Source organism: Octopus sinensis, linkage group LG1 (genome assembly GCF_006345805.1).
Source record: "Octopus sinensis linkage group LG1, ASM634580v1, whole genome shotgun sequence".
Classification (NCBI taxonomy): domain Eukaryota; kingdom Metazoa; phylum Mollusca; class Cephalopoda; order Octopoda; family Octopodidae; genus Octopus; species Octopus sinensis.
Window position 1 is genome coordinate 72,094,287 of NC_042997.1, and position 57,500 is coordinate 72,151,786.

At 35.8% G+C, this 57,500-nt stretch overlaps 2 protein-coding genes across 2 annotated transcripts; one reads left to right on the forward strand and one right to left on the reverse strand.

The window, feature by feature from the left end:
- Positions 1–4,047: 4,047 nt before the first annotated feature.
- Positions 4,048–4,566, reverse strand: LOC115212705. The gene has a single exon (XM_029781394.1). The coding sequence runs from the start codon at positions 4,564–4,566 to the stop codon at positions 4,048–4,050; it is 519 nt and encodes a 172-aa protein (XP_029637254.1).
- Positions 4,567–18,026: 13,460 nt separating this feature from the next.
- LOC115212789 lies at positions 18,027–18,455 on the forward strand. The gene has a single exon (XM_029781524.1). It carries the CDS (start codon positions 18,027–18,029, stop codon positions 18,453–18,455), a length of 429 nt encoding a protein of 142 aa, XP_029637384.1.
- The last annotated feature ends 39,045 nt before the right edge of the window (positions 18,456–57,500 follow it).

The window sequence follows — 57,500 nt, forward strand, 5'->3', positions numbered from 1 at the left end:
TATACATACATACATACATACATACATAAGTTATATGTGTTTGTGTGTGTATCCTTGTGTGCATGTGTGTGTATATGTATATATATATATATTATATATATATATATATATATATATATATATATATATATATATACATATATATATATATATATATATATATATATATTATATATATATATATATACACTCACATAAATGTACGTACATACATATATGATGATTATTACTCGATTTCGAGTAATGCCATCCCTTGGCTGTTCAGTGAAACATAAGCGGCAGTCTTTTCAGTATTGTTACGAACTTATTCTTTTGCATAGATGCAGTAACAATGGGTAGGTACTGTTATGTAAGACTCTCAGAAAAACTCTGAAGAGACTTTTATCAAGGTAAATTACATCCATCTTTGAACTAGAAGTTTCGCGTCGTATAGCTTATAGTAAGTCCTGTGCTTATTTGCAGGTAATACCTTCCTTCATGGTTACCTGCCAGTTTCCGTCTTTCCTCTGGATCGAGTGTAACCACGACGCACATGAGAGTTTAATATTCATTAGATAACATTAATAATACATAGCTCAAATCTAATACGTGGCACAGCACTAAAATGACGAGTAATGAAAGAACGATTTTAAGATACAAATCGGTAACTTAATGCAATTATCACCAATGCCACTAGCAGTAGGTGTTGCAGTATTGTTTCGGTGAAACTTCGTAAGACCTTTCAGTCTGCATCCTGGTACAAGTTTTTTTCTACACTAGTAGAGATGCTGTATAATGTATAATTAACAATCTCCTTGTGTGTGTGTGTCTCAGTGTGTGCATGTGTGTATGTTTTGTGTGTGTGTGTGTGTGTGTGTGTGTGTGTGTGTTGTGTGTGTGGCTTTTCTAATGACTTCTGAGGCCTGCTTTACCAGTGGTTCTCAACCATTCTTTACTTATGCCCCCTACACACATACTTTGTTTCCTATTTTACTCTACTGGACCCCCATAGCCATTTGATGCTTAAAAATTTCTATTATATTTTTATAATTAAGCATTATTGTGTAAAAACAATTGTTAAAACATTTTGCATATTGTAGAAGTATAACCAATTTATTGCTCATAAATTTTAAGGAGAAAATTTTATATGGACCCCCAAGGACCATAAGGACCCCAGTTGAGAACCACTGACTGACAGACACCACACACACGTTACATGTTAAATCAGGCTTTGCGTTAACATATTCAGGCATCTTAACGTTAATACCCTTACGAATATCTCTCCTGTGTTTTTCATGTTCGATAGGATTTCGTTCGAACTTTCTCCTTCCATCATGCATTGCTTTCTTCCACAATGAACAATCTAAAGTGAGCTTTTCCCATCCATTCTCAAGATATTTATTTTCTGAAGTACATTTTTCGTGCGGTCTTGATAACGTAATTTCGATTTATGCGCTGGTCTTTTACTCTGGACCAACTCAAAATATACAAATCGCTTGGGGATCTGATCATCTTCCATCCTAACCTCATAACGCTCCATGGTGCTCGGTGCTGAGGTAAGAAGTACATTATATTGGTAGTCTAACTCCGTTCGGGGACTTCAACGCCACTTACATATATGTCTAACATCGGACACTCAGGACCCGGCGGAGACACTGATGAGGAAATCACTATAGACTTTTCATGTCTCGAAGAAGTAACCCTGGTCTCACGTGAATAGGAACGAAAGCAAAGCACAAATATTCTAGACCTTCGACTTTGTCTCAGTTGAAATTCGGCGCCGAAACCATAAACATCTATGGTCTTTTCGAAACGCATTACTAACTTTCTAGATTCGGAGGAAGAATTCATCTCTAAGAGTATTTTCATGTTTTCATATTTATCTACAATATCTCTCCAGACGTATGAATGACTGGGTCAGAATACTTTGACTAGATCAAAATACACACACACAAACTCAGAAGCACACACATGCATTCATATTTATATGCATACACAAGCATAACACATACATACATACATACATACATACATACATACATACATATATACATGCGCGCACACTCACACACACACATTCACACACATACACACACTCACACACACACATATACATACTAACACTTACGCACAGAAAACTGTTACACTTACATTAATTTTTTCAATTGTGTTGTTTACTATGAAGTGTAAAATTGTTTCGTCGCTCTTAATGTCTAAGAAACTGACACAATTTCGCCGTTTCCGAGAGTGAATACAACAGCTTTATATATGTTTTATATGGCAAAAATGCCTATTACATGATATAATTGTTTTAGTCTCAACATACGTTCTCAGATTAAATCACTTGTCAAACAAGTACAAACTTCGTAATATATATATGTGCGTATATGATATATACAGGGGTTGAACAAAGTAATGGAAACAACTAGCATCATAATTTCCAAATACATATAAAACCGTCAAATGCTTGTTTATTTTTATGTTTTTTGATTTATTAATAGTGTTGCTTAATATGTTTCGCTAAAATTGATATTTCTTTTCAGATATTATGAGAAAAAAGTAATTAAATTTCATTAAAATGACAGGTGCATCGGACTTTCAAAGAGGTCAAATTGTTGGGGTTTGTATGGCAGGCGCTAACGTAACGAAAACAGCCGAAATGTTTGGTGTATCAAGAAGTACTGTCTCTAAAGTAATGACAGCCTTTGAGAAAGAGGGGAAAACCTCCTTGCTGCGACAAAACTCCGGAAGAAAACCAAAACTTTCAGATAGGGACTGTCGGACCCTTACGCGAATTGTTAGAAAGGATCACAAAAGTACAGCTCCCAAAATTACTGCAGAAATTAATGATCACCTCGAAAACCCAGTTTCCACAAAAACAGTTCGCCGGGAGCTGCGCAAAGTCAGATTTCACGGGCAGGCTGCAATCAGGAAACCACTACTTTCAAAAACAAACGTCGCAAAGCGTTTAGAGTGGATTAAAAACCTACAGAATTGGTCCCTAGAGCAGTGGGAAAATGTTATTTTCTCGGACGAGTCATCCTTTACTTTATTTTTGACCACAGGCCGAGTATACGTGTGGAGACAGCCAAAAGAAGCATTTGACCCTACTGCCTTCTTCCAACTGTAAAACATGGAGGAAGATCTGTGATGATCTGAGGGGAGGCTATATCTTGGAAATTCGCCGCCCCAATGGTTTCCTTTCAAAGCAGAATCAATAGTCAAGACTATTTAAGCATTTTATCTGATCAAATTCATTCTATGCTTGCGGAACTGTTTCCGAAGGGAAACGCAATCTTTCAGGATGATAATTCACACAGCTAAAGTTGTTACTGAATAGCACGAGGAACATTCCGGTGAAGTTGAACATCTTATCTGACCAAAACAGTCTCCAGATCTTAATATTATTGAACATTTATAGTACATTTTAGAAAAACAAGTAAGGCCTCGATATCCTCCACCATCATCACTACAAGAACTGGAGACTGTTTTAGATGAAGAATGGACAAAATTCCTTTGGAAACCATTCAAACTTTGTACGAGTCCATACCTTGTAGAGTTCAAACTGTAATTACTGTTAAAGGCAGTCCTACACCATATTTAAATAAATTTGTTTGAAAATTTAAGGTGTTTCCATCATTTTGTCCAACCCCTGTATATATATATATATATATATATATATATATTATATATATTATATACAAACAGAGGCACCCGGCGTTGCCTGGCAATGAAATTTTTCCTTACATATTGGGAAAAAAAAGCAAAATATCTTGTATAGAAATTTGTTATTCTAAATTCAATTTATTCTTCAATTGGGATACAATTTATTCCTTAATTGGGAAATCAATTCTGAATTCATAATGCAAAATAATGATAGTAATAAATGAAAATACAAGATTTACCACTTTTATGAAAGGAGATAAATTCTACCACATATGTTGAAGGAAATTATGTAAGACCTTCTTCATACATTCTTTGTTTTCTGGTTTGGAGCATAGACAAATACGTCTTGCAAATTACCTACCCTACATAAAGCTGACCATGAGAAAAGCAAACCAGTAAATTTCAAAGACTGGCCTTAAGCTTTTTTAATAGACATTGCAAGGCAAAGTCGCATTGGGAATTGTGTTCGTTTGAACTCAAATAGTATGTTGGTTTGATTGGAATTCTTGGAATGAAGACCTCTTCCCCAGAGGAACATCCAGGGATGATGATAGCTTCTGTTAGATTAGGTGACAATGTCTTCACAATCAACCTCATCTCATTACCTAATTTAGGAGGATCTAAATTTCTTAGAAGCATTATTGGGACTCCTACCTTCAGAAAAAGTTTATGTGGATAATTTCCTGGTGAATCAAGAGAATTAAGGAACTCTGTTAAGTAATGGATAGCTTGATTTTCATCAAGGACTGAATCAACTGATTTGTACTTCTTAATGAATGTTGGAATCTTATTCATTAATTGATGGTTAATCCTTGCTACTGTATCATTTTTTGCCCTTTCGCACAACCATTTATGTGAATTATAATTGTTACTTAAGTCTAGCAATACCCTGTTCTTCAATTCAGCTGGGGAATTCACCATGATAGTAATATGAGGCAAACTGATATCACCATTCCCATCAAATGGCACTTTCCCATTTTGTAATTGGAGGAGCTAGGTTGAAAACTGTCCCCATGTAATGAAGCTGGCACGTTAGTATTGAAGGAGAATTTCATGACTTTATTCCATAAGTGTGAAGACTTAATGCATGGTTTTATTCCATCAATTCTCGTTCGTCCCAGAAGGACTGGTAATGCCTGTCTGAAGTTTCCCGATGAAACTAATGCAATTCCTTCCATATTGATGCCACTAATGTCCTGTAAGGTCTTACCAAGAGCTTCCATTGCACCTCTATGTGACATGGTGCATTCATCCCAAACGATAAGGTGACACAATACTTCTGCTGAGCCTGAATCTTTGCTTATGTTACAAATTGGACCTTCACTTGTGACCAGGTTTCGAGGTAATTTAAAAGCAGAATTAGCTGTTCGTCCTCCTGGAAGAATGGTGGCAGCAAAGCTAGACAATGGTACAGCAACTGCAATTCTTTTTTGTTACCTTACCTTAGAGAGAAACAATGTTACAAATGTTTTATCTGTGCCACCAGGAGCATCAAGAAAGAAAATTCCTCTGATTTTTCTGATGATTGTGGAACGCCGCACGCACGCACGCACAGATACATATACATACAGTATTAAACATCAGGTGGAATGGACGCGTGCGTGTGCATGTATGTGTGAGAGAGAGAGACAGTGAAAGCAAGTAAAGGGGTATGTTGTCATGTATACGTACATACATAAATAAATAGGCATACATCATTCTTGTATGTATGTGTGTGTGTGTGTGTGAGAGAGAGAGAGAGAGAGCCACTTAGACATCTCTCTCTCGCTCTCTCTCTCTCTCACACACACACATACATTCCAAAAAGATGTATGCATATGTATTTATGTTTGTACGTATACATGATAACAAACCCCTTCACTCACTCACACACACACATACATAAATGTATATAAACGTACATACAAAAACACACGTGTGCGTATGTGACTGACTACAAATACATAGAGCTGAACACGGCATGAAAAAGAAAATAAATAAAAAATGTTTACGGAAATTAACGAAGCGTTTGAGTTCAAGCAAAATAATGCCCATATACTTTGGACGTCCCATTTTGAATTGCAAAATTTTAACGTGATTTTGTGTAATAAAGAAATCAAACCTGGTGTGTGTGTGTGTATGTGTGTGTGTGTGTGTGTGTGTGTGTGTGTGTGTGTGTGTGTGTTGTGTGTGTGTGTGTGGTGTGTGTGTGTGTGTGTGTGTGTGAGAGAGAGGGGGAGAGAGAGAAAATTGCAAACAATGAATGAGTTAGACATGGAATGAAAAAATCGTATAAATAAAAGCACGTTAAAAGCGTACCGAATATTTAAATTTATGAACTTAATAAATATTCCTTTCACTAATTTATTGTAGTTGTTTACAAATAGCGAATTAAAACATTAAAATTAGACAGGAACAGACTTCGCCCTTTTTACGTCAATAGCGGAAGTTGACATTGAGAAACCTTTTTAAAGAGGTGAATCTAATAATATATAAAATCAAGTAATATCCTTTATTTTTAATTAAAAAATCAAATGAAGATCCTATAATTTGTCCGAGGTGGAATTATTCATGTATCACAAGTATGGGTGCAATTGGTGAAGCTGTTTTCGCGTAAAAAGTGAATAGACACACATCTCAATTTTTTATATATATATATATATATGTGTGTGTGTGTGTGTGTGTGTGTGTGTGTGTGTGTGTGTGTGTGTGTGTGTGTGTGTGTGTGTGTGTGAGTGTGTGTGTGTGTGTGTGTGTGTGTGTGTATCAAAAGGAAAACAGGACGCAAAGGATTTTGCGGTACATATGTTTTCGGCTTTATTGAACAACTTATTCTTATATCAATGCAAAATTGATACAACAGATAGATCAAAAGCCTTCTTCAGTCGCGTACAATTACCACACGAAAGACATGTATCACATTATAACAGGTTTGAGAAAGAGTTTGAGAAAAAACCAAGTTTCATTGGGAAAGTAAATCCTCATAGGCGTACATGATATTGCAAGACTCCAAAACAAATCGTCCATACCGTTTCTTCACTCGATAAAGAATGAATGCGGGGTAGATTACTTCATATAAGGGAAGGGATTGGATATTGAGAGAAAGAGGGAATGAGGGGAAGGGGGTGAAACTTTAATGAAGTTGGGATCACATGAACTATATATATATATGAATTTTCTGCTGCTTTAAATAAAGTATATATATAATAGATATATATATATAATATTTATATATTTACATATATATATATATATATATATATATATATATATATATATATATATATATAATATTATTAGAGACAAAACCACTATTTTGCAAAACAAACAAGGAAAGACTTAATCAATACATAAAATTTTAATAAAAAGTCAAAAACCCGCCACTACAATTGTTATAGAGTTTAGTAAAGGGAGATTTTATCATTATATGTTTTTATGAGTTTTGGTTTATCATGGTAGTTTTGTTAAGGAATTCGTAGTAATTTGTGTCTATTTGCGATGTGTCTGTTGTTGTATTGCATTATTCATTCATAATTTTTAAGTAGTGTTCGTTTTACCAAGTGAATATAATTTTTAATTCCATTTATTCCATTTCTCCGTTCATAATTTTAAGTGATGTCCGTTTCTAGAGCGGGAATGTGGGTTGTATGGTGTGTGTGAGGGAGTATGAAAAGTATTGTGTTGAAGTATTTAGCTATTTTATTTATTTATCGTTGCCTAGACGTTTTTATTGTATGTATAGGGATATATATATATATAGGTGTGTGATTTAGTGTATGTATTTAGATATGGTTATATATTAGTTATATGTGTATGGGTGTATATATAGTTTATTTTTTATATTTTTTATATTTTATATTTTATATTTTATATTTTATATTTAATTGTTGATAGGTTTATTTTAGTTTATATATTGTTTATATATTGATTATATATGGATTATATATAGGTTATAAATAGATTTATATTTTATATTTTTCATTAATACTTTAATTATTTTAAATTATTATTTTTATATTTTTAAAATATTGATATTTTAGATTGGAAGTCCACCTGAAGATTGTCGATCAAGACAAGAAACAATTGTAGTGGCGGTTTTTTTTACTTTTTATAAAATTTTATGTATTGATTAAGTCTTTCCTGTGTGTTGTTTTGCAAAATAGTGTTTTGTCTCTAATAATATTATATAATATTTTACTATAAAATTGGATTTAATCCTAAATCTGATTTTTTCCCTGTAAATTTGGATTTATTCCCTAATATTTATTATATATATATTATATATATATATATATATATATATATATATTTATTTATAATATATATATATATTATATATATATATATAATATATATATATATATATATATATACATGCATATATGCATATATATATATAACACATATGCATATATGCTATATATATATAATATATATATATATATTATATATATTATAATATATATATATACATATATATTGATAAAACGGTAAGATAACAAAAGAAAGAGAGAACCTCAATATTATGTAAATAGAGGAAATTTATCTATACAATATGTTACATTACTCGGTAGTCAAGATAAACTCTGAGTTTCAGATACCGAAGTGGAAATCCACAACACATCTCTTCGGTTATCTGGCTATTTGAAAAACGTTATGAAAAAATATTTTTTTTCATAACGTTTTTCAAATAGCCAGATAACCGAAGAGATGGTGTTGTGGATTTCCACTTCGGCATCTGAAACTCAGAGTTTTATCTTGACTACCGAGTAATGTAACATATTGTATAGATATATACATATATATATATATATATATATATATATATATATATATATATATATATATATATATATATATATATATATCTATATATATATATATATATATATATATATATATACATGCATGTATGTATATGCACGTGGAGATTTAGAGAGGGAAAGAAGCAAATAGGCATTTTTTTTTCATGGGAGCGAAAAGTAGGAACTTGAAATAAAAATAAAGTGCAAGATTATTTATTAAAACCTGATTTCAGACAACGTTACTTCATCCGAAGATCAACAACGTTTAACTCCGAACAAGGTGACGTAAAACACTCTCTACCTCCGCCTGCCACAGAGTCGTTGTTCTGCTGGGTCAAAGGAGGGAGAATCGAGAGGGTCTGTATGACTGCTCACGACTGCATAGACACTTAAAACAATTAACAAAAGCGTGGTACAAACAAGTAAGTTATAGTCGATTGCGACTAACGACTAAGCATGTAAAACACACACACATATATACATATACATGCATATGTATGTATAATATATATATATATATATATTATATATATATATATATATATATATAATATATAATATATATGTATGTATGTATATATATAAACATACATATATATATACACACACTCACATATATCTATAAACTCCATAAACAGATCTGATAAGAATATGTATACACATATATTAGATATGTATATTTATACATCCATGTGTGTGTGTGTTTGTGTATGTGTATGTGCGTCTGTGTGTGTGTATGAGAGAGAGAAAGAGAAATAGTGTTTGTGTGTTAACATATAAGGCTCGCACCGTTATTAAGAGAGTATTTAAGGAGGATTTATATTTCGAAAAGTTTGACAGACTCGTAACCCACATACACATACAGAGAGAGACACACAGAAGGATATACATACATACATACATACATACATACATACATACATACATACATATATACATAATACATACATACATACATACACACACACACACACACACACCCATATAATATATATATATATATATATATATATATATATATATATATATATATATATATATATATACACACACACACACGCATACATATGTAGAATAATGAGAATGGGGAGACAGGTTTAAGAAATAATAGTCATTTTACGATGTTTGGTGAAACAAGTATTTATAGTCTGTGTATTTATGTCAACATTTCACAGGAATGTTATTCGTATTGTGTGTTTGTTTATGAACGTGTGACTTATACGTGCCTTTGTATATCTATGTGTCTGTTATATATGTCTGCTCTTTGCTTCTGTCTGCCTGTCTTTGTATATTTGTATGTACGTGTATTTGTGTGTTTGCGCATGTGTATCTGAGTGTTGGCGCATGTGTGTCTGTGTCTGTGTGTATAAGTCTGTGTTTGAGTGTTTTCGGAAACAGACAATTAATAATAGAAACAAGATGGCCTCTAAAATCGGCACAAGAATAGAGTTTATATGTCGATAGTATAGCCGATAGTACCGAAACCATTTGAATTGTACTTAATTTTCTTGACCCAGATTAAATGTCACATTTCTCACGGGATTTGAAACTGTAACTTAAAGGGTCCTTACCAAAACCTGTTAAGCATTTGTCCTTCGCTCTGAAAATTCCGTCATAATACCTCTCTTATAACAAGGCTCTTTGTTTCCCTCTCTTACAGTCTCAATGTTATTGCCACTTAAGCAAGGCACACAATTAGTCTACAAGACATTAATCGCTTGTTAGGCTCTTCCGTCTAGTAACCTAGTCTCTTTTTACCGGTAATCCTAGAGAATCATAACACTTTATTTACTACTGTATCCTCTGGTACATGCTTATATGATATTTCTGTAGCAGTGATCTTGATTTCTTTGCATGTCTTCTAATGTTCTTAGGTAGAAAAGCTATCAAAGTTTCTGGTATGTTCTTATGCAATGTGGATCATCCATTTAGTATGTGGTTGATGGACATATCAAACCTATCACTCGAGCAGCATTCCAGCTTGAAAGTCTGCTTCAAAATATACTTTGGGAAATATTTCATTCAGCGACACTGATCCTGAATGGCAATCCCCAGGATTTTATATTCTCATTGAATGCAGTTCAAAGAACCAGTTGGAACTCTGTTGTTTGTCACAATCCAATCAATATAGTTGTTTTGGGAATAGTTATTATAGAGAGTTATCATGTTGTAATCATTTCTGCTTCAATCTTTTCTTTAATTACATAACGAAGCGTACCTCAAGTGAAGCGTTGTTTGTGACTTTTGAGAAATCCATGGGTGGAATATCTATTTCTGCTAAATAGTTTTATGCTTCTTTAAGTACAACTTTTTTTTACAAAGTTAAGCAGCTTTTTGAAAGTAAATATGCATGAATATCAAGATCCTTCGTTACCACTCTGACCATTCTAGTATTTTTTATGGTCCACATCCTTGCACTTTTTAGGTTTTGGTATTTTTCAAAGTTTATTTTTTCTCGTACATTCTGTTGTCCCGCGGAGATGCCTTAAAAATTATTCGGCTATATCTTTCATTTCGTTCACGATAACAATTTGTGGTACTTTTGCTTCAATGTTTTGTCTTACCTGACCCATTTTCAATACTGAAATGCTACAACTTAAATTCCTTTTCTTATACTCCGTTAGGTTGATATTCGTAACATCTCTCCAAATTATACTTTTTTCTCAGTTCCGTGCAATGTTCTCTAGTGAGTGCGCATGCTAGTTCTGTTTTTATAGAACGGCCGTATTCTACAGATGAGAAGGTCCATCTGCACGGCCTGTTCAGAATGCCGTGGTGGATAATATGCATTCATGTTCGCCTTTGCCAGTGACATTTTTGCCACGGAGTTAATATCAAATTCAAGCCTGGATTAAGGTGGGTGTCATGCATCTGGAATACTGTTAGGATCTCAGACCCCAATCAGTCAGACAATATAGAACTTTCATTCTACTGAAGGCTGTCATTGCGCATGCGTACGTATTTCATTTAGTACTCGGTTGTTGTTGTCTTTGGAGTTGAGTTTGAATCACGCCATCGCTCACTATGGCAATGAAGGACAGGACATTTTTCTCTGTCTAATTGCTATAGCGAAAGAGTTTTCATGATCCCTCCAACCCATCCTTCATCAACTTCTTGAAATGCAACTTGCAGTAGAATGCCAAAATGGCGGAAAACACGCTAATTCGAAACATGTAAGTCTTCCAATTTTTTAATATATCAACCAGCATAACTCTAAAGTTGTGAAAATTTGAAAACTGCAGGAATATACTTTGAAACAGCAGAATTCTTGCAACATTTACAAGACAACAAAATATAAAGTAAATGTTTAAATCAAAAGCTGGAGATGTTGTTTCAGAGAATTTTACCTCCCTGTCAGATGACTGTTGTTTATATAAAATATATTAGACCTTGTTCCTACTCTATTTTCTACATGTAAAAAATTTCCTTTCAAGTATTCCAAAGTGAGTAGAACCAAACCATAAAGTTTCGTGCTGCGCATTTGTAAGGTCAAAATATACTTCAAAATGACCTTCAAATTAAATACTAGGATTGTTTGGCTTTATTCTAAAAGGTAAACATTATGACAAATACTTATGCGTCATTAATGGTACAATATGATGGAACTTGCATATGAATCTTAGCGGGATGTCATGGGATTGTTTGCCAAAGAAATATATATATAATCTGTTGAAATGTTTGTAACAGAAGAGAATGAGACCACAAATAAGTTTTATCCGTTAAAACAATTACACACACACACACACACATGCACACACCCATACAAAAATTTGTCTGACAAACACAAAATATATTTGAAGAGAGACAAAGCGAGACACAGAGTCTATGTGAACGAAGAAGTTTGGTATAAGAAATATAAGCGTAGAAAGGACATGCGAATATGAAGCAAAAGTTACAAAGGTTCTAAGTTCGATCCCATAGTGCAGCACACACATATACATATGTATGTATATGTGCCTGTGGGTTATTATATATATATATATATATATTATATATATATATATATATTATATATATATATATATATATATATATATATATATATGTATATATATATACACATACATTATCGGGTTAGAAAACGGTGAGAGATCTAATGGATACAAATTAATTTATTAATTAACATATTCACTCTACAATTGTTTCATTTCACAATCAAAATTACAGCTACAAAACATATATAAATATATATAATTTGTCATTTTAAAATACGTTGGATGGAAAATCACCAGATCCTTTGTTCGCATTAATTCTTTTCCATCAAAGGTATTTTAAAATGCAAAATTATATATTCATATATGTTTTGTAGTTTTAATTTTGGTTGTGAAATGAAACAATTGTAGGTGAATATGTTAAATAATTATTAGATTAATTTATATAAGGTGGCGAGGTGGCAGAAACTTTAGCATGCCGGGCGAAATGCTAGGCGATATTTCGTCTGTCTTTACGTTTTGAGTTTTATATTCCGTCGAGGTCAACTTTGCCTTTTATCCTCTCGGGGTCGATGAATTAAGTACCAGTTGCGTACTTGGGTCAATCTAATTGACTGCCACCCCCATTCCAGAAATTTCGGGCCTTATGCCTAGAGTAGAAACGAATGAATTAATTTGTATCCATTAGATCTCTGTTTTCTAACTCGATAATAATATTTCATATTTTACGATATTTTATATAATATATTCATTGAAGAAATATATCTTCAGAATATAATATATCAAACCAGTGTATCTTGGATAAAAAATATCCCTATAAGCTTTCTTCCAAGGAATCTAGTGCTCTTATCTGAGTTTTTCCTTGGGGCTGGCCAGAAATTTGCCGAAATTGCAAAGATAATTTGGAACTCGACTGAGGAAAGAAAACTTCGAATGACACGTCCGTGTTTTTTCTTCTCCCTTTTTTGTGTCATCTAGCTGTCTGGATGTTTTGCGTTCTTGTCCCATTTTTTGTATTCCTTTACATATATATATATTATATATATATATATATGAATGAATGAATATATATCTAATCTGGCAACTGGCACTCCGTCGTTTACGACGACGAGGGTTCCAGTCTACTCGTGACATTCACAGACACGTGTACCCTTAACTTAGTTCTCAGGGAGCTTCAGCGAAACAGAGTGTGACAAGGCTGTGCCATCTTAGTCGACTGGAGCAACGTGAAATAAATTATCTTGCAGAAGGGCACAACGAATATCCTAACCACGAAGTCACGCGCCTGAAGAACGAACGCTGGTAAAACAACAAAGATTTCTTCCTCAATTATGAAACACAATTCATATTAAGCCATAAATCCCAAAACCCATTCATAAAAGGACCCATAACGAAGACTTCCACTGTCCCCCATAAACACCACCCCCAAACCACACCTCAAACACACATACTCTCCAAACCCCCTCCACACAGGACAAAACCTCCCCCAACCATACAAAAAGCCCTTTTCCCCCTCGAAAAAATTCAAGCAAGACCCACCTCAAAACCTGGATCGTTAATCATTCTAACCCTCCTTCCCCACCGACAAGAATCATCAATAATACGCTAGGAATTATTACCTTCTCAATGCTCCCCACTCTCACACTAATAACAAACAAGGTATCCTACCCACACCTATACATAGAATCCCCACACAACGAACCCCATACAGTCCACCCAATCAACACCAACATTCCTGCCACATTTCCTACAGATCTTCAAACCCTCACATCCCACACCAACATAATCACTATAACTACATACCCCCCTACAACCTCCTATACAGTCTACCCTACAAACACCCACAAACCCACCACATTTCTCACAAAACCTTAAACCATCACATCCCATACCAACATAAGCACTACAACTACCTACCCCCTTCCAACCTCCCCACCCAACAACACCCCTAGACCTACAACCAGAACATTAATAATCAATACACCCCTTACTTCAACAGTCATTTTTTAGACAGAGTGGAAAAAGACAGGCACCACCGCTAACTCAGACCCAAAATAAGAAAACAAAAATAATAAACCTCTCTAATATAACCCTTACACCAACCCAAATTAACATCCTAGCCAGAGGCTTGAAATTCACACCTACCCCAAGAACACCCAAGAACACCCAAGGATGACATTTCTGAATTTTGCAGAAAACTTCGGTTAACAGAAGCTTTTACAGACCTCAACAATGAGGATGATTCAATTGTCCAAAACAAAAGTAACTACCTACCATCAAAAGGAAGAAATAAAGCACTGTACGATTTTTGCAACCACATCCAGAGTCTCCCCTTTACCCCATACAAAACCAAGGTTAAGTCCAACTTTAATAGGGATGAATGGAAAAACCTACGAGACCTACAACAGGACAAAAGCCTTACTATCAAAGATGCCGACAAAGGTAGTACTGTGGTCCTTGTGGACACGGATTTTTATAAACACCTAGTGCTTTCCTTGCTAAACAACAACACTTTCTATGAGGTAATCACCAACTATAAACAACAAAAAACACTAAAAAACCTCACCACCCTCATACTCCAACACGGTCAAGGGCTCACGGAAAGAATGCAAGCCCAGCCTCTTTTATGGCCTTCCTAAAGTCCATAACCGAAGCCTGCAAACTCTCCTCTGACATCCACATCAACATCAAAGCACCGGAGGACCTAAAACTAAGGCCCATCGTAGCTGGCACCTCCTGCGAAACACACCGCTTGAGCAATTTCCTGGACATCCTTTTGAAACCTTTCCTTAGTCACATCTACTTAATGGAAAACTGGAAAAGATACTTAGATGATTGTGTCATCATATGGAAAAAATCTTATGAAAAGCTTCTGGAATTCAAAACCACACTGAACAACATACATCCCAACATTCAATTCACTATGGAATTCAGCAAACATCATCTCCCTTTCCTTGATCTCCTAATTATAAAAACACCTAACAACCAAATCACAACAGACGTCTTCCACAAACCTACAGACTCACAACAATACCTCCTCTTCAGTTCATGCCACCCAAAACACACCAAGATAAATATCCCTTTCAACTTAGCTAAAGGGATATGCACCATTGTCTCGGATCCCAAAACTCGAGAAATACGCCTTCAAGACCTCAAAAAACACTATTACAACGCCAATATCCCTCCACACTCATAGTCTATGGAATAAAACGTGCCAAAAATAATACACTGAAAACCACCCAACACAGTAACACACCCAACCCCAAAATACTTCCATACATTTCCGCCCACAACCCCAAAAATATCGAAGCATACACCACAATCATACAAAACCTCCCCTTACTGTCCACAGACCCAAAAATGAATAATATTATCAATACTCATAAAATCCTTAAATGCAAAAGGCAACATAAATCTTTGAAAAAACTCTTAACAAATGCCAAACTTCACACACCACATCCATCCCCATCAGCTAAAAAATGTGCACGCCCTAACTGTGGTACCTGCCCCTTCCTACTTGGAGGCTCTGAATTTACTTTCAAACAAGGAACAAAGTTTAAAATCAAGACCAACTTCTCCTGTTCTTCCGAGAACCTCATCTACGTTCTCACATGCGCCCGTTGCCAACACAATTATGTTGGACAAACGAGCCTTCCTTTACGTAGAAGAGTATCGGTCCATAAAGAACAGATAAATCTCCCACAATACCGTCAAATTCCACAAAGTAGCCACATAGACTCTTGCGCTAGAGATAAAAATCCTAAATTTCACATATTCCCTTTCTACCAATGTGAAGACGGAATCTCTACACAAGAAAGAATCAACAAGGAGAATTTTTTAATCGAAAAATTTCAAACGCATCTTAATATGCAAACTCCACGATGACCATACTCCTCTTTCTAGCATCCTATCTGACAAAAAATTGATATAAGCATCCTGTTTGACAAAAAATCCATCATTCCAATTAAAGAGCATAAAATCCACAGAGTTGTCTCCCCTTACTCACAGGAACTGGATAACTCCTACCCCGTTTCCTGTTTTGACACACATTTACCCAACGCTTTAAACTAATCACTACATTTAAACACATGGATCCTAATCCTCCAAAAAAGCTTTTCCAAGGACTATTATTGAACTCTAAAAGCATAAAGACTCTACAATGTATTGGTATACTTATTTATTAATTTTTGTATATACGTATTATTATTTTTTTGAAAAAATCATTGTAAATTTCTTTTTTCCCCTTCCTCAATTTTAAAACAATTTCTTTTCCCCTTCCAAATCTTGAAAATTTGCCTTGCGATGAAAAACCGGTTTGATTTATAATTTTTTCTTTTTTAATTTTCCATAAACCAATTTTTATAAAAATTTACTTTCAATTCTGCCTTATTATAATTTATACTATAAATCCTCATTGTGACTATATATATATATATATTATATTATATTATATAATTATATATATATATCATATATTATATATATATATAATATATAATATATATATATAATATATATTATATATATATATATATATATTATATATATAATATATAATATATATATATATATATAGTCACAATGAGGATTTATAGTATAAGAGGTTTATATATGCTGCCTTTGAATGTCATATCATATCGCTTCGGCAACATCTTTTAACTACCATGTCTCGAAGTGATCCCTTGACCAAGTTCGCCCACATGAGGCTGATAACATCATAAGACTTGGCAAACTGCTTCTTGAGCAGCATTAATTTTCTGATAAACTTAAATATATGCCCAAAGAAGTCGCTTGCCTCCGGATACTTATTGATCAGACCCCGTATATGAGCATGTCTAGATATGCAACTATATGCATGAAAATACATACCTAAAACGAACATAGAAATCTGCACGTATACATACATACATGCAGTCAGATAGACAGACAGACAGACATACATACAAGGTTGGTATAGAAGGTTTTGCTGACCTACTGCCTCTCCCCTATTTCTGTCACCATGAGCCATCCTTGTTCTTAATCACCGTTAATTCTGACCTATAGAGTGCCAGTTCTCTCCTGCATCTTTTAAAACTTCTTTCATCTGCAGCCTGCTTCAATACCTTCAATCTATAATTCTCGAAGTCATTTTTAGGTGTTGTCTGATCGTTTTGCAGAGGACGGAATACACGACATATCTTTCATGTTACTCTTCATCGTTTTCCATTTCTTTTGCATTTCCTTCATCTCCTCCGAAATTCTTCTATCCTGCTGGCTTGCAGTTTTTGCTTACTATATCCAGCTTTTAAGTTTCTGGACCAGCAAACTGTAGTTCACATCTAGCTTTTCAAATTGACTTCTTGATAGCTTCCTGGAACTGTTTCACCTCAAAGGCCTTGATGCATTGATTCTTCATTGGACCATTTTCTCTCTGATTTCATTGATCACGATATTTGCCCGTAGCAAGCAATGACCACTGCCTGTGTTGAATGGCGCTACTAATGAGACGGCCTGCAATATGCACTGGTTATTGACCAGGATGTAGTGTAGCCAATTTCATTTTTGTGTTGAGCATTTGGGGCTATTCAGGTTGCTTCATGTATAGACTGTTCCCCATGTAAAGAGGTCTTGTTTTTACACCAAGCTTTTTAAATCATCAGTGAAAATCGCTCCCACACGACCACAAATGCTGGAAGTAGTGTCACCTATTCTTATCAGTGAAATCGAAAATGCTCTCAACCTGATGAAAACAGACAAAGAATCCGGGAAATATGGTATCACACCAGTGATGTTAAGATGTAGAGGTGAAGAGCTGTGGAAAATCCTCGTTATAAGCTCCAATCGCTACCTGAAAGAGGGTAAAATACCCACACTGTGGAAAGAGTCAAATACCATCCTACTTCATATGAAAGGTGATAAAAAAATCTGTCGAACCATATGCGTCTATAAGCTGTTTACAAAAGTCATAGCCACCATTCTATCGAAGCATCTCGACGACCAACAGTCGAAAGAGCAAGCAGGTTTCCGTAAGAACGATGGATCATGTATTCACAGTAACACAGCTCATAGAATGAGTGATCGAATACAAGCTTCCTCTGTGTATCTCTTCTGTTGATTACGAAAATGCAGGGTGTCTAGGCACAATACATCTAACTGCTCAAAGGTGCAAACTCTGAATGCAAATCAGATATAGCTTTGTTATCTCCACCAGTAAGGGTGTCAAGCAAGGAGATGCCATCTGTCCAGAGCTACTTCATCTTCTCAATGTCTTCAAAACGACTTCCTCTGAGGTCCTTCTTCAGCTTTGGAAACAACCAAAAGTCACAGGAAAAGCGATCCGAAGTGTAGGGAGGGCGAAGCTCAGATTTGATGCTATCAGGCTACCAGGATGGAATTGTGAACTCATGCAGGTGTTCTGGCCTTTTGCGATGACATACCTTCTTGAACTCCCTCAAAACTTCCACAAAGTACTCTTTCTTGACCGTCTGGCCAAAGGGTATTCAGTGGATGTAGGTGATGCCCTTATTGTCATAAGCTTCTCAGTGGACTTGCTTTGTCAGAACTCTTGTACCAGCGAAAAACATATACAGGGATTATACAAGTTAATCTAGTTTCTGAAATTTAATTGTTCAGTTTAACACATTTCTTGCATAGCGAGCTTCCAGCTTGCCTCCCCGACCGCATTCTGCAAACTAGTCAGTTATGACAGGCAGTGTTCATTAGGGTGTGCTGAAATTGCTTTTGGAGCAGTTTCCTTTAATTTGGAATAACAAAACTTAGCAGGACAACTTAATAGATATGTATTGTAATGATATAATAAAATCACAAAAATCTAGGACAGTTATAACTATCTTTCCCCAAAAAGATCTCAGAACCTTGGAATGCACCTCCTGTGGGTGTGTGTGTGTGGTGGGGGCGTATCGCTACGTGATGTTTCTACATCTTCATTAAACTTTCTTTAATAGCTGATATTTGACAAATGAGTGAGTTTGACGTTGCTCTTCTAGTTTGCGCTTCCTGCCGTGAAGTTGGTTTATCTGGAACATTTGACAGTTTTGTTTGAAGACATCTACATCAATCCAATATTGCTCTCGGGTCCTTTGAGAAGATATTGAAGCGCTGTGTTACTCTGTATCCCAAGCTATTGCAATATCTGGTTCTGTATTTTGATGGCAAGTGTGGGATCTTTGGCACTATGCAAAATACATACATACATACATACAAACAAACATGCATGCATGCATATGTAAGTTTGTATTTATGCATGTATGTATGTGTATATTTGTGCACATATGTGAATGTATGAATATGTGTATGCATATATTTATATATATATATATATATATATATATATATATATATATATATATAGGCATGTATGTAATATGTATATCGATATCTATATTTATCTCTCTATATATATGCATGTATATATTTATCTCTCTCTATATAATATGCATGTATATATATATATATATGTAATATATATATATATATATATGTAATTATATATATATATATATATATATATATATATATATATATTATATATAATATATATATATATATATAAATATATATATATATATATATATATATATATATATACAAGATATATATGAGAGAAAGAGAGAGGTTTCGGTATCCAGAAGACCCAAAATGGTAGGTAAGGCTATGAATTGCTAAGGAAAGACCGTAGCTAGGCTCCCGGTTCAATAATATTTATTTCTTTATTTCCCACAGGGAGCTAAAAGTTGAGGGGACAAACAAGTACAGACAAAGGAATTAAGTCGATTACATCGACCCCAGTGTGCAAGTGGTACTTATTTAATCGACCCAGAAAGGATGAAAGGTAAAATCGACCTCGGCGGAATTTGAACGTAACGGCAGCAAAATACCTATTTCTTTACTACCCACAAGGGGCTAAGCACAGAGAGGACAAACAAGGATAGACAAACGGATTAAGTCGATTACATCGACCCCAATGCGTAACTGGTACTTAATTTATCGACCCCAAAGGATGAAAGGCAAAATCGACCTCGGCGGAATTTGAACTCAGAACGCAGGGCGGACAAAATACCTATTTCTTTACTACCCACAAGAGGCTAAACACAGAGGCGACAAACAAGGACAGACAGACGGATTAAGTCGATTATATCGATCGTAGTGCGTAACTGGTACTTAATTTATCGACCCCGAAAGGATGAAATGCAAAGTCGACCTCGGCGGAATTTGAACTCAGAACGTAGCGGCAGACGAAATACCGCTAAGCATTTCGCCCGGCGTGCTAACGATTCTGCCAGCTCGCCGCCTTTCAATAATATTATGAGTAAGGAGGCTAATTTAGGTCGTATGTGAGCATGTATAAGTTAAATAATATGAGACAACAAAGCCAAGGCAGTGTGAAATTTCTTGGACATTATAAAGAGAAAGGTAGTTTTTCTCTTTATAAATGTCCTAGAAATCTCACACTGCCTTGGTTTTGTTGTTTCATTTTAGTTAACACATACACACACACACATGTGTATGTATGTATGTATATATTATATATATATATATATATATATATATATATAATATATATATATATATATATTATATATATATATATATTATATATATATGTATATATCATATGTAGAAAAATACAAACTGGGACAAGAACGTAAAACATTTAGAAGACGATACAAAAAACATTCGAAGCCTTCAATCTTCAGTCAAGAACCGGATCATCCTAGCAATTTCGGCTGATTAATCTTGAGATCGCTCCGATCCCGCCAGCCCCAAGGAAAAACTAAGCTACGAGCATTAGATTTCTTGGAAGAAGGATCGAATGTATACGAAACAGGGACAGAAAAACGGACGATGCCACACGAATATAAAATACAAAAAACAATAATGGTAAAAACAGGACAAAAACAGCGGGTGTCTTACGACTAATAAACAGGACAAGTTTAGCTGGCGTATTTGGAAAAAATGCCTTTATCGGTAGACGAAGACAACAATGTTCTCACGGCAGTGGTCGGAGGCCAAAAGGCTGATTTTGAGCCAACAGAGTGTAGCAGTCCTATAAAGGACGATGTTACTGTTGTTTTAACCCCAGGGAAACATATTTTTCAGCTGGCTATCGACACAGCTTGTGTCCAGGAACCTAGGTTTGTGAGTATCACGTAAGGCTAGAAATAGGAGCGACGTCATCCCTTGCAAATGCTATACGGACACATATCCGTTAACGGTTATTTTCAATACTTTTCTCGCTGTTTGGTGCGTTCGTTTCTTTTTTGCATCTGTTATTTTATTATTGATTTTCTATATCACTGAAGATATATCCTTTAATTTTCCGCTTTTTTTTTTACACGAAATGAGAAAATACTATGCGGAACCGTTATTTTAACGAATTATATCTATTTATCATTCGAAGACACATATCTGCATCGTCGGATGACCCTAAACCTGTTGTTAAGTATCCTACTCGTGAGGGATCGATGCTAGATGTGACGAAACAATTGCAGTGATTAATTATATTCTCGTATCTTCCATTTTTCGTCTTTCATTTACCACATATATATATATATATATATATATATGCAATTGGATGCGTGCACATGTGTGTGTGTGTGCGCGCGCGCGAATGGTGTGTGTGTGTATGAGCGTGTGTGTGTAATAAATAATTTGGACAAAAAGGTATAATTTAGTTATTGTGTGTTTAAATGTTGAGTAGAACATCGGCACAGTTTAGGTTACCTGTTGTCAACCGCAGTTGTGGTACACCTCTGTTGGATCTACTTCAGGTACTCTGCAGTGACAGTTAAGGTAATAATATTAATTAATAGTAGGAGATGGATTTCGTTTTAGACTTTTATTAGGGACAACATATGTTTTGACAAATCAGTCTGGGTCTATCCAAGTACATTAATAAATAAAAAAAGTCTCCTTAGAGATTATTAGTCTCAGCTGGCTTTTAGTTGTAAGCCCATCAAGTTAAGGAATGAATAGAAGCAAATAATATTGTCCAAACGCAAAAAATTCAAGTAGGAATTCAAATCTTGCCTTCCAGTTTAGATAAAATGACCTAATCAGCTTTCGTTGTCATAACTGCTTAGAGAAAAAAGGAAGTAGAAGGAGAAAGGAAGATTAATACTTAGACAAGTAGTTTCATGTTCGTGCCTATACATACAGACAGAGGGACAGACACAGATATATATATATATATATATATATATATATATATATATATAATACAAAATGGGACAAGAACGCAAAACACCCGGACAGTTAGGTGATACAAAGATAGGACAACAAAACAACCAGATAGATGATACAAAGAAAACAAGGACGGGTCATTCGAAGTTTTCTTTTCTCAGTCAAGTACCAGATTATCTTCGTAATTTCGGCTGATTATACTTGAGATTACTCCAATCTGGCCAGCCCCAAGGAAAAACTAAGCTAAGAGCATTAGATTTCTTGGAAGAAAGCAGCGACTGTATACAAAAACAAGGGCGGAAAAAACGGACAATATTAAAGAAATACAATAAAAATAATAACAGGACATAACAACAGGTGTCTTTCGACTAAGGATGAATTAAATTAAGCTAGCGTGTGTGGAAATGAAGCCTTACGGCAGGGATACGAGTTTTCACAAACACAGGGAGGAATATCGATGTTGGACGGACTGCGGCCGACCAAGAAAGAAAGAACAGGCTTGGCCGAACGCCGGTCGCATGGGAAGAGGAGAGAGAGAAGTAGAAGCGGAGGGACAGAAGAATTAAGGAGGGACAAGAAAACATGACAAGGACACAGTGAAGTGAAAAGTGGAGGGAAAGTGAGCAAGAAGAGAAGGAAAACAAATGTGAGAGAGGGGGGAACGAAAGAACGAAGAATAGAATGAACGAATAAGCGTGAAAGGGCTGATAGACGGAAATAGAGTCGCAACAAACTTGCTTGCTGTTAAATTATCATTTGTAAGTTTGCGGTATGCATTACGTCTCTTACCTTCGTTTATACATGTGAAATCTGTGATGAGCCTAAATGACGCTGATGACCTGGAGTCGCCTCTGGTATACATCATACATATCTACATACATACATATATACATACATACATACATATATATACATATATATATATATACACATGCACATACATACATGTATACATACATATATATACATACATATACACACACATACATAAAGATGCGTGTAGATATGCACATGTATCTACACACACATATACATATATGTATATATATATTTATATATGTATCCATTCACATACACATACACATGCGTATATACATATATACACACATGCATGCATATATAGATACATACACACACACACACACACATATATACATATACTCTTTTTACTCTTTTACTTGTTTCAGTCATTTGACTGCGGCCATGCTGGAGCACCACCTTTTAGTACTTATTCTATCGGTCTCTTTTTGCCGAACCGCTAAGTGACGGGGACGTAAACACACCAGCATCGGTTGTCAAGCAATGCTAGGGGGACAAACACAGACACACAAACACACACACATATGCATATATATACATATATTCGACAGGCTTCTTTCAGTTTCCGTCTACCAAATCCACTCACAAGGCATTGGTCGGCCCGGGGCTATAGCAGAAGACACTTGCCCAAGATGCCACGCAGTGGGACTGAACCCGCAACCGTGTGGTTGGTTAGCAAGCTACTTACCACACAGCCACTCCTGCGCCTGGTATATATATATATATATATATAATATATATATATATATATATATATATATATATATATATATATATATATATATGTATATATGTGTGTGTGTGTGTGTGTATGTGTGTGTGTGTGTGTATGTATGTATCTATATATGCATGCATGTGTGTATATATGTATATACGCATGTGTATGTGTATGTGAATGGATACATATATAAATATATATATACATATATGTATATGTGTGTGTAGATACATGTGCGTATCTACACGCATCTTTATGTATGTGTGTGTATATGTATGTATACATGTATGTATGTGCATGTGTATATATATATATGTATATATATGTATGTATGTATGTATATATGTATGTATGTATATATGTATTATGTATACCAGAGGCGACTCCAGGTCATCAGCGTCATTTAGGCTCATCACAGATTTCACATATACATATACACACATCTAGATTGTAAAGTTACGTTTCTAAATGTTATTCGGATCTTCTTTTAGTATATAAGGTTTTAACACACGAAATCCGAGTTGTAGGTGTTAGGTTTGCATTAGTTAGGTGTGGTTTAGATCGTTGTATGTGAATGTGCTTAGCTGTATGCAGAAACTTGGGTAATTACTCCTTTGTTAACTATATTGAGAGTGGCTCTTCGGAACATAGCTGGCATTTACGAGATAATGTATTATAGGGACTCGTATGTCTGATTATCAATATACCTGAAGAGACCTTGACTGATGGGTTGAAACAAATGTTGTACCTAATAAAAGTCTAATATGAAATCCATCTCCTACTAATAATACTATATGTGTGTGCGTTTTTATGTGTATATGTATATATATATATATGTATATATATATATTATATATATATATATATATATATATATATATATATATATATATATATATATATATATATGTATATATATGTATATATATATATATAATATATATATATATATATATATATATATATATGACTGGGATGGCTTGTGTATTTTACCCTACTCCACTCACAATAACATTCTAGTTTTGCGACTGGGGAAAATATTCTATATGTATATGTAGTTATATCTGCTCATTAGAGCGTATTAGTTCTCTAATTCACAAAGTTTAGCTACCAAGGCTTTAATTTCATATCGCTTATCATACACAGTAGATTTGTAACTGAATTATTATGCTATAATAGAAGAATGAGAAAATGCTTTGATGATGATTTTGTGTCTATAAGGCGGTGGGGCTTTATTCATCGAAAGAAAAGAATATATTAAACATCAGGATGAATTCAAACAGGTTGACATCCTGGGCAGATTGAGTCATTAATGTGTAAACTTGACGAGCCAAAACTCCACCACCGCTAGAACTGCTACGCACTTTGTGAAGCAATTTAATTTCCAATAATTCAACCAATTTGAATATGAGTAGGATTTGATTGAGATTCGGCTGCTGTTTCGAACATCGGACCATAGCTTAGTGGCTAGATTTTTCTTTTAGGCGCTTATATGCTATAATAAATGGGAATTAAACTTCAACATGCATTACTTACTGCATGGTACAGTTTTAAGAGCAGGTAATATAAGAAGGCATATTTTGAAAGACACTGCGCAAATTAACTTCAATAAAAATATCTTCCTCTCTGCAAGGCGCAGGCTGTGCGATTAGGAAGTAGGCTTTGCAACCACCTGGTTTATAATTCAGTCTCACTGTGCATCAACTTCAGCAAATGAGTTGTGCTATAGCCCCTGTCCTTCTGAGTGAATTCTAATAGACGGAAACTGTGTGGAAACTTTCTGTGTATGTGTGTGCGTGTGTGTGTGTCTTTGTGCCTGTTTGTGTCCCCACCCTACTTGACAACCGGTATTGATTTGTTTAAGATTCTGCAAAAGGGAGCGATAGAATAAGTACCAGATTTTTAAAAAAAAAGTCCCGGGACCATTTGTTTAACTAAAAAAACGGTGCTCCTGAATGGTTGAAACATGGAAAAGGTAAAAATACTACAAAATTGTTCGTCCTTTATGACGTTCATAGACCTAATTATTAGTTAGTGATCCCATTAATCAAGTATGTCATTAGAGGCTCCACTGAAGAGCAGTTTTATCATAGAAAAAGGCAACTTGCTTCATGGAGAGAGCTTCTGAGGATTGGAAAGAGGGCGGACAAAAGTAACGCCAAGTCATCTGCAAACCCAAATCCATCAGTCTATCCAGTCCCCACGATTTTCCAAAACTGGAGTTATCCATATCATCACCCATGATGAAGACAATCATCACCAGGAAAAGTAACGGCGACAAAATGCAACCCTATCTCACTCCGGTAGCAATTTCGAACATATCGGTGATTCCTCTGCTCGTCTTCATGCAATACGGTGAACCTTTGTACAAAGACTTAAAGATGTTGATATATGTGCTCGGGACCAAATAGATTCTTAAGATATTCCAGGTCGCATCATGGTGAACACTGTTAAATGCTTTTTTAAAGTCGATAGCTGCACTTTATGTTCTCTTCCTTGCTCGATTATATTGCCCAACACGAAAACCTATTCCACACAGGACATGCTACTCCGAAAACCTGCCTGCTCTCCTTTCAATGCAGTATCAATCTGCTTCTTTAATCTATTCAGCAAGACACTGCAAAGAACTTTGCCAAACACGGATAGCAGTAATACTACGCCAGTTGTTACAGTCCGTAAGATTGCATGGAAAGGTGGTCCCACTACCCTATTCTTGGGTAGCGGGACCACATTTCTATGCATCCTTCCATCTGGCAGATCTCACTGCTTCCAAACAAAGTTAAACAAATGTCAGACATTGTACAACTGTTCCCCGCCATGCTTAAACAGTTCGGCAGGTATCTCATCCATGACAACTGCTTTGTTGATCTTCAACCTGCTTATTGCTTTATCCACTTCTGCTGTTGTATCAGCCATGTTGATGTTCATTTCATTTATGATTGGTTCGTTGCCCATATCAAAGATAATTGCTGTAATTGGCTGATTGAAAACTTCAAGGAAATGCTCATTCCAGCGCGTTGCTTTTTGCTCTTCCGTTGTAAGAACTTAACCATCCATAGCCTTTATCAGTACATTGAAATTATTCCTTACACTTGTTAACTCGCACACGATCTTATATAATGTTCTTTAGTCGTTTCTCTTTATAAGTTCTTGAGCTTCTAAACCATTCTTTTCTAGCCACTGCTGCTTTTCTCATCTGTACATTTTCTTCAGTTCCCGACGAATTCTCCGGTTGTCTTCATCGTAGAGCTTCCACTGGTTAGGTTAGACTTGTTTAATAATTCTTTGATTTGGCCTGCCTCCTTTCATCGATACAAGACTATGTCTCTGCTGTAATCCACCTTTCTTTGTTGGAATCTTTTCTCTTGTCTTAGGTGACACTTGCACTTTTTATTGCAGTCTGTTGAAACAGCTTCTACTGCTCCTTATTTTCGTTAATATGACGCAGTGCTTCAGGTTTGTTACTTCAAGTTTCTTCGATCTGATAGCTTTGATGTTTTCCCAAGTTTTTGAGTTTCACTATCTCAAAAAGTTTGTTTTCCTTGACCACTTTTGTTCTTTTCTACTTTCGCCGGACTCCTTCGACAAGATTGTAGTTCGATACAGCGTCTGCCACCTCCCCCTGTAACTTCGAATACCCAGCAACGATGGTCGCCATCGTCTGTTATTGCAGATGTAGTCAGACTCATTTTTGGTCGCACCATCCGGGAAGGTCCACATTATCTTGTGAATATTCTTGTGTTGAAAGGTGTTCCCCACAGCTTTGGTGTCCTGTGGTACCAATCAGCGGTACTATTCTTTCTCCATTGTTGCTGGTCTCATTAGCACAACCATGAAGTCCTACCACAACTGGAATACCCCAGTTGTTAGAATCCAATTGTACCTTGAAATTGCCAATGACAAACTTGAGGTCGAAATTCGGTTTTCCGTTAAGCAACTCCTGGAAGCGGTCATAGAAGTTATTTTGTTTATTGCATCATGCAGCTTCTGCTTCAATTGGCGCATAAACCTGAACTACAATAACTTTCTCGAGTCTGATTTAGAACCGTACTATTATAATCCGCCCATTTGGCTTCCAGCCAACCAATGCTGCCGTCGGCTATGTGTTCAAACTAATGCCAACTCCATATGTATGCTGGTCCTCTATGCCAGAATATATATATTCAACGCGCGCACACACACACACACACGCACACACGCACGCACGCACTCACGCACACACACACACACACACACACACACATATGTACTCTTTTATTTTTTTCTTTTGCTTGTTTCAGACATTTGATTGCCGCCCTTAAGGAATTTTTAGTCGAACAAATCGACCCCAGGACTTAATTCTTAATCCTGGTACTTATTCCATCGGTCTCTTTTGCCGAGCCGCAAGCGGTAATAGAGGGGATAGACACAGAAACAAGGACACACATATAGATATATACATACGTACATACATACATGCATATATATATATATATTATATATATATATATATATATATATATATATATATATATTATATATATAAAGGCAACTACTGGGTAGCTACACATGCTAGAAATAGACGCTAAAAGGCTCTAGAACTACCTTATTTGTCACTTAGACACGGTCTGAAAGCGAGGGAAATGAAGAAAAAAGATCTTTTTTGTTCATTTCCCTCGTATTCAGCCTGTGCCTATGTGATAAATTAGGCAGTTTTAGAGTCATTTAGCATCTATTTCTAGCACGTGGAGCTACCCAGTAGTTGCCCTTATTAAAATTATCTTAATGTAAATTTGTGTGATGTCTCTCTGTCCATTACGTGTTTATGTTCGTTAACTCCTTCTAGACCTTTGGTGCAAGGACAACGAAACTCAAACCAGCAACTCCCCTATTCCCTAGGAATGTCCTAAGGGATCTATATTTTTAAGGGCCGCCTAATTAGAGCCCCACTGACCCCCTTATTTTTATTACATTTAACTCGCTTCTGTGCTTATTCATTAAACTATGGTCAGTATCAGTGCTTAGCACATTTGCGGAAATAAGTTTTATTACACAACGGTAGAGGGCCGCGGAGCGGCCCAATAGTAGGGTCGAATGCCTCAATGGTGTTCTGCACTGGAGCTATATAGTTTTTACCCGTGATTATAATGATATATATATATATATATATATATATATATATATATTCAGGTGTTTATCCGTTTACAGATGTAATTATATAATCACATTCATTATGCACATACTAATTTTGAGTTTCAGTATAGAATATATCTAGGAGTTGGAGACAATTAATCTGTTAAAGAGACTACCGACATGGCATTTTTATTTATGATTCAATTTAGATAAGAACCTGAAGCATACTAAAACAGCTTTCTATCATTAGATTAGATTCCTCAGTTGGCGTTGGTGTACATCTAAGACCAAACTTATTTTGTTAGCGTTCAAGTCAAAATCTTTTGCAAAACGATCTTCTTACATCATACAATAAGTATTCTTCTATGAGCGGGCAACAATGTGGAGGATGTCCTTGACAGTTTGTGCGTTTTAATATGTATGAGTGGTTATGTGTTTGTGTATGTTCCTGAAGACTGCTTGTATATTAAGTAATAAAATTGTTTTTCATATATCTCTAGCAGCCATGTTTATCATAATATCAATACAATCTCAGTAACCGTAAGAAATGATGTTTTTTTATTCCTTAATCCAGGGGTTCTTAAAGAGTTTGCATTGAGCTTTAAACTAATTAAACAAAAGATGGGTTTTTGCGTGTTCAAACTGCTCGTGTCACCCCTGCTGTTGAACTCCAAAGCGATATCTAACGTATGACACCTTACATCTGTCTATCTCACATGCTGATATACACATACTCATTCGTTGTATTTATCCTCTCTGTCTGCCTGGGCATGCATGTTTCATTCCTTAATTTTCACTGCATTTAGCGATAACTTTTTCACTCCTGCTCTCCAATGACTTACTATTACTATTTCAATTCTCCTTTCTTTAGCATCCTCTATATTCCACTTCATTTACACATTCTGTCGCACTGTGGCATTTCTTTCATTTTTTTTTCTATCCACTCAGATATGTCACCATGAAGCACGAAGTCTGAGAAATTGGTATAGTACAGACATGGCTATTCAATGATTTTAATCTATCATATCTTTCAGAGATATCGGCAAGAAGACATTTTTATCAAATGTCAATGAAGAATGACAGCATTTTTGTCTCACTTCACGATAAACATACATGCATACATACATACGCACACACATACACACATGCATATATATATATATCCTTGCATATACATATGTCTATAAATAAATATATATATATATATACATACATACATACATACATACATACATAAATACATACATACATACATACATACATACATACATACATAAATACATACATACATACATACATACATACATACACAGACACACGCACGCACATATACACACACACCTACGTATGCTTGCGCATATGTTTTTGTCAATGTCTGTATGCCTGATGTAAATGCATGAAGGTATATATGACTGCACGCGCTTACGTACGTGTGTGTGTGTGTGTGTGTTTATTTACAAGGCTTCTGAGTTCAAGTGATTTTGAATACAAAGTTGATTCACACGCACGCATTTAATAAACTCATTTTTATAGATGTTGTGCAAATGAATTGGATGGGTAAACAACCGGGCTACTTCTTTCGAAGTAGTTGAGGAAAATTCCACAAGTTTATATGGAGCGGTAGGATTCCAATTGGTCAACGGCGATATAGTTTCAGTTCTCGATTGCAACATTTAACTTCACTTATTTCTCTGAACTTTAAAAGCTCAGTGTAGGTTTGTAAGTTCAGCAAGGAATAGGCTCAGCCGGGTTGTTTTACCTTGACATATTGCATCAACAGTACTGACCTAAAGCCCCTTGAAGCCGGTATTTTAGTATCATATTATAGTATATATATTATATTATGTTTATATTAGTATCTATATTAGGCAGTAATTTGTTGGAGGTATTTTCTTTTAAATGAATAAAAAGAGTTTTGAAAAAACTGTATATTTCCTCTTGAGTTAATTACACTTATATAAATAAGTTATTTCCATATAATGCCTCATGAATTAAATTTTTTTTTAGATGACTGAAATAATAAAATCAATGAATGAAAAACAATATAATTTTAAAAAGGAACGGCTGTGGAATTCTATCCTAGGGTGTGGCTTGCAAGAAAACTAATTTTTTAATCGATTACTTCTCATTTAGCATTGTTTTAAACATTCGCCTATCCATAGCATTTTCGTAATTTTGTCCTAAACGCCTATGTTAGTTTTCAGACTTTTAGTTAACCCTTGTTTCATACATTCTGGGAATATGTAATATATAAGATGCATGGAAGCCTTGGAAATATGTTCTTTTTTTAACTTGTGATACAAAGGACGGGCAAAAAAAAGTTAATCTAGGGATCAAAAGAGCAGCACTGTTGTTCACAGTGGAGGCCAGAAATCAGTCTAATTTTGGCCTTGCTTTCAAAAGTTGAAATATATTGGGGACTATGACAGTTGCACAGGTTTCATTTCCATATAGTACACCGAGACAAATCGACTTGGCAAAGATCCCTTCTTGGTAGTTAATCCAATCGACGTGGTACGAAGAGAGCATACACAACTAGTCAGAATCTTGTCAACACTCTCTAGTCCATGCATACTTATACGGGTTTATACATGCAATAAATACGAACATGCATAATATACAATATGTATACGTACATATATGAATTTGTATGTGTGTGTGTGTGTGTGTGTGTGTTTATTTACAAGGCTTCTGAGTTCAAGTGATTTTGAATACAAAGTTGATTCACACGCACGCATTTAATAAACTCATTTTTATAGATGTTGTGCAAATGAATTGGATGGGTAAACAACCGGGCTACTTCTTTCGAAGTAGTTGAGGAAAATTCCACAAGTTTATATGGAGCGGTAGGATTCCAATTGGTCAACGGCGATATAGTTTCAGTTCTCGATTGCAACATTTAACTTCACTTATTTCTCTGAACTTTAAAAGCTCAGTGTAGGTTTGTAAGTTCAGCAAGGAATAGGCTCAGCCGGGTTGTTTTACCCTTGACATATTGCATCAACAGTACTGACCTAAAGCCCCTTGAAGCCGGTATTTTAGTATCATATTATAGTATATATATTATATTATGTTTATATTAGTATCTATATTAGGCAGTAATTTGTTGGAGGTATTTTCTTTTAAATGAATAAAAAGAGTTTTGAAAAAACTGTATATTTCCTCTTGAGTTAATTACACTTATATAAATAAGTTATTTCCATATAATGCCTCATGAATTAAATTTTTTTTTAGATGACTGAAATAAATAAAATCAATGAATGAAAAACAATATAATTTTAAAAAGGAACGGCTGTGGAATTCTATCCTAGGGTGTGGCTTGCAAGAAAACTAATTTTTTAATCGATTACTTCTCATTTAGCATTGTTTTAAACATTCGCCTATCCATAGCATTTTCGTAATTTTGTCCTAAACGCCTATGTTAGTTTTCAGACTTTTAGTTAACCCTTGTTTCATACATTCTGGGAATATGTAATATATAAGATGCATGGAAGCCTTGGAAATATGTTCTTTTTTTAACTTGTGATACAAAGGACGGGCAAAAAAAAGTTAATCTAGGGATCAAAAGAGCAGCACTGTTGTTCACAGTGGAGGCCAGAAATCAGTCTAATTTTGGCCTTGCTTTCAAAAGTTGAAATATATTGGGGACTATGACAGTTGCACAGGTTTCATTTCCATATAGTACACCGAGACAAATCGACTTGGCAAAGATCCCTTCTTGGTAGTTAATCCAATCGACGTGGTACGAAGAGAGCATACACAACTAGTCAGAATCTTGTCAACACTCTCTAGTCCATGCATACTTATACGGGTTTATACATGCAATAAATACGAACATGCATAATATACAATATGTATACGTACATATATGAATTTGTATGTGTGTGTGTGTGTGTGTGTGTGTAATGAAATATTGTGTGCGTGTGTATATGTATAGAGGTTGGACAAAATAATGGAAACACCTAGCATCATAGCATCATAATTATGAAATATCTACAAAACAGTCAAAAGTTTGTTTATTTTCATGTTTTTTATTTATTATTAGTGTTGCTAAATATGTTTTGCTAAAATTGCTGTTTCTTTTCAGATATCATCAGCAAAAGGTAATTAAAATTCATTAAAATGAATTGTTGGTGCTCGTATGCAGGCGCTAGCGTAGCGAAAATAGCTGAAATGTTTAGCGTATCAAGAAAGTAATGTAGCCTTTGAGAAAGAGGGAAAAACTTCCTTGTCGAAACAAAACTCCGGAAGAAAACCAAAACTTTCAGATAGGGACCATCGGAATCTTATGCGAATTGCTAGAAAGGATCATAAAAGAACAGCTCCCCAAAATACTGCGAGCTTAATAACCACCTCGAGAACCCAGTTTCCACGAAGCGTTTAGAGTAGAGTAAAAACCTACAGAATTGGTGGAAGAATGTTATTTTCTCGAACGAGTCATCCTTTACCTTATTTCCGACTACCGACGGAATATACGTGGGGAAACAGCCAAAAGAAGCATTTGACCCAGACTGCCTTCTTCCAAGGGTTAAGCATGGGGGAGAATCCGTGATGATCTGGGGGGGTTATATCTTGGAAATCCGCCGGCCCAAAGGTTTCCCGTCAATACAGAATTAATAGTCAAGACTATTTAAGCATTTTATCTTATCGAATTCATCCCAAGCTTGCTGAACTGTTTCCGGAGGGAAACGCAATCTTTCATGATGATAACGCACCCATTCACACAGCTAAAGTTGTTACTGAATAGCACGAGGAACATTCCGGTGAAGTTGAACATCTTATCTGACCAAAACAGTCTCCAGATCTCAATATTATTGAACATTTATGGTACATTTTAGAAAAACAAGTAAGGCCTCGATATCCTCCACCATCATCACTACAAGAACTGGAGACTGTTTTAGATGAAGAATGGACAAAATTCCTTTGGAAACAATTCAAACTTTGTACGAGCCCATACCTCATAAAATTCAAGCTGTAATTACTGCCAAAGGCGGTCCTACTGCATATTAATATAAATTTGTTTGAAATTTTAAGGTGTTTCCATCATTTTGTCCAACCCCTGTATTTATATATGTACAGTAATCACTCACCATATCGCGGTTCACCTATCACGCCCTCAGTACATCGGGGTTTTTTATGGCTAATATATGTAAATTTATATCGCAGACTCCTCAGTATATCGCGGGTTTCTGCAGTCGATAGGTATTTATATTGTTTTAGATTCTAATTATTTCTGTGGTACAATAAGCATTTTCACGCCTAAAAATTAATGAATTAATAAATGAAAATACAGTACATTGTATAACACATAAGTTAAAATACATTAAAATAAAATACGTAGTGTACCGTAGATGAGTAAACGAAGAATTGCACATACTGTATGGAATACGAAACTCGGGTGGCAAGTGTGTGGTGTTGTTTTACATTATAATGAAATAAATATATACAAATTATAAAAATACTATAAAAACTTATACAGTAGTGTTTCTACTTCGCAGATTTTCACCTCGACTATTGCGGGTGTTACGTTCCACCCCACCACGGCGATAGTCGAGGGATTACTGTACATATGTTTCTATACAGAATGCTTCAAGCGAACTACAATACTCTCCTATCTCTACGCCTGGGCCAGGCCGAGTTCGCAACTGCTAGGGAGTTAATCAAGCTATCGCAAAAACGCTAAAACTGCGTTGACCAAGAGAAGAAACGCCTCAAACTTAAATTCATGTGGCTTCGTAGCAAATACCGACACAACCCGACCTATTATCCCGACACAGATGAACAGGACACGTCCACCGAACAGGAAAACACTACTATAGAGGACGCCATGAAGAACTAGAACTTTTCCCTAAATTATTCTTGAGCCAGCAGCAGAGCAAGAAAATCTTACTCGACTTGGAAGCTAGCTTTTGTTGAATAGCCTACCAACTCAAATGGCTATCGGTAATATAAAGAACAACAACAACACACTCAGCAAATTTCCCACGTACCAACTGGACCCTCCATGTTTGCTTCCATTCGGTTTCCTTGTATGTCTCTACTGTCATTTTTTTGTTCCCAACTTTGACCCTCCATAAATGCTAAATTTTATTTTAGAATTTATGGGAACAACGGATCAGAGCCGTTTGGCGTCTATGTCATTAGTGCCCTTACTAAAATTATATTTATATAATTATATATTTGTATTAATTTTTACCTGTACGGTTTATTACATGCTGGCTACTTGATAAAAGTTATATAGATTATAATATATATATATATATATATTATATATATATATATATATATATATATAAATAAATATAAGAGAGTGGTCATTATATTGCTCACTTAGCACCAGTTAATCCAAAAGGTTTCAACCACGAAAATACATGTTCCCATGAAAGCCAGTACGACTGTTAGCTCACACGGACAGGGCAGGTAAAAATAACAAAAATACAGATTATTTTGGGACAATGTTTCGCTATTATGAATTAAATGTAATATTACTTAATATTACATTTAATTCATTAATAGCGAAACAATTGTCCCAAAATAATCTGTATTTTTGTTATTTTTTACCTGCCCTGTCCGTGTGAGCTAACAGTCGTACTGGCTTTCATGGGAAACATGTATTTTCGTGGTTGAAACCTTTTGGATTAACTGGTGCTAGAGTGAGCAAATAATGACCACTCTCTTAATTTATTTTGTAAAAATATTTATATGTTATAAATATTATAATAATCCAGGTTTCTCGTAGCACTAGGCCACTTGGTTTGAATAAATATACTATAAATTAGTATCTAATTCTCTCACCCTTATTAATTAAATATATATATATTATATATATATATATATATATATATATATTATATATATATATATATATATATATATATATATATATATATATATACTCTTTACTCTTTACTCTTTTACTTGTTTCAGTCATTTGACTGCGGCCATGCTGGAGCACCGCCTTTAGTCAAGCAAATCGACCACGGGACTTATTCTTTGTAAGCCCAGTACTTATTCTATCGGTCTCCTTTGCCGAACCGCTATATGTCATTATTCAGTTTATTTCAAGGTTTCTTGCCAACAGAGAAAGAATCGGTTTCTAACCTAAATCCAAGGCTCCTACATTGGAATTTCAACTTCAACAACAGGGTATTTTTGTATGTATGTATGTATGTATGTATGTATGTATGTATGTATGTATGTATGTATGTATGTATGTATGCATGTATGTATGTATGTATGTATGCATGTATGTATGTATGTATGTATGTATGTATGTATGTATGTATGTATGTATGTATGTATGTATGTATGCATGTATGTATGTATGTGTGTATGTATGTATGTGCATATTTGAATGTTTAATGTATGTATTCTCATGCATAGTTACATATCTAGACATGCTCATATATATTTAAATGATAAACTTCTTGCACATTTTACAGATTTTTACAGTTCCAGTGATGGATTGGATCTGTAGTCTTCGAATTAGCTTTCTCCTTTCTGGTTTTGAGAAGCCTAATTTCTCAATATCTGTTACATATTCCAGAGCCCCAGTAATTACAGGTATAAACATGAACTTGTAATCTGGATAGAGTAACTGCAGATTTCTCAATAGTTCAGCGTCGGTGTTCTCTTTTTCACTGATCTTCAGCTTTATGTAAACATCCGCTGGGCAGCTAATTTCCACAACTGTGCACAATTTCTCTTCTCTATCCCAAATTATTATGTTATGTCTGTTGTGCTTACATTTTATTGAGGTCTTCATTGGTACATTCCACCAGTATTTCTTTGTATTATGAGTGGCTATGGCTTCTACCATATTGTGGGTTCTTATTTCTTTGTTCTCGGGATTATCCTTCCGACGGATTTCATTATAGTGTGTCCTAGCTACAACGTCATATCTCATCGATAGATAATGCCGTGATGATATTTTCGGACAACTGCTTATGTGCACTCCATAAAGTCTGCATTGCTGGTCACACTTTACGGCTTTACTTGCACCTCTATCCCTTTGTGCATCAGGTATTTGGTTGATATTTCCTGTTCCTGGATTGCAAACGCATACCCTTCAAATTGGGAAGTAGTAATCCGACTATTGGTCCATGATAAACTGCTTTGATGATCGATGTTACTATCATCACGGAGCTTTCTACTAACATTGTCATGCATAGTGATCTTCTTATATAGGCTCATCCTTTCATCTGATGATACGTTGAGGTGAAGTCGTGTATTCTAGGTTATCAGATAAATTGTGTTGGTCAAGGAGTTGCCTTCCAAGTCCTATGATTTTATCAGCCTCTTGTATGCAAACTTGGTCAAGGGATGCACTTCGACACTTTATGTATGTATGTATATGCATAAAGATACACCTATATAGATAGAAGTGTGCGTGTGCGTATGGGTGAACATGAGAGTGTGTGTGTGTGCGTATGCAAAACATCCATCATAAACTATAAATTCATTGAACAAATTTAACTCTTATTGGAGCTAAAATTTAATTGTAGTACAACGCCGAAACAGCGAGAATATAAATATTCACACCAAAAAATGTATGCAAATTAACAAAAGAAACTAAAGACACATCCCACCATCAGCTGCCGGATATCATTATGGTTTTGACAACTGAAGAGAGCCATTCAATCCGGCGGTGTCAACAGTAATATTAGTGTTGCATAGGACTGATAGCCAAGAAGCAGGAGCCAAACATCAGCTTAATATGTTCATGAAGTCAATGCCTGTTAATACACGCAAAGCACAAATATACACACCAAACGTCCAATATAGATCATCACATAAATGTGGCTATCCAACATAGAAATTAAATGTAATAAAGTACAGAAAGTAAAGAAACTAATCAAAACGGATATTGCTAATTTGTGAACTTTAAAGCATAAAAATTATTAAACATAATAGCAAAGTGTAGCAAACTGAACTTATTGAGTCGAAAAAAAAAGGAGTTTGTGACATATAAATCAACACCTACACGTCACTCATATTTTCATAAAACATATTAATTAGCTTCAAAATCTAGGAAGTTGTCTCCGCCTTATTTTACTACGTGACCGTCGTCCTATCCAAAAACAATAACACACCCTAAAATTCTTCAGTCACAAACAAATCACACAACCATCATTACTCATACATGCCACATTCAGTGTATACACTCTGTAGATGTACTCGGAACACTCAGCATATGCATTTTAGCATATCACCATGACAGACAAAATTATGTATCATACACCAAATTATTCCTTTCTCACTCATAACCCTCTTTCACAAATACACCTTCTCTCTTTCTCTCCCTCACTCTTTCTCTCTCTTTCTCACTCCCTATCTCTTTTGTCTTTCTCTCTTTCTCATTCTCCGTTGTTAACTATCATGGCCTGATAATCAATGTAGTTTAAGTTTTTAAGGATTGAAACAAACGATTTATATAGGTTTAAATTTATTTTTTTATACAACCCCGTCTCTCTTGCCCACATCCGCGCTTCCCTCCATTTCACACAGAAATTTGCTACGTGCAAAAGGAATCGAAAGGAAAACCTAACCACTACATTCAATGCAAAGTTTTCTTTTATATGAGATAAATGTATTAAATACAACCTCGTCATCCCTGAACTTGGTAGTCCGAAGTTTACTCCTGCGATAAAGCAACGGATCACTGTGGAGTAGGGTTGCCAATTTAGCATATTTTATGCTAATCTAGCATTTTTTTTCAACATTTAGCAGAAAATTTTTGAATCTAGCATTTAGCAGGGAAAATAGCAGGTTTAAAATTTTATTTAGCATTTTCCTCTGATCATGACATTTCCACAATAGTTACCTTTTTTCTTCTTTTTCCTCCTTTCCTACTTTCGTTAAAGTATCTTACAGCCAAATTTTTGTACTATCGGCTATTGTTGAATTTTTCTTTCACTTTCATGAAACTTCAAATGAAAGTTTATCAAAAGGAAGTTTATTAAGTTATGAACTTTTCCAGCCACCCCGCTTGGATACAGAGTGGTGCTGGTGAAGTGGGGGGAGAAGATAACTCAAGCCAGGACCTGAACTCACTACACAATAATGTAAATATGTTGCAAAGAATGAAAGCATAAAAATTCGTCTTAACAATGCTTTATTCTGTAGTAATGAGGTTTTATTATGACAGGTTGACTGATTAACTTTCAGTTTGACTGTTTTTTCATGCTTGTTTTGGATTATATATCTTGATATCTTGTATAGAAGCACGGGGTGGTGGGGTTTCCCCCTTTATATAAATTTTTTTCAAGTGTTGTACTTATATTTGTAGTTATACCAATATATATTAAATGTAAGATTGGAAACAAAATATGATGTTCCAGGTGTATATCAGAACACAGTTTTAGGATTTGCGCAGATTTTATTTTTCCATTTATAAATTGGCCACCCTGCATCCTGAATCAATATTCTTCACCTCAAGAATTTGCAAGCAGCAAACATAAGAATTGTTAACGGCGAATGGAAGAATTGTTAGCGGCAAACTAATAAGTTGTGTTTTCAATTTTATATTTCTTATTAATCATTCAATTTATTTTCTTGATTTCCACTAAGGAGCAAAGTAAAAACAAAGACGTACCAGCAAAAATTCCGAAAGGAATGGCTTAATATGCCAACGTTTACTAAGCGATTAGGTGAAGTACCTAGTGACCAATCTAAAATACATTGCAGATAATGTAGATGTAATATGTTTTATTAAGCCACTGTGAAGCAAAGAAACATAAGGCATCAACTCCACAGCAAATGATTTCTCTTACCAATTTTATTAAGACCAAAAATGATAAGACATCTATGCTTGAAGCAAATTTAGCAATGTTTATTTGTTGCTACTCATCATTTAAAAGCTGTGATTACTTAATAGAGTTATGTAACAATTATATGTCTGACAGTGATATTATATCCAAAGTGAAGTTGCATCGTTCAAAATGTGCAAATATCGTGAGAAATGTTCTAGCTCCATATTTTGATGGAGATTTGATTTCTGATATAGGAGATAGAAAATTTAGCCTGTTATTTGATGAATCCAATTATATATCGATAAACAAGTTGTTAGGAATTGTTATCATATATTACAGTGACACTCACAAAAAGTGGCACATATATATCTCAGTATGGTATCTTTAGAAACATGTAGATGCTTTAAAAATCGAATTAGCGAAAAAGAAATTAGATATAAAAAATTTACTGGCTATAAGAACGGAAAATGCTAGAGTAATGATAGGAGTCAACAATGGTGTTTTCCAGAAACTAAAAGAATAAGTTCCTTCATTACTTTTATATAGATGTGTTTGTCATTCTTTACAGTTGCCAGTATCCCACACTTGTGCTGAATGCCTGCCCATGAATTTTGAATTTTTAGTATCCGAAACCTATAAATAATTCTATCATTCTTCAACAAGTAATGAGGGCGTTAACCGGATCCATTATTGACAACAAATTGTGGTACGCCCTGAAGAGAGCCATCCAGTTTGAGTCTATTGGGTTTAGTAAAGAGTTAGGATTTAAGAAGAATAGAATAGAAAGGGACCTAGTTAAGGCTCTAGAAGAGGCAATGAGGACTGGCAGTGCGCCCCAAGTTTTAGCTGCGATATTGGCACTCAACCAACACCTCGAGGCTAAACAGGAGAGAAGCATTGTTAGAGCTAAGCTTCATGCAATGGGACGAGAAGGAATCAACGCTATACCTTTGCAAGGGTTAATAGGATTCCTTGCAAGTGTGATGCTTTGGTCCATTTAGACCAATCTAAAGCTTTTGACTGGGTTGACCATCGGTATCTGGTGTCGGTCCTCGCGGCGGTCAGATTTGGTCCAGTCTTCCGTGGATGGATCATTGCTTTATATAGCAATATTGATTCGATCGTTCGGGTGAACGGTTTTTTCTCGAAACCGTTCTGTATCAAGCGTTCTGTACGTCATAGATGTCCCCCTCCCCCACTTCCGTATGTGTTGGCTCTGGAACCTTTGATGTGGATGTTAGAGAGTATGAGGGGCGGAGGTCGCCAATGTGTTTATCGCATCGGAGATCACCGCCTTCACCGTGCGTTGCCCCGATTCGTGGATAAACAAGTTGGAACGATTGCTCTTCTACTTTTTATGGAAGGGCAAAGGATCTCTTGTAAGGCTCTCTATCTGCTGCCAACCACCACTAAAGGGTGGGCTAGGGATGCCGTGGCTAATGATGCGCAGGCATGCGCTGAGGCTGAGGCACCTTTGGCTCTACCTGCATGGTGAGCGGGTGTGGTCTCCGTTCGTCAAACTGATATTTCCTTGGTCCACTAGTTTCGGTGAACTGGAACCTTGGATTAAGCGTTGACCAAAATTGGGAGCGTGGCAGGCTGAGTATCGTCAGGCACACGGGCTTCTCTCCCAGACGGGTAATGCCGGCGTCGAGGGTGCCACCTCGTCATTCTATAGAGGGTTGGTAGAGGCCAAGTGTGACGACGCCCTAGGGAAAACTTTGGGTTTCGATGATGGTGAACTTGCCGGCCTACTCCGAGGAACGTTTGGGCCAGGGCCTATGGATAACTTCCAAAAGTCCCTGGACTGGCAATGTTGCTGAGGAGTCTTACCAGTTTGAGATCAATTCACCAGGTACGGTACGGCTCTTCTTGCTCACCCACTTGCCTAAGATGCAAGCAGAGCAGTGAAACTGTTCTGCAAGCGATTGTGCAGTGTCCGAAAATTTCGGAATTGTAGGTTTATGTTGAACAACTGTTGTCACTTCTGGGAAGAGTACAACTGTCTTCCGAGTCAATAATAAAGATTGTTCCACCGCCCTCTCTGAACAAGGAAGGGAAGATCTGCTTTCTCTCTGTAGTGACTGTGGCAAAAGAGGTTCTGTGGAGAACATGAATGAAAGGAGTAGTGAACAGGCATCTTCGCCTCCAGCCTTGCTTTGGTAAACTTTTTCATTTTCCACATTAAAAGGAAAATGCTTGCCACTCAGTGTATTTGAGGAAAGATGGAAGAAAGTGGCAACCATGTTGAGAGTGGATGTGTGCCTGCTTAAGTGAGAACAAAAATGGATCAAAATAATTTCAGTGGTGGAACGTGGTTTGGGGGGTTACGTCCGTTCCCCACTCCATTATTATCATTCGTTACATTTATATTATTAACTTTTAACTTCATTCATCATCCGTTTGTGAATTCACCCCCGAACCCTTGTCTGTCCCCTGTTTGTATAACCTTAATGGTGTAATAAAAACCAATGGTAATTTGGACGCCAAGAGTTAGTGTCGCTATTTACGGTCAGTGTTGCTTGTTTGCTCGTTATATTACGGTTGTTGAATTGTTGAATATTGTTATTGTGTGTGTTGTCAATACACTATTGTTTTACTGCTTTGCGGCGTTCCTCTTATCGTTTTCCCCCTTGTTTGAGGGGTGGGGAAACGCTTGTTGGTGTAGATGGATTTCAGTTATGAAAGGTTGAGTCTTTCTGATTCGTCAGAAAGTGAAATGGTGGAGTCTATGATTAATATGGAGACGGAAATAGAGAGAAAATACGAAAAAAGGGGGAAAACAAGATTTGCGGCTGCGACAGGCGCTGCGGGGGATATAACGACGAAGGTGCAGGACGTAAAAAATATAAAAACATGAAAAAAGAGGGGTATGTAGTTGAACTGAACCCTCCAAGTGAAGTGTTACAAGATGTGCTGGCAAAAATAGTGACGTACAAGTCATATTTGATAAAGAAAAATACATCGACGTGGCAAAGAGGGATCAAATTGAAAAGTGCTTGGAATTCATCTGGCCGGAAATCAAGTACTTGGCCAGGTGCAACAAGTATGCGACAGTCGAGGTACGATTTCACACAGAGGAAAGGGCCATCTGAAGACAGACGAGATAATAGTACTGCCAACTTAACTTGGAAGGTGTGGTTCCAAGGTAAGAGTGGAGGAAATACCACCGGAGGTGGACGTTGCGTGGCTGGTGGCAGTCGTAACATTAGGCATGGAAGAAAGAATATCAATCCTCCAAGCAACAAGAATACCAACTTAGAACTGGCTGGGACAGATACTGGAAATAATTGTCCGTAAGATCTAGATAGCATCGCAGACACCATTTTGGTGGGTGAAAAACAGTTGAGGATTGTGGTGGAGGGCAGGAAGTCTCGTTATTTCAAGTGTGGCCAGAAGGGCCACATAAGAGCAGATGCCTTCCACTTCCCGTAAAAGCACCAGTGATCCCACCTCTGGGATCCATGTGTTCCAAAATGTTGGTGCAGGCAGAGGGAATGGCATCACAGTGTAGCGCTACGTTGACCAGTTCCTAAGACATCATATCGGACCCTTCTTCGCGCGTCACCATAGCCACATGTTCCAGCAGAACAATACAGTCTGGATCACCATGGACTATCTGCGTCAGTACAACATCAGAACGATGCCGTAACCGGCTCTCAGCCCGAATTTAAACCCAATTGAAAATTTTGTAGGATGAAATCCAAAGATGACTGAACCAGGAGGTCCCAAGGTCGACAACTCGTGTGGAACTGGAAGCAGCTTTCCTCAGAGTGTGGGCACAGTTACCAATGGTTTTTCTGAACCGTCTCACGCACTCTATGTACTGACAGTGTATGGCCGTTTTGGATACCCAGGGAAGTCATACCCGCCTTACAATATCGATGTGCTGGATCCACCCACTATCAGAACACATTACAGCGACCCATAAACTGTGGTCAAAATGCATCCAAGAAATTGACTTTATCAGATTTATCAAAATTTATCTCTGATATAATGAGATTAAAACATATTTCACAGTCACACACGTCTCTCGTTTCTTTTGTGGTTCAGTGTATTTAACCCAGGATAGTCATCTTTCCTTTGGCATGTATGTATGTATGTATGTATGTATGTATGTATGTATGTATGTATGTATGTATGTATGTGCGACGGTGGGAAGAAATACCTGGGTTGGTGTCTGAGGGTGCCGTAAGTCCACTTAGACGGAGGTACCCTTTGTCAGGCATCCCTCCGGGAGAAGGCTAACTCGTATGTAAAACCCGCTGCTCTGTTGAACCGGATACCTTGCACTTTGCTTGTCTGTGGGCTTCTTTGTATCGTTAATGAGAGTCTATGTGTTGTGAAAACGCACTCGACTTAAGACCCTTGAACGGGCATTGCTGATACTTGTCAGCGATGGTCATACTTGTCTAACGGGTAGACAGCCATATTATATGTATGTATGTATGTATATATGTATGTATGTATGTATGTATGTATGTATGTATGTATGTATGTATGTATGTATGTATGTATGTATGTATAATGCATCATTTTTTACCATAACAATTCAATTGTTGGAACAACTCAATTACCAAGCCCTTGAATTAGTGTGTAAGGGGCTAGGTATTCCAAAACCATGTCCGAATCTCAATGTAATAATCTGGTATAGTGTTAGTGTAATAATCTCGCAGAATAAACGTAACACACTTTTTTGGACTGTGTCTTTGAATTACAGATTCATTCTATTGAGGAGACTTTTCTACATTTTCCGTCTACACAATTTCACTCACAAGGCATAAGTCGACGCTATGGGACTGAAACCGGGCCTGGTATTTGCAGAGCGAACTTCTGAACCATTCAGCCATATTAAGGTTACACTCACACACACACTGACTCACATATATCTGACATTTGTATGTGTGTATTTCTATATCTGTAATATGAATGTGTGTGCTGTTAATGTTTATGTGTGTATATATATATTTGTGCTGAAAGATAATATATCTTTCAGCAAAAATTGATGCTACACTTCCCACAGTCAAAACCCAGATTTAAACGAGTGTAATGATCTGTCATTTTGAAATTGCATAACCTTAAAACAATAAACCCGTCACTGCGATGGGATTTTCGTTCCTTTTGAAAAAAAAAGACTTAAGTAAGAAATAAAATATATCAATAGATAAAAGAACAATATAATATTACTGCATACTTTATTGTCTGTTGTCTCACATCTCGGATTTAAGAGATTTGTACGACACTAACACTCTTTCTGCGTCAGCCATCCACATAAACAGTCAGACTTACAAAAAATCTGCGCACGCGCGCACACAGACACACACATAACACACAATCTATATACACTTGAATGTGTGTTTTTGTGTGTGTGTGTGTGTGTGCGTAGGCGCAGGCGTGGTTGTGTGGTAAGAAGCTTGCTTCCCAACTACATGCTTTCGAGTTCAGTCCCACTCCGTGGTAATGCCTTCTACTATAGCCTCAGGCGGACCAAAGCCTTGTGAGTGAATATGGTAGACGGCAACTGAAAAAGCCTATCGCATATATATATATATATATTATATATATATATATATATATATATATATATATGTGTGGTGTGTGTGTGTGTGTGTGTGTGTGGTGTGTGTGTGTGTATATATATATATGTATGTATGTATGTATGTATGTATGTATGTATGTATGTGTGTGAACGTGTGTGTGTGTGTGTGTGTGGCTGTTTGTATCTCGTTCCATGGTTCATTGTGTAGGCTAGTTTAGTTTCTCTGTGCCTACTTGGGAGAAAGTCATAACAAAAGGAACATATGCACTGAGAGGAAGACAGTTACTTGCATATATTTTTATAAGTTGCTGACTAAAGTAGGTTGAGAAAGGGCAACTTTTTGTCATTTATTTCTGAGTGCAATAAGGCTAAGATAATAGGCTGAGGATTTGTTTGGCAATGTATAAACATGTAGAGTTCATTTCGAACCCTATCTTAGCGATACTGTAACTGTTCGCTACATCACCTTCTTGCCAGATAAAATGTCGAAGACAAAATTACAATAATAAGAAAAAATTGCAAAATTGTGCACTGTGCGAAAATTGAAGAACGTTCAAAATCGTGATTATGTATACATATGCGAGAGAACGGTGCAGCTGTGGACATGAAAGAAGCTGAGACGAGAATGTGCATTCTCAATCTGTCATAAGTGTGCATGCAGTGAAACGTACCATACGAAAAGTGCAGAGATCAGGTGAGTCTGTTGTTGTGGTCGTGTACATTTGCTAAGAGTATGCAAGACGACAAAGTGTGGCATGCTGGCACCGCTATATATACCGTGACCATCCAGGGGTTATACAAAGGTAAGTTGTGTTTGGAAGCAAGGGTTCAGAGAACATGATGAGACATCCGACGTATGCTGAGTCTGGAAGAGAGTTGAGTTGGCACAGACAAGAAAAACAAGTAATTGAAGGCACAAATATTAAGATGTGCGTGTATTACGTTGAACGTTATAGCGCAAAAATTAAACAACCTGAGAGAAAACATGCCGCAAAAATCCATGGAATTGGACAAAATTGAAACGATACGAGAGCATGAAAAAATTGAGCGAGTGGCCAAAAGACAGACACATTATAAAAAATATGGAACATCATAAAAACACATGCAAGTTGATTGAAACATAATTGTGTTGCGTTTTATAAAACTGCTAACATGTAAATAAGTTTGCAGTGTAAGAAAGTATAGTAAATAGTACGAAATAATGTAAACAAAAAAAATATGGAATCACAAACTTGATACGGAGGAATGTTGCTGCAAATTTGGTGCTAAAATGCAAGAAAAGAAATAGCAGCATGCAAGGAAAAAGTTCTCGATTGTCGACATAAGTTTATATATACAACAGTCCATGTAGTATGCAGAATAAATGCAGGATTTTTTTAAACTTTGGGACTAATCAAAAGGTGTGTGGCGGTCGAAAATGTTACGCTTGCAGGCTTCCTTAGTTTCATTCCTGTACATATTGTGACTGGCTGTTGAACATGCTGCTCTTGCAAGCTTCCATATTTTCAGAGAGTTTGGTGTGGACAGCGTTATTTCTTTATATGTGTAGTTTCGCTTGCAGTTCGAATGTACACCCCGATGAATGTGCAGAGGCAATTGTGCAATCTAGTTGATCTGCGGAGTACATCGCAGTCAGCTGGATTATTTTTGTTTGTTGGATGAATTGCGTTTGAGGCCAATAGAAAATTTACTGGGGGTGGGATTTCGACGTCGAACTGCATTTGTTGTTGGATCTTTATCTTTTGACCTACAGATTAAAAAAATAATTTTTTGTAACTAAGCACTTTCAAACTTCGGACACTGGTAGAATGTGTCATATAAAATATCTTTTCCTCTTAGCATTTTTGAGAAAAACTTATATTTACGAAGTTATTTCACGTTGAAGTTGTCCTATTTTGGTAATTTAAACCAATCAATGACGTGTATTCAGCTGAATGAAATTACTGATGTTGTTTGTCAACAAGAGCTTCCTGTGGTGTATATTTTGTTTGTCACTGTCATTTATGACACCCTAACCCTAAAATCCTAATCGTAACCCATAAACACTGAACGACACGGCATTGGCATCGGTTAATAGCAAGAATACTTTTACCTGATGACTTGGATACGACAAAAGCTTAGTTGTTACAGTCTCGCTGCTACAGTATGAACGAAATACTTCCTGGGCCCTAAAGATGAAAAACAAGTAAATGATTTGTTTTATCTGAAGCATGTACGAAAATTGTTGGTATTGAAGAAAGCTCTAGAACTGGAAACAATGAATTTTACCAGTATGTAAAATATGTTGAAAGCTATCAGTTAGTCCCCCAAAAAGTTGATTCTTGTTGAGTCAAATTCTTATCACATCAAACTCAATGTTGTTTAAGGTTATTCTCAAAGTTTACGTGAATCCGTTCGTTTTTGCAACCGCGTATAATTATATGAACATAACATGAAAGTATGAAAGAATTTTTCATCAGGTAATCCGAAGATTAATGTATTTATTGAATTCATTCAACGTCTTGAAATGATTTCCAAATTTCAGAAGACTGAAAGAAAAACAGAAATTAAGAGGATCTAGAGGGGATATCATAGTGTCACATGTTGAAAGAAATTAGTATTGGTCTGATTACAAATGTCACATTTGTGAGTATAAGTATGAACCATCAAAATGTTATACGTTGATAAAACTCGTATTAAGTGTTAAGGAAAAATTAGTTTAAAACACCACGTGAACCTACAAAGGGGTCGAAGAAATGAAAGATTCTTTATGTATTTATGAAATTGGCCTGCAAAACACAACAACGTCCAATGTGAAACCTCTAATGGATAAAAACGATCATAATCTTTCTTCGGATTTCCTAATTTCTAATGAAGACATTTTAATCACTATTCAGACTGCATATCGCTGCTTGCATCACTTGTAAACCTGATGTTTTATTTTCATAGGAAGTCCGACAACAAAGGCATTTAAGCACCAAAAGTTGAAGTTATCTATCAAAGTGAATGAGTTAGATTTATGATGACGCAAAAGTAGTTAACAACTGAAGCAGATGAAAACAGTATATATGGGATCCTTTCACAATACGCCTATCCTGCTTTATATTTGTCAAGAGCATTATGAAGTTCAGCTGAAATGAAATATTCAAATACTGAATGGGAACCCAAGGTGATCGTATATGAAATTTTTCTGCTTGACTGAAAATTTAATATTTCAGATCATAGAAATGTTGAGATTATCAAACAGGATGATTATTCGGGCGGAAACTATTTGAGACAGACACGTTTTTTGTTTTGTTTTTGATACATATGAAAAGATCCTCCTTTAATACCGAGAATTGTAAGCATAAAGGTTTAAATAATGGATGGTTGCTTTTGAGATATTGGACAATCCCTTCTTAGTTTATCTACTTTGAAGGGAAAATATGATCATTAATAACATTGTCCTATGAAACTGCAGCACAAATTGTATATCGATACACCAGAAATGATGAACCATAATAGCTATGAACCTTAAGAGTGAACAGGTCATATTTGATCATGCAGATTAAATAAATGGACACGCAAATATTGATAGTGAACAAAACAAAGAATTAACTTTGAATAACACTCCAAGATAAAGATTGAAATTACACCAGAAATGATGAACCATAATAGCTATGAACCTTAAGAGTGAACAGGTCATATTTGGTCATGCAGATTAAATAAATGGACACGCAAATATTGATAGTGAACAAAACAAAGAATTAACTTTGAATAACACTCCAAGATAAAGATTGAAATTACACCAGAAATGATGAACCATAATAGCTATGAACCTTAAGAGTGAACAGGTCATATTTGGTCATGCAGATTAAATAAATGGACACGCAAATATTGATAGTGAACAAAACAAAGAATTAACTTTGAATAACACTCCAAGATAAAGATTGAAATTTGGCAATTGATAATGGAACTAACATAAAGGAAGCTAGATGCATCTCTGGAATAACGAAAAGAATGAAACTAGTTCATTTTCGGGATGTCATTGTTATGCTAATAATATTGCATGTATTTTGCGCACTTCTACGTGAATAGATCTATTGAAGGTAACTACTAGTTTGACATAATAACTTGGTTAGTAAATTCAATAAAATTTCTGAATTTAAAGGACTGCATTCGACCATGGCTGTATTTAGATAAACACAATACGACATGATACTAATTTTTTCTGTCTTTCTTCGCTTAAAATGCTTTCTAAACCTTACTAAGACTTTCAGGATTCGTCTTAGAAAAAAATTTTATAGTACTAAGCAGGTTACATTAAATTTCTATCTCTACCGCCCAAAGCAGGCTACATTTTCAGATAATCTAGCATCCACGATAGCTCGTAAATAAACATGAACAGAATTCTAAAGTATTGCATAAAACTTATAACGGAATGCTTGCAGTGGATTTGAAATCAAAATCTATGAGTTGATAGTCTACTATTATATCCGCTTATTTATTTTGCTTATAGCTCTCATATTTAGTGAAGAATAACGACCATTTTTTAATAAAAGAAAAGAAAATTCAAAATAAAAACATTTCCTTCTAATTAGCATTTCACGTGTACAATTACAGACATTTACAAATTCTTTGAAGATGGGCGTTTCCAGCTTGAAAGAATTTTGTAAACTGGTGAGAAATAAGATTATTTTTGACGAGGATTTTCGAAGCAATGGATAAATGTCTACCCTTCCAGAGTGTGTGATGCTTGGGAAGACTGCGCCAATCTTCCTAAACATGACCGTTTCTTGTCTTACAAAGGAGTCTTTACTTGCGCTCCGTCTTATGGATTACAACTCGTAATTCATAAAATTGAATTCCTATGATTTTGATTTTTCCAGTTTCAGCTCATGAGCTGTGGCCATGCTGGGGCACCGCCATTTATACGTATTTTATTACACATTATTATTGATCTAGAAAGCGAGGGCAGGGGATCTTTTGTCTACTTATTCCGTCGATATTTTACTTTGCTAGCTAAAATTCAATACAACATGTTGGCCAGATACTCCCTCTCAATGAACAAGATATTTGCGCACAAAAATTGAGAAATACAAACATAAAAGAATTGTCTGGTGTTTCTGACACAAACCAAAAGTTTGACTCATATAACAATAGCAAAAACAATAACAACAGCAACAATAACATCATACAGCTTTTCACAATAAGTTCCATAACGTTACATCAAACAGAGTTGGCAAAGTTTTTGTTGGAAACTCAAGTTAGGCGAATGTTTATGGAAAACGTTATCACCTTGGCCATTGAATTTTGCCAAAAGCGGTTATGGAAAACGTTGTACGTATGCCGTACAAAAACAGGTGGGGCCCTTTTGAAACCTCCTAAAAGTGAATTGAAATAGGATCTAGCAGATATATTGGACAGTATTTTACTTATTGAACGAGGTAAAACAATTGGTTTTGTCTGCTTACTTTTCGTAACTAACTCCAAAGCCAAGAGACAGGCTAACATGTTAAGATCCATATCTAGCAGTAAACTTGTAGCACAGTATAAATTTCAATGTAATACAAGTGTGAAAGTCAGGAGATTTATTCATTCTTTGGCTATAAGTACTTGGGGATTTCAGAAATGGATAAATTGATGGAGAAAGAAATGACAGAAAAATTTAAGGTGGAATACTTGCGCAGACTGAGACTGATTCTTAAGTCGAAATTAAACGGACGGAATAAGATCGAAGCTAACAACACCTGGACGGTTTCACTCCTTAGATATGGAGCAAGGGTAGTCGCATGGACAGTAGACGAACTAAACAGCTTAGACAGAAAGACAAGGAAGTTACTGACTAGAGATGGGTCACTCCACCCAAAAAGTGACACGGACAGACTGAATGTACCAAGAAAAAGAGGGGGAAGAGGACTTATTGGATGCGAACACAACATTAGAGCAGAAGAAAACAACATAGCGTGGTATGTAAAAAATGCAACAGAACCGCTATTATTAGAAGTAAGGTCAGGCTTGTGTAGGATGAAAGATTGCAAAGATAAAGAAATTGAAAACTAATGAAACTGAAAATAGGTGGGTAAAGAAAAAATGCATGGTCAATTTTATAGGGATGTTGAAGATAAGACAGACTGAGAAAAAATGGCTGTGGATGGCTAAAAGTGATTTAAAACCGGAAACGAAGGCTCTACACTGTGTTGCCCAAGAGCGAGCACTAAGAACAAACTACGTAAAATGCAGAATAGACAACACAGCAGAAAGTGATAAGTGCAGAATCTGTGGACAAAACGGTGAAACCGTATGCCATATTACCAGCCAATGTGCGCCACTAGCCCAGAAGGAATACAAGAGACGCCACGACAATATAGCCAAGCTTGTCCATTGGACACTTTGCAACAAGTATGGACTTGACAGAGCAAAAAATTGAAAACATCGTCGAAAATAGAAATGCAAAGATCCTATGGGATTTTATGATTCAGTGCAACCATGAGATAGAGAATGGGAAGCCGGACATAGTCTTAATTGATAAAAAAATAATCTTAATTGATAAAAAAAGACTATGCTGTATCATAGACATTGCATGCCCAGCTGACAACAAGGTATGGGATAAGGAAGAAAGAAAAGTCGAGAGATATGACAGGTTAGCTTGGGAAGTTAAGCAGTTGTGGTCGATGAAAAAGGTAGCAGTAATACCAATAATCGTCATAGCCATAGGAACAGTGAGCAAAAGTCTCGAGAATTAAGCAGAACAAATAGGGGCTGTAATAAGGGTGGCGCACTTGCAGAAAACAACACTGCTTGGAACCATTCGAATACTCCGGAAGGTGCTGGAAAAATAAGAGGTGTTACCTTAGTTTACTGGTAGTGAACAGCTGACACTGTAGTACATCTCCAGCGTTAGAAGCTGTGCGAAGGCAATAATAATAATAATCCTTTCTACTATAATCACAAGGCCTGAAATTTTGGGGAGGAGGCCAGTCGATTTGATCGATCCCTGTACACAACTGGTACTTAATTTATCGACCTCAAAAGGATGAAATGCAAAGTCGACCTCGGCGGAATTTGTACTCAGAACGTAGCGACGAGCGAAATACCTATTTCTTTACTACCCACAAGGGGCTAAACACAGAGAGGTCAAACAAGGATAGTCAAAGGGATTAAGTCGATTATATCAACCCCAGTGCGTAACTGGTACTTAATTTATCGACCCCGAAAGGATGGAAGGCAAAGTCGACCTCGGCGGAATTTGAACTCAGAACTTAATGGCAGACGAAATACGGCTACGCATTTCGCCCGGCGTGCTAGGTTTCTGCAGCTCGCCGCCTTAATGATGATAATAATAATAATATAATAATAATAATATAATAATAATAATAATAATAATAATAATGATGATGATGATGATGATGATGATGATGATGATGATGATGAAATTTCGACACAAGGCCAGCAATTTCAGGGTAGGAGATAAGTCAATTACATCGACCCCAATGTTCAATTGGTACTCATTTTATCGACCACGAAAGGATAAAACGTCGGTGGAATTTGAGCTTGTAACTTAAGCACGGATGAAATGCCACTATGAAGAAGATGAAATGCAGAATTGTTAGCATACCGAGCGATATGCTTAGCAACATTTCGTTAGTTCCATTATCAATTGCCAAATTTCAATCTTTATCTTGGAGTGTTATTCAAAGTTAATTCTTTGTTTTGTTCACTATCAATATTTGCGTGTCCATTTATTTAATCTGCATGACCAAATATGACTTGTTCACTCTTAAGGTTCATAGCTATTATGGTTCATCATTTCTGGTGTATCGATATATAATTTGTGCTGCAGTTTCATAGGACAATGTTATTAATGATCATATTTTCCCTTCAAAGTAGATAAACTAAGAAGGGATTGTCCAATATCTCAAAAGCAACCATCCATTATTTAAACCTTTATGCTTACAATTCTCGGTATTAAAAGAGGATCTAGTGATATACCCCACTCTGACTTCAAATTCCGCCGATGTTGGCTTTGCCTTTCATCTATCGGAGTCGATAAAATAAGTACCAGTTGAGTACTAGGGTCGATGTAATCGACTTATACCCTCCTCGAAATTGCTGGTCTTGTGCCAAAATTTGAAATTAAGAAGAAGAAGAAGAAGAAGAAGAAGAAGAAGGAGGTGGATTGGAGAAAGAATGATGGAGGAATAGGAAATAAATAAATAAATAATGACAATAAAGAATTATGATAAAAAAAAAACTGAAACGCAAGTTTAAAAACTAGGGTTATTTGAGCTGGAGATGTCCATTTCCTTTAGGCGTTGTCTTACCGAGCACAATAGATCCCACTTTCTTAAAGGATTGAGACATTTCCATGCATAAAATCTAAACAAATCTTTGTACTCGTGATATTTGCATTCAAAGCTTTTTCAAATGGGTGGGACGACATTTGCACCACAACATTTCCCCAAACAAAACCTTTTACTTATACGGAGTATTCAAAATTGGAATAGAAGTTCCTGGGAGATAAAATAGAATATAGCAATAAAAAAATAATAACTTATATATAACAATTATGTGAATATATGTCTGAAGGAAAAGCTCTTGAATTAAAGAACAACGGGACCAAAATCCAAAGACTTACCTAAACATTAATTTATACATAAAATATTAATTTATACATAAAATATTTCAGATTTGATTGATTTAAATAATTCTTCGGAAACTAAAATATTGTAAATCTATAAAATTAATTCAGAATGATTGTTTTGTTATTTAAACATTCAAGACAAATTTGATTAATAATAATTAAAATTAATTTTTCACGAAATATGATGTGAAACAATTAGCGATTGAAAGAAATAATGAATGTCCGTATGCATTAGATTAACTCACATACACACACATTCACGCACATTAATATGCGAAATACTAATTTGTGCATTTATAAAGTGCATATATGTGCATATACGTATGTGTGCACGTGTGTGCGCGTGTGTACAGAAAGAGAGGGAGAGAAGTAGATTGATATGCTTGTTGACGAATAGATAGAGAAATGGCGATATATACTATATAAAATACGTATGTCTTCGTGTATCAAAAACTGAATATTTGGTCTGTATGGATGTTCTAGATTTTCTCGTAGCATTGATGTATTATTTAAAATGTTTAATACTATATATATATATATATATATATATATATATATATATATATATAATCTTTCCATTTTACCAATGTGCTATCGGATCATCAACACAAATTAGACTAAAGAAGGAAACATTCTTCATTGAAAAGTACAAGCCCAGACTTAACCATCACAACATACTGATACAGAGAAATTCACACCAAGGGAAAGGAAAAAATTTTTAAGCGATTATCTCCCTTACACCGGAAGAAATCACTCATTACCTCCCCTTATTTAGAACTCTTTTGAACATAAACATAACGATAACCCTGTTCAACATAAACATAACGCCGCAAGAAATTTGAAAAGCTAAACGCGAAACCGGTCTTTCTTCTAAATTATGTCATTACAAGAGAAAAATATTCTTCAAAAATTTTTTTAATATTCTTCAGACATATTGACGCAAATATATATTTTGTAACATCTAAGCCTTCTGTAGTTTTTTCACTTTTTACTATTTTCTATATATATATATATATATATATATATATATATATATATAGTTTCATATTCTATTGCTTATGATTTTATCTTTCACTTGCTTCAGTCATTGGACCGCAGTCATGCTGTGGCACCACTTTGGAGGGTTTTAGTCGAATGAACCAACTCAAGTACTAACCTTTTTAAAGTTCGGTAAACAAAATGACACCGGATTTTCTTAAATAATGTAACTACCAATCTTGTAATAGCTATCTTTCTAGATATTATCTTAACTTTTAAGAGATGTAAGTGTTATCATATTCCAATAGAAAACCAAATAACAGCTTATAATCTATACGAACTGCAATCTGCGCTTTAAATATAATACTGGTCTCTGATACAAACATTTGGATCTCCATAATATCATACGATAGGTAAGGTTTTGAGAAGTACCTCTCCATTATAACAAGAAGTAGCTTTATTAGGAAATAAATAGAGAACTACCCACACATTTCACATTTGAGGGAATTCAGGAAGCAGAAATTAATCCGGTTCACTACTCCCTAACTTTGCCGTCACGACAATTACTGCCGGAGGTTTACTAATTGGCTTAGGGTACCACTTTCCGACTTCACATAAATATCATAATCCTTTTTACACGAATAAAGTTAAGGATAATAATTGCTGCTACAGTATTACCGCTTTTTGTATGACATAAATGAAACCACACATACATACAGACCTCAAGAAGCCCCTGTAAATTCTTAAATCAAGTCACTGAGTAAATAGTTTATCTTCAAAGCAATGTTATAGAAATCGACACTCGTATCGCTGGATGGTACAAAAAAAAATATACTGTTAATGGCTTCAAATAACGATATAATTAACATCTCTTTAGACCTATGGGCAGGGAAAACGAAACTTCCTTGTCTCGATTTATCTGGACGTTTAGAGACTAAGGGCATGACTTCCCCAACTTTGTTACTGATAGAACTCCTATTTTAGGCTTTTTATAACTTCAGGCTTTACCTATCTGAGAATCTCCATAAATGGAAACAAGCCGAGGAATCCTTCAACAGAAAATTTTAATTAACATCACAGATGAATATTTCACTTGGTTCTTTTCTAATCAACTAACCAGGAATATAAAGCAAAACTAATATAATTACATTCTAGTGGCATTCTAGTGGCATTTTTACATTGTGGGAGCGTATTATAGTATATCATACAAGAAGTCTGCAGCAGATTTTGCTTTTATTCTTTTATTCGTTTCAGTCACTTGACTGCAATCATGATGGAGCACCGCCTTTAGTCGAACACATCGACCCCGGGACTTATTCTTTGTAAGCCTAGTTCTTATCCTATCAGTCCCTTTTGCCGAACACCAACATCGGTTGGCAAGCGACGAGGGGGGGAAAACACAGACACACAAACATACACACACACACACACACGCACACACACACACATACATATATATAATATATATACGACGGACTTCTTTCTGTTTCCGTCTACCAAATCCACTGACAAGGCTTTGGTCGGCCCGAGGCTATAGTAGAAGACTCTTGCCCAAGGTGCTACGCAGTGGGCCTGAACCTGGAACTATGTGGTTGGTAAACAAGCTACATACCACATTCCGCAATGGAAGACAACCAAGTTAAGAAGATACCAATATCAACCTATTTTCTAAGATGTGCACAGCAAAATTTCACCCAAAACAAATATCTGATCAATAAGACACGTGCAAGTCGTGCTAAAAATTTTTATGCTAATGAAAGCTTGAAACTACGATTATTCATGTATACACACAAACATACACGCACATATGCACATATTCACACACAAACACAAAGACACATAGACACACTAACACAAATACACACACACACACACGTACACACACACACACACACACACGCACACACACACACATACATATATATAATATATATACGACGGACTTCTTTCTGTTTCCGTCTACCAAATCCACTGACAAGGCTTTGGTCGGCCCGAGGCTATAGTAGAAGACTCTTGCCCAAGGTGCTACGCAGTGGGCCTGAACCTGGAACTATGTGGTTGGTAAACAAGCTACATACCACATTCCGCAATGGAAGACAACCAAGTTAAGAAGATACCAATATCAACCTATTTTCTAAGATGTGCACAGCAAAATTTCACCCAAAACAAATATCTGATCAATAAGACACGTGCAAGTCGTGCTAAAAATTTTTATGCTAATGAAAGCTTGAAACTACGATTATTCATGTATACACACAAACATACACGCACATATGCACATATTCACACACAAACACAAAGACACATAGACACACTAACACAAATACACACACACACACGTACACACACACACACACACACACGTACAGTACACACACGACACCCACACACACATGCGCGCGCACGTACACATATTCTCCGACGCTATACACAAACAA

Coding starts and splice junctions, on each gene's coding strand:
- LOC115212705 (XM_029781394.1), bottom strand. CDS start 4,566: ATGGTGAATTCCCCAGCTGAATTGAAGAACAGGGTATTGCTAGACTTA.
- LOC115212789 (XM_029781524.1), top strand. CDS start 18,027: ATGCTGGAAGTAGTGTCACCTATTCTTATCAGTGAAATCGAAAATGCT.